Source organism: Rosa rugosa, chromosome 5 (assembly GCF_958449725.1).
Source record: "Rosa rugosa chromosome 5, drRosRugo1.1, whole genome shotgun sequence".
NCBI classification, from domain to species: domain Eukaryota; kingdom Viridiplantae; phylum Streptophyta; class Magnoliopsida; order Rosales; family Rosaceae; genus Rosa; species Rosa rugosa.
This window is the reverse complement of record NC_084824.1, coordinates 46,084,795-46,155,278: the sequence shown is the minus strand read 5'-3', so window position 1 is coordinate 46,155,278 and position 70,484 is coordinate 46,084,795. Positions and strand designations below refer to the sequence as shown.

The 70,484-nt window shown below is 43.2% G+C and overlaps 5 protein-coding genes and 1 long non-coding RNA gene across 9 annotated transcripts; 4 read left to right on the top strand and 2 right to left on the bottom strand.

Annotated features, from left to right (window-relative positions):
- Positions 1-943: 943 nt before the first annotated feature.
- Positions 944-4,660, top strand: LOC133711753 (uncharacterized). Its single transcript, XM_062137848.1, has 5 exons — positions 944-1,216; positions 1,280-3,919; positions 4,061-4,342; positions 4,399-4,504; positions 4,551-4,660. The coding sequence occupies exons 1-5, from the start codon at positions 944-946 to the stop codon at positions 4,658-4,660; spliced, it is 3,411 nt and encodes a 1,136-aa protein (XP_061993832.1).
- Positions 4,661-18,140: 13,480 nt separating this feature from the next.
- Positions 18,141-21,938, top strand: LOC133710021 (probable voltage-gated potassium channel subunit beta). The gene is made up of 4 exons (XM_062135992.1): positions 18,141-18,795; positions 19,817-19,960; positions 20,684-20,848; positions 21,532-21,938. The coding sequence occupies exons 1-4, from the start codon at positions 18,217-18,219 to the stop codon at positions 21,643-21,645; spliced, it is 1,002 nt and encodes a 333-aa protein (XP_061991976.1). The 5' UTR covers positions 18,141-18,216; the 3' UTR covers positions 21,646-21,938.
- A 1,073-nt stretch (positions 21,939-23,011) lies between these two features.
- LOC133708315 (uncharacterized) lies at positions 23,012-28,966 on the top strand. The gene is made up of 10 exons (XM_062133787.1): positions 23,012-23,308; positions 23,619-26,054; positions 26,141-26,476; positions 26,561-26,647; positions 26,790-26,942; positions 27,206-27,369; positions 27,445-27,592; positions 27,761-27,883; positions 28,009-28,096; positions 28,651-28,966. Exons 2-10 carry the CDS (start codon positions 23,937-23,939, stop codon positions 28,836-28,838), a joined length of 3,405 nt encoding a protein of 1,134 aa, XP_061989771.1. The 5' UTR covers positions 23,012-23,308; positions 23,619-23,936; the 3' UTR covers positions 28,839-28,966.
- Positions 28,967-35,260: 6,294 nt separating this feature from the next.
- LOC133711752 (uncharacterized) lies at positions 35,261-36,646 on the top strand. The gene has a single exon (XM_062137847.1). The coding sequence runs from the start codon at positions 35,261-35,263 to the stop codon at positions 36,644-36,646; it is 1,386 nt and encodes a 461-aa protein (XP_061993831.1).
- A 5,628-nt stretch (positions 36,647-42,274) lies between these two features.
- LOC133708113 (9-cis-epoxycarotenoid dioxygenase NCED6, chloroplastic) lies at positions 42,275-44,321 on the bottom strand. Of its 2 annotated transcripts, XM_062133572.1 has the most exons (2): positions 44,196-44,255; positions 42,275-44,124 (listed from the first exon to the last, which is right to left on the bottom strand). In XM_062133572.1, exons 1-2 carry the CDS (start codon positions 44,253-44,255, stop codon positions 42,418-42,420), a joined length of 1,767 nt encoding a protein of 588 aa, XP_061989556.1. In that variant the 3' UTR covers positions 42,275-42,417. The 2 variants fall into 2 exon arrangements, with proteins under 2 accessions (XP_061989556.1, XP_061989557.1); XM_062133573.1 differs by having other exon boundaries at positions 42,275-44,321.
- Positions 44,322-54,938: 10,617 nt separating this feature from the next.
- LOC133710167 (uncharacterized) lies at positions 54,939-57,356 on the bottom strand. 3 transcript variants are annotated; one of them, XR_009846551.1, is made up of 5 exons: positions 57,096-57,356; positions 56,879-56,968; positions 56,479-56,624; positions 55,935-56,020; positions 54,939-55,466 (listed from the first exon to the last, which is right to left on the bottom strand). It is a non-coding gene; the product is annotated as an uncharacterized LOC133710167 (long non-coding RNA). The 3 variants fall into 3 exon arrangements; XR_009846550.1 differs by having other exon boundaries at positions 54,939-55,471; positions 57,096-57,355; XR_009846552.1 differs by having other exon boundaries at positions 54,939-55,284; positions 57,096-57,355.
- Positions 57,357-70,484: the final 13,128 nt, after the last annotated feature.

Below are 70,484 nucleotides of genomic sequence, written 5' to 3'. Positions count from 1 at the left end.
TATGCATGTGTGCCACATCCCTTCGTTCCTCAAGTAAATCAGCATCGAGTTGTAGGCCTTCTGAGTTGGTACCCGCATCAAAGTATTCGATCCGGGGACTCTGGACTTGTGTTTCAATAGGGAGTACCGCTTCTGATCCGAAAGCCATGCAGAATGGGGTCTCTCCGGTGGCCTCTGTTGCCGTGGTCCTGATAGCCCACAACACCTCCGGGAGCTTAGCAGCCCAAAGACCCTTGGCTTCGTCGAGTTTCTTTTTCAGTATTTTCTTGATTATCTTGTTGACAGCCTCGACCTGACCGTTGGTCTGGGGGTGAGCCGGGGATGCATAGAGGATCTTGGTGCCCAGGTTTTCGGTGTACGCCCTCAACTCATCATTGTCAAACTGGTTACCATTGTCCGTGACTAACGTGTCTGGGTGATGCAGAGAGGATGGCGGCTCAATTTGAACAACAGTTAGACCGTGCTAAAGGAGGAAAACGAAAAGTGACTAGTAGACAGGAAATGGCAGTTCGGTGTCTGATTGGGATGCACCTTACCTTTCCGGAAAGGGAATCGCGCCAGAAACAAGACTCATCGCTTTGCCATGAGCTGTAGCATTTTTCGGGCTTTCGGGATCGTTTAGGGCCTCAAAACGGCATTTTTCTATTTTACCCGTTTTTGGTTTTCTTAGTTATTTTTGGATTGTTTTCGTTTTTATCCATGGGCCTTAGGGTTTCGTTGTTAGTCGCCCTAGGATACTTTTCTCTTATTTATGCAGCCGCAAGCGGCTGCAGAACGCATCTTTCAACTTTTAATCAATATAATAGAGATTTTCTCTTTTATCTCTGGTGGACTCCAGATTCTTTTGCTTAGGTTTATTGCTGGTAAACCTAGTTATCAATCCGACTGCGTCAGGTGGTATCAGAGCAGGTCTTCCCTGTCTCTTTTATTTGCCTTAGTAGCAATGGGTGAAGTTACGAAATCTGATATTGAAGCTCTTACAGCAGCGTTTACCGCTGCCATCAATTCCATGAATAATCAGATTGGAGAAATTCGTGGATTGTTGGGTGAGAGGAACAACAACAACAACAACAACAATAATCGGCGTAGAGATGGGGAAGGAGGCCAGCGAGTTAGGGCTCCACGTGGTGAAGTTGTTGACAATACATCAGAATCTGAGCCTGAAGAAGAAATTTTACAACAAGAGCAACATGGACAAGCTGACCAGGATTACAAAGTCAAGGCCGAAATTCCTTTCTTTTCGGGCAATTTGGGTGTAGAAGATTATTTGGATTGGCAGCTTCAGGTGGACAGATTCTTTGAGATTATGGAAGTGCCTGAACACAAGCAAGTTAAGCATGTTGCCTGGAGATTGAAGAGTACTGCTGCAGTATGGTGGGATAAGTTGCAGAACACTCGAAAGAAACAGAGGAAGCAGGGTGTTAGAACATGGCGAAGAATGAAGCAGTTGATGATGGAGAGGTTCTTGCCAGATGATTATGAGCAGATTCTATATAGGCTGTATATTGAATGTGTCCAAGGAACTAGGACGGTGGCTGATTATACGGCTGAATTCTTACGCTATTCAGAGCGTAATGAATTGGGAGAAACTGAAGGCCAGAAGGTGGCTCGCTATATCAGTGGGTTGAAGCCTTCCATTCAGGAGAGAATTGGGTTGCAAACTGTTCATACTATGGCCGAAGTGACAAACCTAGCATTGAAAGCAGAGTTGTTGGAGAAACCTTCACGAGCTTCTTCTTTCCAGAGGTATAACTACCAAAGGAGTGCAGATTTGGTTAATGCTTCCACTGCCAAGGGTACAACTACGCTGCAGAGAGCAGAAAACGCCTTTAAAGCTTCTAATCCTCCTTTTAAAGGCGCGGGCAGTTCTAACAATTCTAGTGGTGTTCAAAATAGAGCCCCGAATCAGAGGATCAATAATCCTTATGCTAGACCTACAGGAGATGTCTGTTATCGATGCAACAAGCCTGGGCATAGATCTAACGTGTGTCCTGAGAGGAGACAAACTGCCCTTATAGATGATTATGATGAGGATGAAGAAGAAGTTAGGAGGGATGGCGATTATGATGGAGCTGAGTTTGCGGAGGAGGAATCCCCTGAGAAGGTTAACATTGTGTTGCAGCGGGTTCTACTATGTCCTAAAGAAGAGGGGCAGCGGCGCAATATTTTCAGGTCACTTTGTTCCATTAATAACAAAGTGTGTAATTTAATTGTGGATAATGGGAGCTGCGAAAATTTTGTAGCCAAGAAACTGGTGGAGTATTTGCAGTTACCGGCGCAGCCTCATGAGGCACCTTATTCCCTCGGGTGGGTGAAGAAAGGTCCACAAGTTCGAGTTGTTGAATCCTGCAAAGTGCCGGTATCCATTGGTAAGCATTATAAAGATGAAGTTTTGTGCGACATTATTGATATGGATGCTTGTCATATTTTGTTTGGCCGACCTTGGCAATATGATGTGGATATTACTTATAAAGGCAGGGACAATGTGATGTTGTTTATGTGGAATAACCATAAAATTGCTATGGCTCCTGTGTGTCAATTTGAGAAATCTGATGTGAAGAAAGGGGAGAGTTTTCTGACCTTATCTAGCAGTGAACTTGAGATGGAGAGGACCTTTAAAGAATCTGAGGTTTTCTGTCCAGTGGTGATTCCCAAAGAAGTACAGGACATGTTGGGAGATTTTGAAGAGTTGATCTCGGATGAGTTACCCAACGAGCTGCCACCTATGAGAGACATTCAACATCAGATTGATTTGGTGCCTGGAGCTAGCTTGCCCAATCTGCCACATTACCGAATGAGTCCCAAGGAGAATGAGATTTTGAGAGAGCAGATTGAAGACTTGTTGAAAAAAGGGTTCATTCGAGAGAGTATGAGTCCTTGTGCAGTTCCAGTCCTCCTTGTTCCTAAGAAGGGCAATCAATGGCGGATGTGTGTTGATAGCAGGGCCATTAACAAGATAACTGTGAAGTACAGGTTTCCTATTCCTCGTTTGGAAGACATGCTTGATGAGCTAGAAGGTTCCAAAGTGTTTACCAAGATAGACCTTCGAAGTGGATATCACCAGATTCGAATCAAGCCAGGGGATGAATGGAAGACAGCTTTTAAGAGCAAGGATGGCTTGTACGAGTGGATGGTTATGCCATTCGGGTTGTCTAATGCACCCAGCACTTTTATGAGGCTTATGAACCAGGTTCTTCGCCCTTTTACAGGTTCCTTTGTAGTAGTGTATTTTGATGATATACTGATCTATAGCAGGACCAAAGAAGAACATCTGGTGCATTTGAAGCAGGTTTTGGAAGCTTTACAGGAGAATAAACTGTACATCAACTTGAAAAAATGTACATTCTGCACCAGCAAGTTATTATTTCTGGGATTTGTGGTTGGAGAAGAAGGCATTCAGGTTGACGAAGAAAAGGTACGAGCAATAAGAGAATGGCCAGCTCCAAAATCAGTTTCTGAAGTGCGGAGTTTTCATGGTTTAGCTACTTTCTACAGAAGATTTGTGAAGAATTTCAGTACCATTACTGCCCCTATTACTGAATGTTTGAAGAAAGGCAAATTCCAATGGGGAGAGGAACAAGAGAAAAGTTTTGCTTTAATCAAGGAGAAACTTTGTACTGCACCAGTTCTTGCTCTTCCTAATTTTGACAAGATATTCGAGGTTGAATGTGATGCTAGTGGCGTGGGAGTAGGTGCTGTGCTGTCACAAGAGAAGAAACCAGTAGCATTCTTTAGTGAAAAGCTGAGTGAAGCTCGTCAGAAGTGGAGTACTTATGACCAAGAATTTTATGCAGTGTTCCGGTCATTGAGGCAATGGGAGCACTACCTGATTCAGAGGGAATTCGTACTGTTCACCGATCACCAAGCCTTGAAGTACCTCAATAGCCAGAAAACTGTGAATAAAATGTATGCAAGGTGGGTGAGTTTTCTGCAGAAATTTCCTTTTGTGATTCAACATAAATCTGGTACTCTTAACCGGGTCGCAGATGCTTTGAGTAGGAGGGCGACCTTACTGGTCACTTTAGCTCAGGAGATTGTGGGGTTTGATCTCTTGAAGTAGTTGTATGAGGAAGATGTTGATTTCAAAGAAATTTGGGCCAAGTGCAGCAATAACTATACAGTCGCAGATTTTTATGAGAATGAAGGATATTTATTCAAGGGCAACAGACTTTGTATCCCTAGTTCTTCATTGAGGGAAAAACTGATCAGAGATCTGCATGGAGGAGGATTGAGTGGGCACTTGGGCAGAGACAAGACTCTTGCTAGTCTTGAGGAGCGGTATTTCTGGCCACAGTTGAAGAAGGATGCAGGAACTATTGTGAGAAAGTGCTACACCTGCCAGGTATCTAAGGGTCAGTCCCAAAATACAGGTCTTTATCTACTGATGACATTTGGCAGGACCTTGCTATGGATTTTGTGTTGGGCTTACCCCGTACCCAAAGGGGAGTGGATTCAGTGTTTGTGGTAGTTGACAGGTTCTCTAAGATGGTGCATTTCATCGCATGTAAGAAGACTGTTGATGCTTCTAATATAGCTAAACTGTTCTTCAGGGAAGTGGTTCGTTTGCATGGAGTACCCAAGTCCATTACATCTGACAGAGACACCAAGTTCCTTAGCCATTTCTGGATTACTTTGTGGAGGATGTTTGGCACATCTTTGAACCGTAGTAGCACAGCCCATCCTCAAACGGATGGTCAGACAGAGGTTACTAACAGAACTTTAGGTAACATGGTCCGGAGCGTTTGTGGAGATCGACCCAAACAGTGGGATTATGCTTTGCCCCAAGTGGAGTTTGCTTATAACAGTGTTGTGCATAGCGCCACAGGGAAGTCACCATTCTCCTTAGTTTATACTACTGTTCCTCAACATGTGGTTGATCTGGTGAAGCTTCCTAAAGTTCCTGGAGTTAGTGTTGCTGCTGATAGTATGGCTAGAGATGTACAAGCTGTTCGGGATGAAGTTAAGGCCAAGCTGGAAGCAACTAATGCTAAGAATAAAGCTGCAGCTGATAAACATCGCAGAGTGAAATTGTTCCAAGAAGGTGATGACGTGATGGTATTTCTGAGGAAGGAGAGATTTCCTGTTGGTACCTATAACAAGCTGCAGCCCAGAAAATACGGTCCTTTTAAGGTGCTGCGGAAGATTAACGACAATGCTTATGTTGTCGCTTTACCTGATTCTATGGGTATCTCTAACACTTTTAATGTGGCTGACCTGCATGAGTTTCGTGAAGATGAGGTTCTTTATCCAGATGAGAACTCGGGGTCGAGTTCTTCGGAGGTGGAGGAGACTGATGCAGAGAGGATGGCGGCTCAATTTGAACAACAGTTAGACCGTGCTAAAGGAGGAAAACGAAAAGTGACTAGTAGACAGGAAATGGCAGTTCGGTGTCTGATTGGGACGCACCTTACCTTTCCGGAAAGGGAATCGCGCCAGAAACAAGACTCATCGCTTTACCATGAGCTGTAGCATTTTTCGGGCTTTCAGGATCGTTTAGGGCCTCAAAACGGCATTTTTCTATTTTACCCGTTTTTGGTTTTCTTAGTTATTTTTGGATTGTTTTCGTTTTTATCCATGGGCCTTAGGGTTTCGTTGTTAGTCACCCTAGGATACTTTTCTCTTATTTATGCAGCCGCAAGCGGCTGCAGAACGCATCTTTCAACTTTTAATCAATATAATAGAGATTTTCTCTTTTATCTCTAGTGGACTCCAGATTCTTTTGCTTAGGTTTATTGCTGGTAAACCTAGTTATCAATCCGACTGCGTCACTGGGACTCCAAACCTGCAGTAGATGTTCTTCCACAGGAAATTTTTTACCTTTTCCGTGGTGATGCGACAAGAGGTTCTGCTTCAACCCATTTTGTTTGATAGTCCACAGCGACGATGGCGTATTTGAATTGTCCCACTGCTGTGGGAAGTTTACCAATCAAGTCCAAACCCCACTGACAGAACGGCCATGGTGCAAGGAGGATGGAGAGGGCAATGGGCGGTGCCCTTGGGATAGTTGCATACATTTGGCACTTGTGGCAAGAACTGGATATTGTTTGGGCTAGGGCCGACATGGTTGGCCAAAAATAGCCTGCCCTTAGGGTCTTGTGTGCAAGGGATCGGACTCCGGCATGGTTACCGCAGACACCAGCATGTATGTCCTTCATTATTTTGTGACCTTCCTCCGGTGTTACACACTTCAGATTCGGGAAGCAGTGGCCTCTCCGGTATAATTTGCCATTCATGGTCGTGTACCGAGCTGACCTTAACTGTAGCCTTCTGGCCTCGACCTTATCATCCGGTGCTAGGCCGTCGACCATGTATTTCAAAATTGGGTCCATCCATGAAGCTGTGTGATCCACCGCGAATATTTCTGACACCGTTTTAGAAGTGCTAGGTCTTTCAAGTATTTCGACCTTAGTGGCCCCATAGGTAGGACTTGGAGAAGTTGATGCCAACTTAGCAAGGGCGTCTGCCTTGTCGTTTTCTGCCCTCGCTATTTGGGTAAAAATGTAGGAGGTAAATCTCTGAACTAATGCCCGGGCCAGAGCCTGGTAAGAGGACATGTGTGGCTCCTTTGCCTCGAAGTTACCGCTGACCTGGTTTACGACTAACTGAGAATCACTGAATATACTAAGGTGTTGCACCCCTAGTTCCCGGGCGATCTGCAGACCTGCTATGAGTGCCTCGTACTCTGCGGTGTTGTTGGATGCCTTGAAGGCAAATTTGAGGGCGTACTCGTAGACTTGATCGTCCGGGCTAATTAGCAGGATACCGGCTCCGCTTGTTTTCTTGTTGGATGCGCCATCAACATATAATCGCCAAGTGCTTGGTGGAGGTGGATCCGGTGCTGGTGGTTCAGGTGATTCCAGGGATGGGTTATGGGAGGGAATTGACTCAGAAATAAAATATGCCGCTGCCTGGCCTTTAATAGCTGTCCGGGGCTGGTACTTGATATCGAACTCCCCTAGCTCGATGGCCCATTTAATTAACCTGCCCGATGTCTCTGGTTTCTGCAAAACCTGCCTCAATGGGTGATTAGTGAAAACGGTGATTGAGTGTGCTTGGAAGTAATGTCTAAGCTTCCGGGCCGATACCAGGAGGGCCAGTGCTATTTTTTCAATGTCCGGGTACCTGGATTCTGCACCAGTGTACCCTTTTCCAGCGTAGTACACCGGGTACTCGCAATCCGATTCCTTCCTAATCAGAGCTGAGCTCACAGCTGTTGAAGATGCCGCCAGGTATATGTAGAGCATTTCTCCTGGAACAGGTTTGTAGAGTAGAGGTACCTCTGACAAGTATGCCTTCAAGCCAAGAAAAGCAGCCTCGTGCTCAGCTGTCCAGGCTATTACCTCGACGTGCTGGGTTTTTAGAAATTTGAAGAAAGGAGTACACTTGTCCGTCAGCCTGGAGATGAATCTTGAGAGAGCGGCCACCTTTCCTGTAAGAGATTGGACCTCGTTCCGGTAGGTTGGGGATACCATGTCTAATATAGCTTGCACCTTCTCCGGGTTGGCCTCAATTCCCCTGTGGCTAATGATGTACCCGAGAAACTTTCCTACCTCGACCCCGAAGACGCACTTCTGTGGGTTAAGCCGCATACCATTGCGTAATATGATGGTGAAGACGATTGACAAGTCGGTTACGTGGTCCTCCGAAGTTAAACTTTTTACCAGCATATCATCCACGTAAACCTCCATGATAGTACCGATAACTTCCTCAAACATGGAGTTGACAAGTCGCTGATAAGTGGCACCTGCATTCTTTAATCCGAAAGGCATGACCTGGTAACAATAGAGACCTTTGTCTGTGGTAAAGGCAGTGTGCTCCTCGTCTGCCGGGTTCATTCGAATTTGGTTGTACCCACTGAACGCATCCATGAAACTGAGTAACCGGTACCCAGCAGTGGAGTCGATTAATTGGTCAATTCGCGGGAGCGGGAAGCTATCCTTGGGGCACACTCGGTTGAGGTTTGTGTAGTCCACACACATGCGCCATGATCCCGGAGATTTTTTTGGCACCATGACCACGTTGGCTAACCACCGGGGGTATGTTACTTCCCTGACAAAGTTGATGGCCATCAACTTCTTTACTTCAACCTGGATAGCCCGGTACTTATCGTGTGTGAAGGCCCTTCGCTTTTGTCTTACTGGTGCCGAGTAAGGAACAATACTAAGATTGTGCGTGGCAATCTCCACTAGTATACCGGGCATGTCCTCATATGACCAGGCGAATGCAGACGTGTTGGAGCGGAGGAACGAGATCAACCTTTCCCTGATAACCGGAGACAGCTTAGTACCTATCCTGACAGTCCTGTCCGGGAACTGCTCTGATAGCACCACCTCTTCAATGTCCTCTACGGCACCGGGCCGTTCTTCGTCTGAATCGGAGTCACCTCTGGGATCCTCGTACCTGTCCGTCAGAGGGTTAGTAGCTACGGGCAACATCTCACACTTTCCCCTACCGCGAGATACAGTCAAAGAATAGCATTTCCTCGCCGCGGCCTGATCACCCCGGATCGTAGCAATGCCGACCGGGGTTGGCACTTTCATCATCAACATGTGACCTGCAATGAAGGTTTTCAGACGCCAAAGTGCCGGTCGACCCAGGATAGCATTGTAGGATGAAACGCAGTCCACTACGATGAACTCTGTTTTGATGGTTGAACAATTCGGACTTTCGCCTACCACGATCGATAGGTAATCAGATCCGAGTGGTTGGACGATATCTCCTGAAAAGCTAATGAGGGGCTCATTATCTTGTGACAGCTTGGCTCTCCCTCTATTCAAAGCTTTGTACGCATCGCGAAATAATACGCTAACTGAGGCCCCTGTGTCCACGAGCACCCGGGACATCACATAATGGTCCATTTGGAGCGTGATTAAGAAGGGATCATCATGGGGCATCTTCAGATCGGCCTCCTCCTCCTGCAGGAATGTCACCGATTTCCATCCGGTATCACCGTCTTGCTGCGGGGTCTTGTGGAAATTGAAAACTTCCGGATGGCCGAAATTAGAATTTCGCTTCTTCCGTTGGGGAGGTAACTCTTTCGGGCCCCCACCATGGATCGTGAAGATCTGGCCGTATACGTCCACAGCTCCTATCTCCTTAGCAGGCAGGTACCGTTGAAGCTTGGCCCTCTAGATAAGGGACTCGATAGTATTTTTTAAAGCAACGCAGAGATTGGTATTGTGTCCGGCGTCTTCATGATAAGTGCAGAACCTTCTGGTATCCTGCTGGGTAAGTTTACTCTTCGGGAACTTCCTTGGGGGTGGGCCCGGTATCTCATCCTTGCTTTCGTTCCAAATAGTCTCGTATGAAGCGTTAAGGATTGTGAACACCTCATACTGGGGTGGTGGTGGTGTTCGCGGGGCCTGCTGTACCCTCGACTCCCGGTGAGGGTGAGTGGTCCCATAACTGTTAGACTTGGACGAGGACTCTTTGCTTCTTTTGCTCGAGGTATGAGGTGACCTGTCGTGACTATGGGCCCACTCCCTCTTTCGTGGCTCATCCGTGACCGTCGAGGCCGGGGTGTGAACCCTTAGCTCTGACCTGGGGGTGTCCCCGTACGTTTCGAATTCGGCCTGGGCGTGTCTGATGGCAGTGGCCATCAGCTCGTCGTAGTTAGCTGGAGGATTATGGTTGATTCCATAGAGAAATTCCCCGCGTCTTAAGCCCCTCCTGAAAGCCAGCTCGGCCAGTTCCTTATTAAGGTCCCGACACTTAGAGGTAGCCGCCTGCCATCGATTTACAAAAGACTTCAAAGTTTCATTCTCTCCCGGCTGGACTTTTAACAGGCCCTTTGGTGTGTGTATCCCATCAGTGCGTAAGATGAATCGAGCTACAAACTTGTCAGCTAACTCCTTGAAATTCCCTACAGAACCGACCGGCAGTTCGTAGAACCAACTCAAAGCTTCCCCTGACAAGGTCTCCTGGAACATATTACAACACACCTCGTCCGTATATCCCTTGGCGCTTGTTTGCGATCGGAAGGCCTGTAGATGTTGGTAGGGGTCTCCAACTCCCGTATAGTCAATCTTCAGTGGCTTCGATATATCCGCTCGAATGGCTCCTCTAACTTGTTGGGTGAAAGGGCCCGGGCGGTCCTCGTAGGTGGTCATGGCTCTCCAGGTGTCCCTGTTTTCTGTGGCCTGCACCCTTGCCTGCAGGGCATGCAAAGAGTTGCTCATTTGCATAAGTAATGCCGTGTTAGCATCGGTTACCGGGGGGATATTCAGAACAGGCTGTGGTAACGGTGGTGGTGGTAGATGCCTCAAGCTTTCCGGGAACAAGTCTACCGGCACTTGGATTATCCGTTGACCGCCTTCCGTGGAAGGTGCTGGGGCGGCGTTGGAGTCTCCTGCTATCGGGGCAGCGTTCACGCTTGCTGCTAGTTGGGATGCTCTAGCCAAGGCCTGGGTGAGTGCCTCGTTGTGTTGGTGCCTCCTGTCCAGTGCTCGGGCCAGCGCTGTGTTTTCATCTTCCAAATCCTGTATTTTCTGTTGCGTAAGGCGGTTTGCTTCCCTATCGGTATTCTGTTGTTCCCGATCGATCCTGGATTGCTCCCTGAAGGCTGCTATCTCAGCTCGCATAGACTCCAATTCCGATACCGGAGCCACTTGGTCCAGGACTTGCGGGTCCAAGGATCCGAGACCATGCATTCCATCAACACATGGCGTTTCCGCTGACGAAGTTCCCGGAGAGAATATCAGTGCCCGGGCGACACTTCTACCCTCTCCTGCCGTTCCTTCCGGCTCGGTCATGATTCACCCCTATCTGGCGCGCCAATGTTTCTGGTGGCTTTCTCCGGGTACCTCACACAGAATGCTATACCGACTGGGGTACCGATCCAACTCCTAAATCCTGTACCAATAACACACGCTTAGAGGGGTAAACCGTACCGGACGGTTTACGCCTCTCCGATGCCTGAGTGAGAAACTAATATAGATGTGTAATAAGTAAATAGTGGATAAGGGAGTTATTACCCGTAAAAGGTGGTTGAGCTAATGCATTTATACTCGAGCATGGGAAAGGAGTCTCCCCTATCTTCGATGTGGGACGCAGGTTGCCCTTCTGATGCCATATCAGCCCTCCTATTGTGTAAATCGTTGGGCTGTGCTGGCCTGTCCCGGGCCCTGGGTGCCCGGGGTGGTATCCCATATGAGCCCCGCCATGGTGGGTCGTGAACCCGGCCCATGGCATAGTACCTGGGAGTACCGATGGGGCCCAGCCGATAGTGCCAAACTTAGTTGAGACTCCCCTAGTATGTACAGGTGATTTAAAAGATATATAGTCAGATTAAAAAATACAATGTGAAATATGTGCAAATAAAAGTAGTTTGGACAATCGATTTTTAGAATTAGTAAAACCAATGACCTAGCCGCTCTGCTAGGGTTTCTCGCTGACGTCCCGTCCTCGACAAAATTTCCAAAACTTATGGGTTTCACCATCATTGGTCTGATCCTAATCTCTGTGAGCGTCGCGCTTGGCGATGGTTGTGGTGTGTTGCTTTCTGGGTTGGGGATCCCTCGTTTTGCTGTGGGGGAAGAGTGGGTTTCGTCTGCAATTTCTCGTGGTGGTTGGTGGACACCGGATCCAGTGTGGTCTATGTCGGATCGGAGCTTCAATGAGTTAGATTGGTCGCGGCATCGGTGGAGAATGGTAGAACGTTGGCTGCAGTTGGGGTGTCGGCTCTGGGATCCGTTTATGCCAGAGCGGAAGCCTGAATGCAAGGCCGGTGAGGGCTTTTGGAGGACTGATGATAGGGCTTGCGTTTTTGGCAACGTTAGGGACGAAGCGCGTCGAGGATCTGAGGACCTCCGACTGGGTTCTTTTCCCACCGGTGATAGTAGGGTGGAGCACGGGTTCAGTTTTCTTGGGCTAGGACGGGAGGCAATTGGCCTTGGTTTTGGTGCAGATGCTGAGGGTGAGGACGATGGTGGCTTGGCTGTTGATGACAATGACAACATTGGCAGCTGTAGCGGTGGAGATAGAAGTGGTGGCGGTGGCTGGTGCGGCGGCATGACGGCTTCTCTCCCTACTCTGCTCAGAATTTTGATGGATTGGACCTCTTGGGCCTTGATCTGGTTTGTGGGCCTTATCATTGGGTTCATTGGACTAGGCTTTTACAAGGCTTGGACTACCCCTTTATTGGGGAGTTGGATGGATTGGGCCTCTATGGCCCAGAGTACTGTTTAAATTTTTGTTAGGTCGCAAAGGCCAGTGGCTCTGAGGATCATTTTACTTTATTAGCTTCGGAGTCTCTAGGCCTTTGTTTGGAATAATGGTGCGTGGATTTCCTAAAAGGTGGGTGTACTAGGGGTTTCCTGGATCTTATTCTTGTTTCAGAATAGGTTTTAGGGTTCCCTAAGGAACGATTCTTTCTGTCGACTCCATAGGGGTGTTCCGTTTTTGTACTGCTTGCTGAATATATATAATGGGCTGACCTCTTTTCATCAAAAAAAAAAAAAGTAGTTTGGACAAGTGCATCCAAACTAGTTTGGATGACATTTTCAAAAAAAAAAAAAAAGAGTTTGGATGAGAGTATTTTTTAGATAGGGATACTCTGACATATAATAATCTATATATCTAATGCCAGATGAACGAAGCTGCAATGACTGCTCTTGAAGAGAAATCAACATCAACTGATGAGAGTGTGATTTCATATCCAGAGACTATCAAAGAGTGTCACCTAGAACAATCACTTGCTAAAATCACACCATCTGTAACAGTTAAGGTTATTACCATTGTTTGATTTGCATATGTCTAATACCATTCAACGAACAATTATTCTTCTTTTTGCGTTTTGTTCTCTGACGATAAGACTCCTCAACTTAATTGATCTTTTATTGTGTCTGGAGCAGCAAATTGAGCGATACCTGAAATTTGGAAAAGGACATGTGAAAGGATTAAAAAGTACAAAGGTGACGAGGGGTTCATGGAAGAGTGTTGTTAATAACAGAAACGGTTTGTGATGGAGATTTTGTCTTTTTATTCAATGAAGGTCCAATTGCTGAGTTCTTTGGTGGATGCAGTCGATTCATTTTTCTTGTTAATGAAGAATTATTGACTATTTTCTTTGGTGGATGCAGTCGATTCACTTTTTCTTGTCAATGACTGATTATTGACTAGTTTATTATGTCTAAATTTCACCTTGACATGTAGAACTATTCTTATTTGATATTTTACATAAAACCCAAGAATTAAAAATGAAATAAAGGTTTGTACAAGAGTCAAACTTGGAATCTCCATAACCAAAGATTTGTATGAGCTACACCATATTGGTTGACATGTGTTGATAAGAATAGTTCTTATTTGGTATTTTACACAAAATTGAAGAACTAAAAAAGAAATTCCAATGCCCAGAGTCGAACCTAGAATCTCAATAACCAAATATTTGTATGAGCTACACCAGATTGGTTGACATGTGTTGTTATAGAACTATTCTTATTTAGTATTCTACGAAAAGCCCAAGAACTATAAAGAAATTCTGGTGCCATGAGTTGAAACTGGAATCTCAATAATCGAAGATTTGAATGAGATACACCAGATTGGTTGACATAGTGTTCATATATAACTATTCTTATTTGGTATTTTATGAAAAATCCATAAACTTAAAAAGATATGGTCCCAAGAGTCAAACCTGGTCCAAAGATTTGTATGAAATGCATCGAATTGTTAACATGTTTTAGATATGGAAATATTCTTATTGGGTATTTTACGAAAAGCCCAATAATTAAAATGAAAATTCAGTGTTCGAACCTGAATCTCAATTAATGATCAACTAAGATACTTACACTTTTCAATTTCCAAGTTATGGAAGAACCACAAATTTTTGGTTAAAACAAATGTAAAAAGTAAATTAGGAGCTTGTTGACTTGTGAGTCTTGTAGAACAAGAATACTTAAATTGCTAACAACCCTGACACGTACCATGAGCTGTTATGGATTTAGATGACTTTGCTTCTTCGTTGACTTGTGACTTTGACTTTCTTCTTCATATCCATACAGTCTACACCCCCCCTCAACCTTATGCTGGGGACCTAGCATAAGGTTGCCGCATAAGTACTTGAACTGAGGTGAGTCTAGGCCTTTGGTCAATATGTCTGCTAGCTGTTGCAGAGAAGGAACAAATTGAAGGAGAACAAGATGACTTGTGTTGTACTACATGAAGCAAAGATCTAAAAAGACTTTGTTTCTTTGTGTTTTCTCATTGTTCTTTCCTCTTATTCAAATGTTAGATTCTTATTGCTTCCTCAAAATCAGAGGATTGGATTCTTTCTCATAAGGCATTCTTTGTTTTTAGCAGTCAACCTGTTTTTTTCGAAAAACTCTAGTTTCAACTAGTCGATCATCTACTCTTGACCAGTCAAACAACCTTTTGTCTCAAATCCACTGCATAATCAAGTGTTTTGTTTTTTCATCCTGAAATGACATTCCCTCAATTTATCTGCAACTATTGCAAGAACTTTGGACACACCAAGGCAACATGTTACAAATTGGTTGGCTACCCACCTGGCTACTTTAACAACTCTACTTTTACAAATTTCTGACTTTATTGGTGGAGATACTTTGATAATTGATTCAGGTGTTTCAAATCATATGACTTATGATAAATCTCGTTTTTCCCATTTGTCACCCCCACCTGTGTTTAGTGTTATAAATGCTAATAGTGAGTCTTTTCTTGCAATAGGATCAGGTACAATTCGAGTCACTCCTACTTTAGAACTCCATAATGTTTTATATGTTCCAGCTTTATCCCATCACTTAATATCTGTACCCCAGTTTAGTGCTTAGTCTAAGTGCTCGGTAACATTCTTCCCTATGTATGTCATTTTTTTAGGATATTCTCACTAGGGAAATAATTGGTCTAATATTTAAGGGGGAGACTGTTCCATCTTGATTACATGTACGGTGGAGAGAAGCCAACAAAGACACCCCGAGCTGCTTTGGCAACAAGTTCTGGTCAGCATAGTGAGGTATGGTTGTGCTATCGCTGTCTTGGGTATGCTTCTTTTAGAAATTAAATAAAAAAATAAAAACCATGTCTTCTTGGTTTATTAGGATAAATGATTCTGCTTTACATTGTGAAACATGTGTTCTTGTCAAGAGTCATCGTGTTAACTATCCTTCAAGTGTTTCTAATCAAAGTGCTATCCCATTTGAACTTATTCATTCTGATGTGTGGGGACCTTCCGAAGAGTTTACCCCTAATGGCATGTGTTACTTTTGTACTGTTCATAGATGATTGCATTAGACTTTCTTGGGGGGGGGGGGGTGGTATATGAGTCATGAGTTTCAGGATTATCTCCAGACACATGGTATTATTCATCAAACTACTTGTCCTCAAACCCCTGAGCAAAATGGAGTGTCAAAGCAAAAGAATCGTCACCTATTAGATGTCGCTCAAGCACTATTGTTTGGTGCTCATATGCTTAAGTATTTATGGGGTGAAGCAGTTCATACTGCCTCACATCTTATTAATCGTCTTTCTTCCAGTGTTCTTTAGGGGCGTGTTTCCTTAATTTGAAGTCCTGTCAACTCATGTCTCTATTCCTTCCCTCCATAATTTTCATGCCTGTGTCTTTGGGTTTGTTGTCTTTGCCCACATACCCAAAAATCAGAGGTCAAAGTTGGATGTCCGGGCTTCCAAGTGTGTATTTGTGGGTTATGTTTCTCATCAGAAGGGCTACAAGTGCTATCATCCACCTATTCAGAAGTTCTATGTTACAATGGATGTAACATTCAATGAGGACATGTGTTATCTTACCCTAATCACACTTCTCTTCAGGGGGAGAATGAGTATTTTTGTTGGTGGAGCATTGAAGAAGATCATGAGGATGAAGAAGAATGTACTGACGACCATGATTCGACCGGTCGAAGTATCTAAATCAACCAATCAACGACAGACCTGGAGGAACAAAGACACTTGAGTGACCAGTCGAACTTATCCATCGTTTCTCATATACAAGCATCCAAAGACTAATCATTTCTCGTATACAAGCATACACCCGCCAAAATCCTAAGGTAAGAATACAGTGACCCAACCATCAGAGTCCATTTGGTTGATACCACACCCATGCCTTAACAATCTCATTTGCATGTGATTCTTCTGCAACTTAGAGAGAAATTCTGCTACCGCAAGACCTCAAATCAGGTATGATTAGTTAAACAGCGACAAGCGTGGCTCGTGACCTACCATTGTACCGATACTGTCCCAACTTAACCACCTGTTAGGTGCTGGGTTTTACTCACAAAAGGCCTCGGTACAATTGGGTAAGAGCCACCCACTTATAAGTAATATTTTATTTGTCACTTTTCTAATGTGGGATCTTTCATCTCCAACACGCCCCCTCACGTGCAACATCGGACACTTGGTAACAATCCAATCGGAATATTCCGATGGCAATATAAGGAACCCAAATTCAGGCCCATGATAATTGGAGACGCAATTGGAGAGGGACCCACTCTGATACCATGTTAGACAGCGACAAGCGTGACCCACCATTGTACCGATACTGTCTCAACTTAACCACCTATTATGTGTTGATTTTTAATCACAAAAGGCCTCGGTATAATTGGGTAAGAGCCACCCACTTATAAGTAATATTTTATTTGTCACTTTTCTAATGTAGGATATTTCCTCTCCAACATGATTTTCTATTTTGACACCCTCATGTTGTTGAAATAATCGCACAATTGACTTAAGCATCAGAGAGTCTTTGATCGATACACAACTGCCCTCTAACTGCACTTTTTTGTTTGCCAAGTTCACCATAATCATATTAATCTCCATATCCTCTGGCCCACCAACTCGAGAGGGCTGGTTCACGCGCAGTTACCTAACGGAGAGGGTCGATTTACCCGCAGTTACTTACCAAACTTGATAAATAAATGCACACTAATAATACACTTTCGTAATAAATTCAGATACAGAATGTAACGTTATATTTTCTAAAAAAAAAAAAGATTGCATTTCTTTTTTTATGTGTAATTGTACCAGAAAGGACAGAAATAATGAAATTAAAATAAGAGTCTAATTGAGGGGACGAGACCAAATTGCTCTCATCTTAGAAACTCCACCAAGGTCATCAAGTATAGTAGCTAGAGACGGCTACAACAAGAAATTCCAAAAGTTCGGAAACCAAGCTTTTGGGAAAGGTTGTAATCTAGCAAGACAATCAATTCACATATTCCTTTTTTTTTTTTTTTTTTTTTTTTAATTTAGAATAATTTTATCGATATCTTAAAATCTGATTCGACGATACTATTCCATTTTCAGAAAATGCTATATTCTCACTGTTTTTGCCATTATGAAATACTATTTAGGATATTAATAAAAAAAAAAAATAATAGTTTCCAGCCTTGAAATTGCAGGAGATTATTTTGAAAGTTCCAATAAACGGGTTTTCTCATGAAAAATGCTAATAGCCTGATACAATAGCTGTAGCTCCTACTCGCTTTCACGTGGACCTCCTTCTTCACGTGGAAGCACCCACAGGGCGAGTGTTTGAAAGTGACAACCGAAAGCCGCCTGGAAGAATCAATCTCAGTTTCTCTCCCACATGGTTCAAAACAAAATAAATTATAAAAAATTACTCAAAATAGTAGAAATCGAATGTGAGCTGAATACTCAAAATAGAATAAAATATGTACTTATTCTCATAGTGACATTTATCTATGTTTTCGTAGTCTAGGTAATGATTTAATTTTGACGTAGCTGTATTGAGATGAGTCGTTGTGTAATGTTGCTTACATATACATTTTAATGGATTAACGCACTCCATTTAAAATAAAATATAAAAAATAAATGGCAGTTCAAACAAAAGAAAATATAAAATAAAAGAAACCGTTAACCCAACGGGTTAGTCTAGCGGAAATTTTGGCGAATGTGAGCTGAATATTCAAAAAGGTCTAACGATTGATTATCCAATTGTGAAAAACACCTCCGCTGAATTGCATAACAAATGACATTTTCAATAAAGAAAAAAAATTAAGTCATTTCGACTTGAAATGATAGCACATTATTTTCAATAAAGAAAAAAATTAAGTCCTGACGACCATTTTTGCAAAAAAAAAAAAGAAAAAAAAAAAATCAGTTTCGCACATGCGTAGATCTCACGCCTCTTCCTTAAAAATCATCATAAACCCCCCAGAACCCAGTTCCAGACTTCCAGAGTAGTTCCAGGTCAGTTCAGTCCAGTCTGTCTCTCTCTCCCCCGGCGATTCGATGACGTCATCAAACATGATTTACAACAACCTGGGCCGGTCGGGGCTGAAGGTGAGCCAGCTGTCGTACGGCGCGTGGGTGAGCTTCGGGAACCAGCTGGACGTGAAGGAGGCGAAGTCGCTGCTCCAGTGCTGCCGCGACCACGGCGTCAACTTCTTCGACAACGCGGAGGTCTACGCGAGCGGCCGGGCCGAGGAGATCATGGGCCAGGCCATACGCGAGCTGGGCTGGAAGCGCTCCGACATCGTCGTCTCCACCAAGATCTTCTGGGGCGGGCCCGGCCCAAACGACAAGGGCCTCTCCCGGAAGCACGTCGTCGAGGGCACCAAGGCGTCCCTCAAGAGGCTCGATATGGAGTACGTGGACCTCATCTACTGTCACCGGCCGGACTCCACCACGCCGATCGAGGAGACGGTCAGGGCTATGAATTATGTGATTGATAAGGGCTGGGCTTTTTATTGGGGCACCAGTGAGTGGTCGGCCCAGCAGATCACCGAGGCTTGGGGGATTGCTGACAAGTTGGATTTGGTTGGGCCGATTGTGGAGCAGCCGGAGTATAACTTGTTGTCCAGGCACAAGGTTAGTCGAAATTTTGTGTTTCTTTGTTGAGGGGTTTTGGTCTGTGTGCATAATTGGAGTGTGTAATGTGTAATGTATGTGGATGGGATTTTTTTACTATGGTAGAAATGATGAAGTATTGGAGATTTTAAGAATGTTATATATGTGAGGTAAAATTTTGGATGAGATGCATTTGGTTGGTCGATGGATGATCATTTTTGTTTAGATGAGAAAGATAGTGGATGAGTAAATATTTTATAACTTTGTGTGAGGTCGCTAATGATTCGAGTAGACTACTATGTGCTTTTAAATTATTAGTTGACAAGGTACCAGTTAAGAATCAAGTACCCAGTCGTAGTCATCAAAGATGAAAACTGACGAGCCAAGATCCCTTGATAATGCAGTATTCAGTTACGTTGTAGCTCCATGTCTATGGATATCAAAGTTTTTTTGGTTGATTTGAAAAATGCGCAGAAGCTCATGTTTTAGTACTTGGAGCCATACATTTCCTAGTTTCCATTGACTATTGTTCTTTCCTTCTCCTGACTACTGAGCCTCAAGTTTTTCCTAGTAGCTACACGCGTAGGGCACTGTCTCACTAGAAAAGTCACTAGCGAGAAATGAGCATCTTTGTAAATAATCATTTACGATTCTTTCTAATAAATCTGTCCTCTTTGTATTGGATGAATGTATAGCGCTTGTCAACTTTAAAAAAAATCTCTCACTTCGAACCAACCAATAAAAAGTTACTACTGCTATCTCTACCTAAGTGCTTTACCTTTAATTGCTTGCATTGATACTGATCCATGTATTTACTTGTAATCCTTTAACACACCCATGCTTGTTATGTGGGGTTATATTGCTCACATTGATTCTGTAGCATAATTATTTTTCCTTAGCTCGATTACTTTATTTCCTGATATCTCTCTTTAATGGCCAAGGGAACATGGATGTTGTAGTTATAGCTGCAGAATGAGTGAATTTTTGTTCTCGTCCTTTCTCTCTTGTCTGTTTCACTTACATCAATATTGCTTGGGTGCAGGTTGAGTCTGAGTTCCTCCCATTATACAGCAACTATGGCCTGGGTCTTACCACCTGGAGCCCACTTGCTTCTGGTGTGCTCACCGGAAAATATAACAAGGGAAATATACCACCTGATAGCCGATTTGCATTGGAGAACTACAAAGTAAGATATAGACTTGATGGTTTTACAACTCTTTGTTCTTATCTGCATGCATTGTCTAACTGCTCTTTTCTCTGTTTTGCATCTCCTCAAATCGATGAACCCCATGTAGTAGTAGTACTTGTCTTTATCTACATCCCAACATATTCTTCTTCTGTGATGTATCATTTATTTTATTTACGTATCAAAATCATTGGCCCTCCCCTCTTCAAAGAAATTTCACCCTTACGGTATGTGCAAGCTTTACTGCATATGGATTAAGTTGTATAGGATGCATGACCATCAAATGCCTAAGAGATTTATAAGATACAGGAACCTTGGTCAATAAAGGTCTGTTTACTAGGATGTTGTTTTAAACTGCTCTTCCTCTGTAGCGCTTATGTTAGTACTGTGATAACGCTTATGTTAGTACTGTGATTGTTAGAATTACATACCAATTTTCATTAGCAACCAAGTGTTTCCTGCATATTAATGGAGAAACATTTTCCGAGGCATTTTATATCTTTTCAAATCCCAAGCCACTTACTGTTCATTTAAAAGTCAAACTACAATATATTCTTTGGGTTGGTTGAAAGCTTTTGACACTGTCAGATCAACTTCTTTAGAATCTTTTTCTGATGGTATGCCAAATAACTTTTATCTAAAATTAGTTGTGATGTCAGAATAAATTGTTATGAAGTTTCTCCTCCTTTTGTGTGGACATTAACTTTTTTATCTGTGTTACAGAATCTAGCCAGTAGGTCACTGGTTGATGACGTGCTGAAGAAGGTTAATGGTCTGAAGCCAATTGCAGATGAGTTAGGTGTGCCTCTAGCTCAACTTGCAATTGCCTGGTGCGCTGCTAATCCTAATGTGTCATCAGTTATTACTGGTGCTACAAAGGAATCCCAGGTTAGTTTTCACATTTGCACATCCTGGTGACATAATTGTAAGGCCCTCATTTATTCATTTGCTAGATGGGATAATCTTTTGCTTTATAAAAGAAGACATGATATGTCCCTGCCTCTGTCATCTCTCCAGTGGGTCTGATTGTTATCTTTCATCTTAATAATGGTGTTCAATGGATGTAGTCATTCCTGTTGTTTCTAATGTATTGGGGCATCAGTATGGTTTTTCTACGTTGTCTGTTTTCATCTTTCCTCGAGGGTAGAAGTGATATTTTATTATTATTTTATTTTCTTTCCAGTAAGCTTATGTGATTATTGGTAATTTTATGATTTGGATTGAAGTGTGATTAGAGCTGAATTTGAATTTTATTACTATTTAGGCAATCATTATTTGTAACATGTAGCGTCTATGGCTCCTATCATTTCAAGATTTCTTGCTAGGCTCCATAGGAAATGGTTTTACATAGAAAAGAATACGGTCAGATTGAGTATCTTAGAAATTACAAGGACCAAATTGTTGGGGGAGGAGAAGGAAACCAGAGATTACTGAAACTTGACTATTCAGGGACATTTATTAATAGACAGAGAAGAGAGAACAGTTGTTTAGAATCTTTATAAACACCTGTTTCTAGTCAGAGTTTTTATTAGCTTTTAAAAGTGACCAAAAAGCTCTAATCATCTATGCAGATCCAGGAGAACATGAAAGCAATTGATGTGATCCCTCTTTTAACTCCTACTGTGATGGAGAAGATTGAGAATGTTGTTCAAAGCAGGCCGAAGCGTCCAGAATCATATAGGTGAAGAACAGTATATTTATGTGGTCTCCATATATTTATGCACATTACACACAAGATTTCGCTCTTCCAACAGACCGGAAATGAAGCCTGCCTTGTTGTGCTGTTGGTTAGTTTGTCTTTTCTTTATTCATGTGAATGCTTGGACAATTCACTTGATGTAATTTGTATGCTGTTTTCTAGCACCCCTCTGTGATATAAGATGGGGGAGTTGTGTATGTTATCAGAGCTATCATTATGTATTGTGGATCTTTACATTGTTATACGATTCTTATATTTAATTTTTTCGGCTTTTCAATCGGTTGGAAGGTTTTCACCCATTTTGACATGGAATTCTGCATGGTTCGGAGAAGTCCATATGGAGTATAAGGGTGCATATTACACAATATGTTTTAAATAAGAAGTTATGGTTTCTTAGTTGATAATCTCTTGCATTTTAAAAGTGGGGCAGTTGATTCGTTGTGTTGAAGGGTTTTGCCTGATATGTAGAAGTGTCCTATTCTAGCATTTCAAGGACTCTAAAGAAGTTCGATGGTTGTGGGTGGTTCCATATTTTGTTGTGAGATTGTGATGAGAAGGTTGTTCTTTTATGCCCTATTGGTTGTGCATGTGTTCCCACTTGAGCTAGTCTTGAGATTTGAGGCGGCAAATTTCGAAAGTTAGGTACATATATTTATTCTTTGTTTATTCATGTAAAAAGGGATAATCAGAAGGAAAATTATTACAAACAGTACCTAGACTTTTTCCTTTTGTTTTATAGCTATTACAAACTTTTTGTTTTATAGCTATTACAAACTAGATATGAGCAAGGCGTATGATATGGTCAAGTGGGTATTTCTGGAGAGTGATGTTGCAATTGGGTTTTCATATAGATTGGGTCAGAATAGTTATGATTTGTGTTCAAACAGTTTCTTGCTCTTCCTTGGTGAATGGGTCTTTACAAGTGAAAATTTACCCCACTCGGGGTTTAAGATAGCGGATCGCCCTCTTATCTTATCTATTTCCTTATATTAATGTTTTTTGTTCATATTAATATATTTAAAATTACTATGTGGAGAATGTGTAGTAATGTAGTTTTTTGAGATTTGACATATCGCGTGTCGTGTTGCTGTAGCGTAGGTGCGTTCTAAATCATATCTTTAACGGTAGATTGTGTATACCAAAATAAAATCTCTCCTATATTATGGAAGGTAAAATGTAATTCTATACTTGTTTACGTAATGACCGAAAATTTTATGATATATGTTTGAGTCTTTATATCCAACTCAACAGATCCAACGGTTATCCTTTCATTCATTTGTTTGTCGTTCACCAAAAGAAAAATAACATAAAATCTTCCTTTGTTATAACTGATATGGGGAGGGGGATATTGGTTTTAACTTTTAACAAAGATTCATAAATTAGTTTTAGCAGTTGGACCTTTCCCTTTCCCTCCATTCCCTGTATTGATGCCATGTAATCCATTAGCATTCATGTCGTTTCAACTCCGACCCTTATTCATCGCTCCTCCCTCTCTCTCTCAACCCACACCCCACAAACAAAACCAGAACTCAAAATCCATTTGCCTCTTTTTGTTTCCTCTGATTTGATCCCCAAATGTTGAAACCCCACTGCAGCAACCCTTGAGCTTCAATCCCTATGTTAAACAGAAAATTTCAACAATCACAAAGGTACCCATTTTACCATGTCTTTTCTTCAATTTGCATATTCATCATTTTCTGAATTCTGCATTTCTACACCTATCTCTTCATTATCATTTGTTTCATTCTTATCTTTCTTGTCCAATACTTTGTGATCATGAAATTTTTGTCAAAATGCTCCAAAGAACAACCATGGAATATCGGGTTGGTGTTTTCGTAAATTTCATTACGTTGAATATACATATATTCCTAGCGTTTTTGCTAGTGTCTTTTCTTATTATTATTGATTAATAGAGTCTTGCAAATATTGCACAGTTTGATTGGTTTAAGTTTGTGACAGATACATGATCTTGTTGGATTTGGAAGTTTGTGAATGGTAAATTGAAAAAGACAGATATAGTATATACATGATCCATCAAAGACTTTTGTTAGAGTCAAGTTTTCCTTTGGCATTTGTTACAAAGTAAGAACATGAAGACATGTTATGGAGAAGTGCTGTTGGAAAGAATTTGGGGACGAGTTTGTACAAAGAATTTTCGTATTTGAATTTGGAGAAGCACATTGTGAAGTATGATTGTCTTCAAGGATGAGTTAGAGCTTGAAAGGCCAGAGAGTGTTCGTTGTTATGCCTTAATCAAGTAGAACTACTTTCAAAACCATGACTAGTGAGATTCGTGGTACTTCTGGACAACAGTTCCGCAAAGATGCAACAACTCATGTGCCAAGTGACAGAAGTGGTGCAGATAGAGATGTAGATAATATTTGTGTACAGACGGGCGAGGAATTCTCAACGGAGTTTCTGCAGGATCGTATAGCACAAAGAAGATTAGCCCCAGTAGTGACTGGTATTGAGCAGCACCAGTCGAAAAGAGTGGGATTTAATTTAAATCAAAACAATCCGCAGCTCGTTAATGAGGATCTAAATGGAATTCTTGGACTAAGGAGATTAGATTCTGATGGAAGTTCAGAATTTTCAGATTTTGTTACAGCTGCTACAGGTTATGTGCCTGATTTAGAGAAGAATGTTTTTCCTAGTAGTAACGTCAGCAGACAGTATGGTGGTCTTCGAAGACAACTATCAGGTAAGTTTGCGGAAGAAGTTAATCGTGATTGGGTTATTCCTAGATCAAATACTCCACCTTTTTATGTTGGTGAATCCCCTCAGTCATATAGTCCATATGGTCAAGGATTTTTTGAAGGCTCTTTCTCTTTCAAAATGAAGTTTCTTTGCAGTTTTGGGGGGAGAATATTACCTAGGCCAAATGATGGGAAGCTCAGATATGTTGGTGGAGATACTCGGATTTTATCTATTCACAAAAGCACCAATTTGGAGGAACTAATGAAGAAGACATTGGCAATTTGTAACCACCCCCATACTATCAAGTACCAACTTCCTGGTGAGGAGCTTGATGCACTTGTATCTGTTTGTTCTGATGAGGACCTCCATCACATGATAGAGGAATATCATGATCTGGAAAGAACTGAAGGTTCTCAAAGATTGCGGCTCTTTCTTGTACCTTTAAATGAACCAGAGAGCCCTAGTTCTATTGAAGGCAGGGTCACACATCCAATGGGGCCTGACAGCCAATATGTCTTTGCTGTTAATGGCATGCTAGACAGAAGCCCTCGGAAAAGCTCCAGCGGTCAGAGTTTGACAAGTCAGACTAGTCACTTTGGGAATGCCTCAGATTATAGTCATAGAGACGCTTCCACATCTGCATTTACTTTAGAGAACAAGGACGTTAGTCTAAGTTCCTCAAATCTGTCGGGGACAAGTAGTAAACATGCTCGCCAGTTCTTAGGTACTCTTCAGATCCCACAGAAGTCTTTTATTCCATCCCCTCCACTATCTCCTGTTCAACTTCAACACAGGGACCCCAAAAATTCTAATGTGCAGCTACATTTGGATCAACCATATTGTCATGGTAATGGAGGCATTGCTCTCTCTGATGTTGATGCTGTGGGCTATATCAATAATATTGATCATGGTCCTCCATTGATGAATTACCTTCAGCACAACAAAAATTTGGCTGAGACCTACCTGACTAAAAAACCCCTCAATCGTAGCGCAAGTGAAGATTTTGTGCCTTCTGCCCAGTATGGTCAAGGTGGCATGAACTTTGAGAGACACATGCCTCTTAGAAAGCCCTTGATCCATTCTGACAAGTCTGTCTCTCATCCTAAAGATATACTGGATTTATTGTTACCGACTGGTAATATAGATGCCTCCCATCAAAAAATAATGCATGTACTTTCTGACTCTTGGTTGCACGAGCATCTCGAAATGTCCTTGGAAGGAGAAAATGTCTCAGTGCCATTGAATTTGATCAGAGAAGGATCACCTTCACTGGAGATGCCAAGTTCCTCGCAAGAACGAGAGGCTCAGCTGGTTGACCAGAAAAACAAAATGGTTACACATAGTAATCAATTTAATATCAGCACACCTCACCATTGCAAGGAGGAAGAAGGTCTGGAGGTGTTCAACCATTACACGAATGACACTTCTGCTGATAAAAAATGGAAGCACTTCGAAGGAAATGTTGAAGTTACTTCAAATGATGCTGTCATGGAATTTAAGAACTTACTAAATATGAACTACCTTAAAGATGCAGTGGACCCCCAAGAGTACAAATTAGACACAACTTCTCAGTGTTCTCATAGGATTCAAAATGGTACAAATGATCAGCAGTGTACTACAACAATTAGTGGTCAATCAATTTCCCGGCCCCATGGATTACTAACTGTTGCATCTCAAGAATTCTTAATCTCAAGCCCTGTAAGTACTTCTGCCTTTGGGAATTTTTTTAATGTTTATCTAAATTTTTGTCATAATCTCTCTTCAACTATTGGAACCTATATCAGCAAATGCCTACAAGTTCTGCTTCAGATAGAGAATATTCTCTGCATGATAATTATCCCGAGTATGTGGTTGAAAAGGTGGGTTCTGGCAGACACTCTTTCGAGAATCTGAAATGTGAAGATGTTCGCCCTGTCCAGTCACAGCCCTTAGATAATCATAATGACAATAAGGTGACAAAATCAGTGGTTATTGTTGAAGACTTAACTAATAGCACACCACCTGGAATTCCCGCTTCTAAAGCGGTCTATCGTGTCTCCCATATAGAAGATGAGACCAGTGATGAATGTTCATCACCTACAGAGACAGAGATAAGTGCAGCTCCAGAGTCTGAGAGAAAGGTGAATAAATATAGTGTGAAATTTGAGCTTTTAGTTGTATAGTAATGTGATGGTGAATTTGAGCTCCTATTATTTATTTTATAGGGTGTGACTGCAGATGGCAAAGATAGGCATGAAACTATTAGTGATGCTGCAATAGCCGAAATGGAAGCAGGCATCTATGGTTTGCAGGTTGAGAACTGCTATCTTGATGGATTTATGCATGATCTAATATCACGTGTCTCTGTTTAGCATAAGCTGGGTGCTTGATCTGCCTTTTTTTTTTTTTAATGAAATGTTGTTAATGCTGGCCAGCCACTTTGCTTATGTGCAGATCATAAAAAATGCTGATCTTGAAGAACTGCAGGAGTTGGGATCTGGTACATTTGGAACTGTCTACCATGGGAAGTGGAGAGGAACAGATGTTGCTATTAAGAGAATAAAAAAGAGTTGTTTTTCTGACAGATCATCAGAGCAAGAGCGGCTGGTAGGTTCCTAATAAACTCATTAGTGTTGGAACTTCATATATATATAATTCTGGTTGTCATGTTTATATAGGTACTGTAAATTTTCTCATTATGTCTGTCCACAACATGGAATTAAAAGTTTCGTGCTAGATTCTGTAACAGCTTTGCATGCAATGCTGACTGGAAAGAAAATTTGCTTGGTTTATAATGTATATCCAACAGTTTACAAGTTGGATTCAATATATTTGCGTAATGAAAATGCAAACTTCACTTGTTATCACAGACTAAGGACTTCTGGAGAGAGGCAAAGATTCTTTCCACCCTTCACCATCCAAATGTAGTAGCACTTTATGGAGTAGTACCTGATGGCCCTGGAGGAACATTGGCAACTGTAGCTGAATTTATGGTGAATGGATCATTGAGGCATGTCCTAGTTAGGAAGGACAGGTAACCGTCTTTTGTTTTTTTTCAATATATACTTAAACTGAAATAGATTTATGTAGTGTTCAATTCTTCCTGCAGAGTACTTGACCGCCGAAAGAGGCTCATAATCTTGATGGACACAGCTTTTGGCATGGAGTATTTGCATTTGAAAAATATTGTTCACTTTGATTTGAAGTGTGACAATTTGCTTGTCAATTTGAGGGATCCTGAAAGACCCATATGTAAGGTAATTGTTGCAAAACAAATGCTTTTGTCTTCCGTTCTTTGTCTTACTGTAGATGTAAAGTACTCTTTATCTAATCTTTGAGGAGCTCGTACCAATAGTTGTTTAAAAAACAGCCCTCTTTTTCACTGGCCAAAACTCCTCTCAAGTATGATGCATTATTCTTTGCAGGTTGCTGATTTTGGGCTGTCTAGAATTAAACGCAACACACTAGTATCTGGTGGTGTGCGAGGAACCCTTCCATGGATGGCACCAGAATTATTAAATGGTAGTAGTAGCCGTGTCTCTGAGAAGGTTAGAACCTTCGAATATAAACAATTAATCATTTTCATCGCGAATGTCGAGTCAAGTTGAATTTGGAATAAACATATATGCCTGAATGAATTAACCTAATGAATTAGGTGTTCTTTCTTCAACAGGTTGATGTGTTCTCATTTGGTATTGTAATGTGGGAGATCTTGACTGGGGAGGAACCGTATGCGAACATGCATTGTGGTGCTATCATAGGTAAGATTTGCTAACCTATACCAAAAATGTTTCTCTGTCCTTTTTTTTTTTTTGCCAGCAACAACAAATTTATCGAACAAAGAAAAAATTTACAAAAATCAGTCTCAAAGGAGAAAGCAAAAAGAGATTACAAAACTGACAAAAGATGAATCATACAAACTGAAATTCCGGGAGGCCAGACATATATTTTGGTCATAGGCAGCCCGCACTTTGATGACTAGTATCCCACCAAGAAGTACTAGCTAGAGACACACTAATTCTCAAACCTTCTAAAGAAAGCCAAGCTTCAATTGACCCTCATATTGAAATATGATGTCGAAGTTGAAGTATTATGAAATGATGTCATCTTTGCCCATGTCCAAGTTTAAATAAATCTGTAATAAGTTATAGAAGTATAGTTTTCTAAATGAAAACTTCACCCTTGTCCCATCACAGAATACATGCCTTCCATTTTAAAATGCTTGATCTCTTACTGTCCTTCCAGGATTAATTACTAGCTATTATGTTATGCTTTCTACTGTGGTAACTTTTTATGAATTATCTTTTTATTGAAGGGGGAATTGTAAATAATACACTAAGGCCTCCTATTCCAAAGCGCTGCGACTCGGAGTGGAAAAAGTTAATGGAAGAGTGCTGGTCACCGGATCCTTCTGATCGGCCATCATTCACAGATATAACACATAGGCTACGTGATATGTCAACTGCACTCCAGAAGAAGCGGTCTAATGTTGCAAGTAGATGAAACTTAAGATCCTTATGTATGTTACACTCACTAACATAGAAATAGCTTCAACACATAATATTCCTGTAAAATTTTGACCTCTTGTAGACTGAATACATGCATGCATGAATGAAATTATACATCCTTTTATAAACGAACGGGTTTAGGATTTGAAAAAGGTTATCACAACTACTTTGAATTATACAAATGGGCAATACTTACTTGCAGTCTTTGATCGATAAAGAACGCTGAGTCAATCAGCTTACTGCTAGTCTAATATGCTCGTGCATTATTGTCAACCATAACCAAGTTCATCTTCAAATTGAAGCTGACATGTAAACCCAGTTTTGCGTTGGTTTTTGTCCCACTATTATTAAAGGAATGGAATAATCCAACCACCTTCAGATTTTCCTTCTCTATATCCTCAATTTGTACGAGTCACACAACATTTTTTTTTCTGAAGCCACCTGTCAACTAACAAGCCCTGGGGTACCCTCCAAGAAGCAAAAATAAACCCAACCTTCATTCCAATAGTCTTTACCATTGTTCCTCCAATATATGGTCAAACTGATAAGATCGAAGAAGATTAATCAAAGCTAATTCTCGGTTTTAATGAAAGTAGAAATACTCATTATAATCGTGCTCAATTAGAGAGAGGGCTCTATGTTTCATTGACATTTGGAACAATAATTTCGATTGAGAAAATGCATTATTCAGGCTCTTTTTAACGTCATCACCGCCATTGCCTATCTATTCGTCCAGTTGGCTTCTCCATATGACTATATGATCTTCTTGTACAACTTGTGCACAAATTAATAACAGAAATGATTGAAAAGAAAGATTAGTGGCTTCGCTAATCCTATCATTAACTTAATTTCTACGTTTTAGAAAGGCAAATATAGCAGTACCTGCTCGACAGCCTCACGTTAATTATCATGTCTTGTCCCCCCAAGCATTAGGTCGACAATATGTATACTAGTGCTTCATGGTGAGTGGGCTTTTATATGATATTTTGCTCTTAGGCTGTGTTTGTTTCACAGATTTTGGACATTGGGAAAGAAAAAGAGACTGTTTGGGAGTGACAATGGAAGGGAAAATGCTTCCCAATGGAAAAGAAAAAGAGGTGGAAAATAATTCCCCCAACCCACCTCAGGATCCACTTTCTCAATGGAAAGGAAAATGATTCATTTCCTTTCCACAAACGAAACAGAGCCTTATGGTTGGTAATTAATGGAAGCTAGATGATTCCCACAAAACCTCAAAGAAGATGGAGTTCAAGTAAAACTCTTCGACGAATTTGTCGTTTTTGATTGCGCAAGACACAAGTGTAAAACTACGTACCCGTGTCAAATCATTTTGTATTTACGTTGAAGGCTGATCAATTATTGTCTATTTAACTTATCGTGTCAAATCATTCAACACTAACTCAACTCGTTTATTAATGGTTTTATGATTCAAGACGTGAACCTTACGACCTTCCAAACATTATCGCTTTGGTCAAGAAATCACTCCTCCTCTATTTGAAAACAACTTCAACAGTCAATGTCAAGTCAGCCCACTACTAGCTAGGCTGAAGTCAACCCATTCTACTAGCTAGGCTTCTCATGAAGATGATAATACATAATGTATTTTGAGGATGATCGAAGTCAACCCATTCTACTTGGTTTCTGATTAATCAGCCCACTAAGTTTGTAACAAGAAAAGGCAGCCATAATAGTCACCACAATACACATTGTCTCCTCTTTCCATTTTAAGTGTGGCAATCAGTACTCAATCCTTATCTTTCCTTTTTGCCGGATCTGTCTGAGTTGCTAGTACATAGCTTTCTTTGATCAAAAGCCTAAACAACGAAAGGTAGTTCTTTGACATCAACGTACTCTTTACTCTTTACATTGTATGGGTGTAATATATGGTGTATGATCTTCTCGTATCTAGGATTTATTTCCAGTGGTTTACTTAGAAATCATATGTTATTATTTGAGATTCTCTCTTTATCAAAAAATCCAATTACAACTTAGATAGCATTGGGTTGACTTCAGCCCATTACATACGTTAGCATTCTTTCATTACAGCATATACACCCATTAGTATAACATTTTTATAAAATGAAAGATTTCACATATTTAATTCACGTATCATATTTTGTTATAAGGCTGCAAATTAAATACGTGAAATCTTTCATTTTATAAAAATGTAAAATCAAAATTGGTAAATCTTTAGTTTCGAGGTATGTTTATAATCTTATTCCATTAGTATTTTTCTCTAGTTCCCTTTATTTCACTACTAGCAAAAAGGCTATTACATACTGATTTTAATCCGTATGTATTAGTCTAATAACCCACTGAAATCTGTGTGTGATGCTCATTGGCCACGCTACACTCACATATTAGATTTCTGTCCCATTTGAGGGGGGTGGCCATTGGCCTTTGCACACAGATAAAAAAGTCTGTGCGAGAGTTTTCTATGGGACCCACTCAGATTTCATTTTCTATATATCCATCAAATCAGTGTGAAATGAAGGGAGTGCAATCCGTGTGAATCAATACAATCTGATGGATTTATTAAATTTTGGAAATAATAGTATTCCTTCAAAAATAATAAAATAGTATTCACTTCTAATTATAAATCTTTATATAGCATTAATTCTCAATTTTTATTAAAAAAATGATACAAGAACTCCATGAAAACTAATTCCTCTCCTCAGTAAAAGCAGATCTGGGCTTAAATCATTGCCAACAAATCGCAGCAAGACTTACCTCAGACCAAATCCTCCACCCTAAAGAATATAACCTTATCGGAGTACTAAGGACTTGTTGACAACAACAAGGAAACGAAAAACAAAGCACAAAAAACATAAACAGAAACAAAAGAGAGATGCAGCCGCTATTCGACTTCAAAACGCCGCCAACCCGAAACGATCCATCCCAGTCGTCCAACAGATCGGACCAAGTCCAGCCTAACACAGGTGGGATCTGAAACAAAATATTGATCGATGGTATCAGAAATCAGATAGGAGAATCAACCCGAAACATCTGCACCCTCCGACGATATCATTAACCACCTCGATCGGAGCACCAACGCAATATCCTTTCTGATCCAGCAACACGATCTGCCTTCAATGTTTGGGCTCTGCTTCTTCCTGATCTATCCGGGCAGGGGTGGAAGAGAGCTGCATCATCATATTTTTCTCTATGCGCGTGAGGCTGGGAAGAAGATGAGACTGAGACTGGGAAGGGGAAGATAGGCTATGGGAAAGGAGAGATACATGCACTCCACTTGGATATGTGTAGACTGTTTGAAGATAGAACTCATAACATAACATATACTGGGAAATGGGACGAGAGAGAGAGAGAGAGAGAAATGCAGATTTATTACATACAGAAAACAGTGGCAGTTAGAGTTTTCATCGATATTTGTGTACTTGTTAATTCAAATTCGTTTAAATTCACACTGACTTCGGTGAGAATTGTTTACTCACACTGATGTCTGTGAGTAATTTTTACTTACTCTTATTATTATGAGTAATTGTTATTCTGTTTTGAAATTCAAAACCTATTAACTTTTTTTTAATTTTAGGGAAAGAATTAAAAAATTATAATTGTCTATGAGTATAAAATTGTTTAATAAATGTTATTTTGTTATTAGACACAGATAACAGTGAGTAAAACATTTGTTACAGATATCTGTAAGTATAAAGTTGTTTAATAAATGTTATTTCGTTATTAGACACAGATGACAGTGAGTAAAATATTTGTTACAGATATCTATACGTATAAATTTATTTAATAAATCATATTTTTGTTATTAGACACAGATATTTGTGTGTATAACCTTTGTTACAGATATCTATGAATATACAATAGTTTAATAAATCATTTTTTTGTTATTAGACACAGATATCTGTGTGTAAAACCTTTGCTACAGATGTCTATCTATATAAAAGTAATTAATAAATTATATTTTTGTTATTACACATATATATCCGTGTGTAGAACTTTTCCCACAGATGTCAGTATCTGTTTAATATTTGGGACACACGGATATCTGTGAGAAATTTTATGTCACATAGATTTCAGTGGGTAATATTGGCAACATGTGCGTTGTAGGGTCCAGTTGATCATCTCACACTGATGTCTGTAGCTAAAGATCAAATCCCACAGATTTTTTATCAGTGTGAAAGTCAGTAGGTTTAAAATCTGTGTGTATTGCTACTTTTGCTAGTAGTGTTTTTTGCTCATTTTTGTAATATAATTGCATGACTCAAGCACAAATCACACTTCAGAATCTCATATTAGGCAGTCTTAATTTTTTATGCACGGAAAGAATGCTAACGTATGTAATGATCCATGATATAGAGTTGCATATATGCTGTTTGGGTATGGTATTTTCCTCGCTAATCAACAGAAAGAGAATCTTATAAATTTATAATACGTAGTAAATGTAGCTAGAGATAATGGTGATGGATATATATTATTGCATGACTCGAGCACAAATCAAAATTCAGAATCTCATATTAGGCAGAGTCTTAATTTTTTATGCACGGAAAAATTGCTAATGTATGTAATGATCCATGAAAATACTGATACAGAGTTGCATATATACTGTTTGGGTATGGTATATATTTTCCTCGCTAATTAACAGAAAGAGAATCTTATAATACGTACTAAATAACTTCATTTTCCATATATGTTTGTTTGCTAGCAGTAGCTAGAGATAATGGTGATGGCTATATATATATATATAGATCCTATCCAGAGCGAGGTTAGGATTTATGGTCACTTTTCGGTTGCATATCCACATCTCGACCGTTCAGTTTTTAGGTACTAATGTATAGATCATCTCTGCAAAATTTCAATCAAATTGATGATCTATAAGGTATCTAACTCGTTCAAACCAATGGATGAACTAAATCTGTCCAACCTGAACCGTACTAGCTTTAAAGCAGTTATCTATGCCTTAACGACCATCAATTTGATTGAAATTTTACAGAGATGATTTATACATTAATTAGTACCTAAAAACTAAACGGTCGAGATGTGGATATGCAACCGAAAATTGACCATAAACCCTAATCTCGCTCTGGATAGGATCTATATATATATATATATTGAACACATTAAAAGATGGTGGATCAATAAGCTTCTCAACATCAATAGATGTCACTGGATCAATCCCTAAGTGGTCAAATGTGCTCCAAGTCAATAACATTTCGTCAGAAGGCATTAGCTAATTAGTTGTGATCTGCTTAGTTAAACTTGCCATTAATTTGTTGTTTCTTTTAGGTCAAGTTTCGCCATGCATGTACCTTGTCATCGATCTCGGTCCATCAGTTTGATGCGTTGGAGTTGTTTCTTTCTTCTTGCCCACTGTTATCTCAAATTTACATTAAGGAGGTAGAAATGGAAGTTTAGAAGATAAAAGACTCAAAACATGAGAAATATAAGTGAATCAAGTGAGAATGATTTTGGTGCCGTGAGAATCCACTTGTAGTGGGCTTGCAAATCCGTTATGCATAGGAAATATAAATGAGTTAAGTAAGAATGGTGTTTAGACTTTTTCAATGGTGTGTGACTTGGTGAACAATGGAAGTCTCTACGAACATCTTTTCGATTCAAGGATGAAGAAGAAACAGCTCAGCTGGCCAATTCGTCAGAAGATTGCACTTGGAATGGCTCGCGGATTGCCTTTCCTCACTTGGACTGTGGCGGATCCTAAACCCTAAACCCTAAACCTCCATCGTTGAGAACCTTTAGAAGCGGATCCCCAAGAAAGCCGTTGATATTTGAGGCCTCCAAGAAAGCCGGCCACCCCACCTTCGATCGGGTCTGGGAGCCCAAGATCGCTAACCCTTCGAAAGCTTCAGTTGAAGTGAAGCTGTACAATTCCTGTTTCTTGTTAGTTTTGGAACGAGGGATTTGCTGGGTAATTTGTACAGATGAGAATGAAAAGAACCTGCTTGAAGGCAACAGGGGGAGATATTCTGCAACTCCACCTCTGATGTTCCAGCACAAGTTCTCCGGCGAACCAGTCTAGCTTCTCGAAGCTGCTCTGCTCGCAGATCCTCTTGCCGCCAAACAGAACCGACCCAACACTCTTCTGCTTCAGCATATCCTTTTAGCTGCATCAACCTCTTTCTGCTTCAGCATAGTAGAGTGTATTCCTCAGCCCTGTTCTCCACCGCAAATTGGTAGTCAGTAGGGTGGTCCTCGGCAGGTCCTTCCCCTTTCTCCGGTTCAGGCACCGGTGGTGGTTGCAGACAGGAATCCTCTGCGTGCAATTAAATACTATTTTATTTTTACTTTATTAAATAAAACCACTCTTTTCAAGTGCTTTGTGGCAGGAGAGTTTTCAGAAAGGTGGGAGACAAAATTTTTCGGCGTGCAATGGGAACTTCCAAAATATTCTTCTGACTGCCCATACACTGTTCTTGTCGGCCATCCTTCATGGCGGCAGACATCCCTAAAAAACAAAAGTCCTCCTACGCAGCAGCTCTGACTGAGGTGTCTCCAATCTCCTTTGCCATCGCTGACTTGCCTTCGCCTTTCTTTGAAGATGGTTTGAACTCTATTCGCATCTCTGAAGAACCATTTCTTCGCGGTCTCGAGAGATGCAAAACCAACTTGATTGGTCGCGTTAATTCTCCTGTCAAGACCCCAGACCTTGTACAACAATTGAAGCAACTATGGTCGGGATTAGATCACTGGACTGTGGCACCTCTTGGTAGGGGTTTTTTCATGCTCCAGTTCGAAAACTTAGTTGATATACAGCTAGTCTGGTCGTCGGGGACAGTACGTCTTAATTCCGGCATGCTCCGTTTGATTAAATGGTCACCTGAGTTCTCGCCATCTACATACAGAAATACCTTCGCACAGGTATGGGTGCGATTTTGGGATTTAGGGTTTGCCTACTGGGATCAACAAACTCTTTTTGAAATTGCATCTGGTATTGGTACACCCCTTAAACTTGACCCCCGCACCAAGAACCGCACCGTGGGCTTGTTTGCCAGAATTTTAGTGGATGTTGACTTCTCACAACCTCTTCACGACAAGCTCAGAATCACTAGGGCCAATGGTGAGGTTGTGGTGATTGGAGTTGAGTATGAGTCTGAACCGGATATCTGCACCAGGTGTGGGATAGTTGGCCATGTCGCTGGTACTTGCCGTTCTAAGGCTCCGGACGACACTGTGGCTGCTATCCCAAATGAGCGGGGAAGGTCAACAGAGCGTTCTGAGCTGAAGAGAAGGAGGAACAATCGATCACGCAAGTCACAGCACAACTCAAAGCATGGGGGTGCAATAAGGAGACCAGTCAGAGCCAGACAACCTGATGATGTTACGCCACCGACGACAACCACAGCAATAATATTAAGGCACGACGTTGAAGATAGGATGGGTTCATCTGTTTTGAATAATGTTGAGATTTCCACAGCAGCTCCAACTATCATTGCAGTTCCAGCTTTCACAGCTACTCCAATTATGGATGAGCTGGCGATGGCTGCTGTGCCAGTGCAACAAACTGATTCAAGTGATAGCGTCCCACCTGGATTTACTCGGATGGAAACGGAATCTGATCTCCAACCTGCTAGCTCTACGTCGACTCCCGTGGTTTCTTCAGTTGCTCCACCAATTATTATGGCCGACTGTAACCAAAGAGACTGTCAGATGGGAGCTACAACTGACCTTTTGGAGGAAGGTGAATTCACACCCGTCCTACATAAGAAGTCGAAGAAATTGCTGAAGCAAAATGAGAAAGCAAAAATGAAATTAATCTCCCACAAACCTGCGGGACGAGCTCTACTTCGCAAGGGAGCTAGTCTCAAGCGTTTCTAATGAGAATACTCTATTGGAATGCACGCGGCATCGGCAACGATGACTCTCAGCGTGCCCTTGCTAATATGGTACGTTCACAGAAAGCCCTCATTGTTTGTATTTCAGAGCCCTTTGTTAACTTTGCATCTATTCCTTTCTCTTTTTGGAGGTCCTTGGGCCTTAAACTTGTAACTACTAATAACCGGGGATGCCAAGCCCCCAATATGTGGTTCTTGTGTCAGGAAGCTTTGAGCACACAGGTTATTTTGAGCTCAGAGCAACAGACTACTGTCTCCTGTTCCTATGAAGGAGTTCCCTGTATCATTACGTCAGTTCATGCTAAAACCTCAGTTGGGGGACGACGTCAGTTATGGCAGGAGCTAAACTACATTCACGCTTTGCATGGCCAGTGCCCATGGGTTGTCCTTGGTGATTTTAACTGTGTTTTGGGTGCCCATGAAAAACGTGGGGGTCGTCCTCCAAACGCAGTTTCCTGCCTTGAGTTTAGTCAGACGTGCACTTCATGTGGCCTTATTGATATTCCTACACAGGGCCTGAGCTACACCTGGTCTAATAAATTTACGGAAGTAAGGTTAGATCGTGCAATTGGCAACCTCCAGTGGATGAATGCATGGAACCTGATGGACTGTTGTACTCTCACAAAAGCCACTTCTGATCACTGTCCCATCTTGGTATCTTGTTCAAAGTTGGGTTCTGTTCTGCGTCCTTCCTTCAAGTTCCAGACTATGTGGCTGCAAAAGCCAAATTTTTTAGAGCTTATTCGGACTTTCTGGGACTCTCTACAATTCTTTGGCTGTCCACAGTTTATTCTGGCTTCCAAGTTGCGCTCTCTGAAATCCATGTTAAAATCATGGAGCAAGGATAATGTGGGGGACGTGCATGTTCAGGTGAATAACTCCCGAGCCGCTCTGGATGCAATTCAGTCCGAAATTTCAATACATGGTCAAAATGCAGAGAGGACTGCGGTAGAAACGGCAGCCCATACCAAGTACCTTTTGGACTTGTCTCTCCAAGCAACGTTGTTTCGGGACAAATCTAGAATCCGTTGGTTAAAGGATGGTGACAGGAACACTTCTTTTCTTCATAATATGATAAAGCTTCGCCGCCTTCATAATTCTATATCCTCCCTCTTAGTCGAAGATGTAACGCTCACAGATCAACCTGCCATTGCTGCCCATATCGAACAACATTTCCAAGAGGCTTTCACCTGTGATCCACGCATTATGAATACGGGCTTGGTTGAGAGAACCATCCCTTCCTTAGTCACTGAAGAGGAAAACGCTTCCCTTCTTGCTATGCCATCTCCTGAGGAAGTCTTTGCAGCTGTCAAGTGCATGGATGGGAAGAGCGCTCCCGGCCCAGATGGCTTCGGTGGGGATTTCTTCACTTTTTGTTGGCCAGTAGTTGCAAATGATGTTGTTAGGGCAACTCAAAGTTTCTTCCACAATGGCTTCATTCTCCCTCATTTTAATTCGAATACCCTTATCCTCATCCCAAAGGTAGACGACTCAGAGAGCATCTCTGACTTCCGCCCTATTGCTCTTGCTAATTTTGTTTTTAAAATCATCACAAGGATTGTTGCAGATAGACTTGGTCCCATAGCTTCGCGGATCATCTCCCCCAACCAGAGCGCATTTATCAAGGGGCGTTCCATCATTGACCCCATTGTCCTTACCTCTGAATGTATTAACTTGCTGGATCATAAATGCAAATATGGAAATATGGCTATTAAGTTTGATGTCCGCAAAGCTTTTGACACCCTGGATTGGAACTTCCTGCTACGTGTCTTAACTGCTTTCGGATTCAATGCGAACTTCGTGAGTTATATCCATGCCATCCTGAAATCAGCTTATCTATCTGTTAACGTCAATGGGCAGGCTCATGGCTACTTCACATGCTCCAGAGGAGTCAGACAAGGTGATCCTTTATCGCCTTTGCTCTTCTGCCTTGCTGAGGAGGTGCTAAGCCGAGGACTTTCCTCTCTTACCTCCACAAATAAGATTAAAAGTATTGCAGCGCCGTTAGGCATCTCCCCGCCTTCCCATGTGCTCTTTGCAGATGATATTATGGTGTTCGTGCAAGGTAAACCTTCTCATCTGCGGAACCTGCTTTCTTTTATGGATGAGTATGCTTTGAATTCTGGCCAGGTTATAAATAAAACGAAGTCTCATCTGTTCCTTGGGAAGCATGCTTTGTTAAGGCAACATAGCACTAGCTGGATTTTGGGGATTCATGTGGACAAACTTCCCTTCACATATCTTGGAGTCCCAATTTTCACTGGCCATCCGAAACCTGAGCACCTTGTTTCAATTGCGGACAAAGTGCGCTGTAAGCTAAGCTCTTGGAAAGGTAGGCAATTATCACAAGCAGGTAGAGTACAGCTCATTTCCTCAGTGATTCATGGCATTTTGATATACAGTTTTCAAGTTTATGAATGGCCCAAGATCCTGCTAAAGAAAGTTCAAAGATGGATAAGGAACTTCTTTTGGAACGGGGACCCCCTCAAGGATGGCTCCGCCCTTATCGCCTGGAACACAGTCTGTACCCCAAAAGAGCAAGGGGGATTAGGACTAAAAAATATTTTCACTTTGAACAGGGCCTTGCTTCTCAAAAGATGTTGGGACGTTGCCTCTCGAGCGTCCACCTCTGCCAACTTTTTGCACGAGCGGTTTGTAAAAATTGGTCTGCATCCATACTCCTATTATAAAAAATCTTCGGTTTGGCTAGGTCTCAAGAAGCTCTGGCCAAGGTTGCTGGAAGGGGCTCAGTGGCTTGTTGGTAATGGAAAATCCATTAGATTCTGGCGTGACAATTGGTTAGGGGAAACCCTTGCTACTTCCCTCAACTATGTTCAAGAGGTTCAAAAGTTATTGAATGACAAAGTGTCTTGCTTCATTGCGAATGGCCGGTGGAACTTACCATCAAGCTTCTGTCGCACGTTGCCTGCTCTTGCCCAGTCCATCCGCTCAATTGAGCTCCCAGAGGAGCCCTCCCCTGATCAGGTTATTTGGTCTGAAACGGCGTCAGGGTCATTGACATCCAGTGATGCTTACAACGCCTTGGATCCTTCTATGCCTGGCCCTTCATGGTGCAAGCACATTTGGCATGCTGCAATATAACCTAGAAAGAGTGTCACCACTTGGAAAGTCTTGCATGGAAAAATTCAAACAGATGATTTTCTTCAGAAACGGGGTACAAGTCTGTGTTCTAGATGCCTCCTTTGTGGGACAAATTCTGAATCACACATGCATCTTTTTCAGACTTGTGAGATCGCCAGTTCATTATGGCACTGGCTCCACCATCTCTTCAGATTGCGGTTCCCCCCAGGTGCGTCGCTCCACGATTTTTTCCTTGATAATTTGCTATCCCTACTCGATTATTCCTCCAAGTTATTGTGGTACATAGCGGTCTGCAACCTCCTTTGGTGCATCTGGCAAGAAAGGAACAAAAGAAAGTTTGATGGGGGAGCTTTTTGTCTATCAAGATTTAAGCAGTTTTTCACCCTATCACTAAGGGAATCTGCAGGGTTAATATTTGCCTCATTCTCCCTGGCATCCTCTGTAACCCCCATTTTCGGCCTATTGGGCATCTCCCCCCTCCGCCCCATGGCACCTCGTTATATTCCAGTCACATGGACTCCCCCGCCAGAGAATTGGTTCAAAGCAAATTCAGATGGCTCTTTTCGTGATCCCAATCATGCCGGCTTTGGAGGCATTTTTAGAAACAGTGATGCAGCTTTCTTAGGCGCCTTCTCTTGTAAAGCAATTGTGCCATGGGCCATTGACACTGAGTTATTAGCAGTAATGGCGGTTGTTAAAGTGGCAAGTGATCGTAACTAGTTTCCTCTATGGTTAGAGACCGATTCAATGTTGGTTATGCACTATTTTAACAATCCATCCAGGGTGCCTTGGCGTCTTCGTACTAGATGGAAAAACTGTGTTGCTTCGATTCGCCAATTGCAAGTGCACATCTCCCATATCTATAGAGAAGGGAACCGTGTGGCCGACAAGCTGGCTAATTTTGGAGCCACGAATGACAATCCAACTTGGTGGGATTCAATTCCGCCTTTCCTGATTAGCGCTTTTGGTCATGACTATTCAGCCCAGACAGACTACGGGTTTCGCTAACTGGTTCAGTGCGTTAGTTTGGTTTCTCTAATTCATGACAGTTGGATCTCAGTTTCTCTTTTCCTGTGATCTTAATTGGTTCTTTAGCCAGTGCTCTCATGGGCTCCTTTCAGGAGTTCTAACTTGTACTTTCCTTTTCAGATGCTTGATTTCCTGTGTAAAGAGCTCGGGGTACAGGTTGTTATGTCCCCCCCGTTGCTTTCTTCCTCTATTAATTTGAATCGGGCGTGGGGCTGAGCCTCCCAGCTCGGCTGGGTTCCAAACCCTTTTAAAAAAAAAAAAAAAAAAAAAAAAAAGTAAGAATGATTCGCGCCGTGAGAGTTTTTTTTTTGGAGAAGTAAGGATCAATTAAGCTGCCTCAAGCTAGCCCAATGGGCTGTGAAAGGAATACACCGAACCAGTCTGATGGACATGCCCATACAGACAAATACTTAAAACAAAAATTAATTTTCTCCTGAGCTTCAAGAAATCCAGTATCAGAAAATTAATCATTAAAATAATAAAAACTAAAACATAGGCCTGATAAAAGACCCAGCCCACTACCGAAACCCTAGTTGTTGTTGTCCAGATTGCGCCGCGCCAAGGAGCCGCCTGAAACAAAACACCTAAAAATTCCGTTGTGATAAACCGATGCCAAACAAATTCCAAAATACAGATCAAGAGAGAAACAACAACCAATGGGATGAGATCCCTCACACCAGCATCATTCTCTCCACCAACAAGACCAAGAAAAAACCATGGCAGTCGACAAGGATCCGAGATCCAGGGCATGAGAGTTTGCTTGTAGTGGACTCGTAAGGTCGGTTATACATTTTTTTATAAGTTTTTTTAAGGAGGAGAAAAGAGTGTATACTTTGATATTACCTCGCTACTTCTTACTTAACTATTCTCACTTTATAAATAAAATAAGAAAAGTAACGGTGTTATTTAAGAAGCGGTTCTCTTTCCTTCCGAAAAGGGTATGAGTCTTACAGATACCACTGTTCAGTAGCTAATTAATATCTTCGAAATGTTTATGGCATAAAGAAAACAAAACAATAAATTGAAGAAAGATAAAATACATGAGAAACCATCTTTCATGTCGGTCTTTCTCATTGTTTTCTTGGTTTTCTTGGTTGCTAGAGTGCATACATATAGAAAGAGGGAGAACTCAAGAAGATCAATGAGGAGCGAAAGGTGACTGTGAATTAAAGGGAACCACCTGCAACCGGACCACATGTACACAAAAGTAGCCGGCCACGTGTCCCCAAGGAGAAGAGGCATGGTGGCAACGGCGGAACAAGAACAAATTGGAGACTATAATTCGGAAAACTAAAGGCATAAGCCTCAGATGATACGTTCACGGCAAACTAAACAACCAAGGAGATTCTGTAGAATGTGTTTTTTCATTTTTTTCTTAACAGTAACATAGGATAGTTTCCTTCTCCTTCATTATTATTATTATTTTTTTGGTCTGTCTTCTCCTTCATTAAGATTGCTATAGCTTTCTATAAAAAATTTAAAACATAGAAACAGAGACTAGCGACCAATAGAAATTTGCTATATTATATCAACTGCTACGAATCTTTTAATTACACATTGATATTAGATTAATGTATATGAAAACTATACATAAAACTATCAAACCACATATTCACTACTACTTTAACTCAAAGCCTGCTCCTTCAAATCTTGTTCACTAATAAATGTACCGTGGAATCCATAAGGAACTCTAGCAGGCAATCTCACTGAACCCACTTGCTTCATGCTTGAAGCATCCAAGATCAACATTTCTGATTTCTCCTCCCTCTCATCCCTCACAAAACCCATTAGATATCCCTCATCATCATCCCCCCCTTGTACAACTCCATTGTTTCCCACGCTGCCACTTCTCAATTTGGGTACGTAAAACGGCTCACCTCCGAACCGGCCAGTCCCGTACATATACTTGGTCACCGAACCGGTTTCCACATCCACCTTAGCGATGCCCGAACACTTGGGCCATGGCTCCGCTATAGCCATGTACAAATATCCAGTCTTTTGCCCTAGGAGCTGCTTGTTCACCACCCCCACTTCTAAATTTAAACCCGAGACAATGACCCGACGACTCGATTCTCCGGACCTCATGTTCATCCGGATTTCGGATAATTCAATCCGCAGTGGGTCAGTATTGTGCTCGTTAAAAACCGAGTCAGGCGGATTCATGCAGGAACCAATGACAACAATGATCGGGTCACCCGAGTCCGAAGTTTCCTCCCATGCATTGCACAAATGGAAACAAAAGCAATCGGGTACGTTGATCCATTGAATCCCCAACCCCTCTTCATCATTCTTGGGCAAAATTCCAAAGCGAGACATCTTTTTCGGGTCATAGATTACGGGCGACCCGCCTTTCATCATTTCGGATAGCTTGAATACAACTTGCTGGTCCGGGATCACAGCATAGTTCTCCGTTATGGCAAAGTCATGCACCATAGTAGGCTGCTCTAGTGTGATTCCCACCTCACGTGACTTTCTCCCGCACGTGTCAAACTTGTAGTATTTAAGGTGAGGTTTGTTGACCACGTCGTAGCTCAGCGCGTGGAGCTCACCCGTCACCGGGTCCACCTTTGGATGCGCAATCATAGGCCGGTCGAGACCACCGTTGAAATTGAACCGTCCGATCGTTTCGAGATCACCGTCACCTTTGACCTTAACATTGTAAGGGAGGTCATCCTCGGACATGGCTAATAAGCGTCCGTTGAAGTAGACCAAGCCGGCATTAGCCACGCCGATGCCTAGTGAGCCGTCAACCAAGCCGACTGCGGCTCGAGCCAAAAACAAGCCGAGCCGAGCCAAGCCCGAGTGCCCATGAAGCTCACCTATCGGCTTCGGAAACATCGGCCGCCCTAGCTTGGCTTCTTGCTTGAGCCGGCTCGTGCGGGTGTACCTACAAGAGTAGCTAGCTTTGTTACCCACGCCCAAAGTGAGCGCGTGGATCATACCGTCCCCATCAAACAAGTGATGACCACCCGAGGGCGTAAACATAGGATTAGCGCCGTTACGGACATAAACGCCACGTAAACAATCCGGGATTTGACCTAGTACGTCAAGCCCGTGCTGAACCGGACACTCCCGAACCGGCGCGAAGTTGCCGGATATCTGAACCGCCGGGTCGATAGTCTTGGGCAATTTTTGCTTCTTTTCTAGAGGCTCTATAACCACAGCTTCTAGTTTGTCTAATACTGAGGCTGCTAGTTTTTGAAGTGGGTTTAAGTGAGAAGGGTAACAGGGTTTGGTTGGGTCGACTATTTCAGGCACGGGCTCGACCAAGGGTTTAGTTTTTGGTAGGGGCAAAGATGGTTTCAATGGTTTCTGGGATTCTCGAGGTAGCTTTTTTCTCATTGGGTTGATGAGGATTTTGCATACTGCTGCGTTTTGAGTTGTGGGCGTGTGCGTTTTACTTGGAGTTTTAAGAGTGGAAGAGGACTGTGGAGGAGTAGTGATGAAATGCAAAGAGGCATGCATAACTACAAACCTAGCTTGAAAGAAAGAGGGAGGGAGGGATCGAGGGAGAGAGAGAGAGAGAGAGATGGGATCGAGAGGTGTGAAGAGAATGGTGGAGTGGAGTATTGGTTATATAATGGAGGTGGAAAGTGTTGAGTGGGTAAACAGAGCAAGTCCAGCTGGCAAGAGGAGAAGTGGACGCGTAGGAGATGAGTACGTACAAGTTGGATCTATTTTTGTATTTTGCCAAAAGAAGAACTATTTATGTATTCTACCCAAAAGTAGAAGTATTTTTATGTATAAACTTGTCTAGCCGCTTGTCATCGTTAAAATTTAGGTATGGTCCCCAAGAGTGTATGGTCTCCAGCTATTGGAACGAGTCCCACGGGGAACAAAGAAACACCAAACAGGGAAATTGCAGTTCTACAAAGGAAGGGACAAATTTGCATGTATATGGAAGGACACGTAATCCATATATATACGTAGTACGTGTGGTAGCTATTAGCTAATGGTTTTAGTTGGTCATTTATTGAGTCATGACTCATGAGTTTAAGTTTCATCTTCAGTAAAATTTGCAATCTTCCGTGGGTCGACAAAAGAAACTAGTGCAAATGAAACTCGCAGAGATTGTATTGTATTTGGCTTCCAACCCTTAAATTTGAGGTATCACATTTGACTTGGTATCTGATCCAAGATAGTCTGGCAACACTTAAGGATCGATGCTGAAATGAATAAGAGATTCATATTATTCTACACGCATATATACTGTGCTTTATTACATATAACAGCACTTTCCGTGGTTTAGACATACGACCAGTGGCTGAACTACGTAAAATTCTTGGAATATTTTATATAGTAAGTGTGCCATTTTTAAAGGGGTCTAACGTTGGTTCAGTTGGCAACTTGTGGAGTTGTGTTTTCTGAATCCCACCTTGGTTCGAGTCCCCACAACCCCTTATGTTGCTGTTTTCCCATTTCCTTCTCCTTTTTTGGCATTTTTTTCCCTTTTTTTTTTTTTTTGTCTTTTTCTGTTAATGTCTAAAAGTCCGGCGGTAGCTGAACCTTTGTTAACGCTGATCCGATGGGCGGATCGATACTTGTGATGTTCTCAAAGCCTCCGCTACCTGTCAAGTAAAATACAAAGGGCGTCAGAGGGAGATCGCGTTGGGCGGTCTTCAACTCTCCGATGCCTAAGTTAGTCAATGTATTTATGTTGACAGAGTAACAGTAGGTAAGTATTGAATGCGTAATTAATGAGGAGAGAGGGGAGAACCTTTTATAGGTGAGGAGGAGGCTGACCTCCTCCTTGTTTTCGATGTGAGACTGAAGTGCTTTAGTTCCCAGTTTCAGAAGCTTCTGATGCTATCTTGGCGCGGCCCGTGGCGGCGCGTCGAAGGTGATCTGGAGGTGCTCTGCCGCTGGGGTTGTAGCCCGCCTGGCGGTGTGTCTGCATGTCATTCCTCTGGTTGGAATTAGTACCTTTGGCGGTACAATGAGCGTGGCCCATTATAGCTAATTATGCTTGCAAATGTACATGTATGTACAAGTCCCCCAAGTCCCCAGTCAAGGAGGGCAATCTTGGTTGGGGAGTTGCTCGGCGGTTTGAAGCGTTTTGTTCCGCTAGACTTGCAAGAGCATAATTAGCGTCAGTGCGTTGTCAACCATGGATTTTGTGAGCAAACGCTTTATACCCTTTCGGGTGGGCCCCTGCTAGGCCCCCCAGGGAGTCCCCCACTCCCCGGCTAAGATAGACCTCCGGATGGTCGGCAAATTGTTTGTTGAGGGGGAGCTGCTCGGAGCAGAGGGTGTTGGGTAGCGAACCCAATCTTAGCACCCGAGTGACGGGGGTCAACGTGCCTGATCAGGGCCGTCGTAGACTGTTGACAAATCCCCGTGTCCCGTAGGGACGGTCTGACCGTAACGCCGCGTGGCGGTCGTTGTCAGAGTGAGGCGTGGCATCGGGATCCGCCGCTGGCGGATATCCCCCCACTGACTGCAGCAGGAAGCAGCGTCCAGTAGACGTGCCTGGCGGTACTTTATTGAGCGATATTGCGCTGAATAAAGCACACAATTTGCAAGATGAAAGGGGGGGTCCGCCAGATATGTGTGGCGGAAGACGCCCCGCTTGCAGGGTGGCAAGGCAGAAGTTTCGCTGGCGGTGTTTCGCTCAGCGGAGACTTCGTCTCTTGGAAGATGACAAGAGAGAAGTTCCGCTGGCGGGGTTTCGCTCAGCGGAGACTTCGTCTCTTGGAAGATGACAAGGGAGAAGTTCCGCTGGCGGGGTTTCGCTCAGCGGAGACTTCGTCTCTTGGAAGATGACAAGGGAGAAGTTCCGCTGGCGGGGTTTCGCTCAGCGGAGTCTTCGTCTCTTGGAAGATGACAAGGGAGAAGTTCCGCTGGCGGGGTTTCGCTCAGCGGAGACTTCGTCTCTTGGAAGATGACAAGGGAGAAGTTCCGCTGGCGGGGTTTCGCTCAGCGGAACTTCATGACAAGGGAGAAGTTTCGCTGGCGGGGTTTCGCTCAGTGGAGACTTCGGGCGGTTGGGGAAGTCATCCGCAGTGGTTACTTCCATCAGACGCTTCGTCTGGTGGTGGTTGACACGTGTTCAACCCGTAGAGGGTTAGCGTGCGGGGGTTTGTCTCCTAAGGCTAGCCGTCTTCTCGCCATAAATGATAGTAATTATGGATTTCGTAACCGAGGCGACGCCTCGGTTAATCCTGAGAGTAAGTGGGGGTCTGCGACACGTGTACGGCTGCTGTAAGATGTCGTTTTTTGAGCGGACGGCTGAGAACGTGCTGATATTGACATAAAAGGGGGGGAAACGCAGCGAGATTTGACACTTTGGTAAAAGCTTCAAACTCAGTCGTCGTCTTCTCGCTCTGTTCGTCCGAGACCGAAGAAAGAGGTTGCCGGAGCCTTGAGATTCCGTTCCCGGAGAAACGACGATCTCACCCCCCGCAAGATTGCTGCGCACCATCACACCGTAGGCTTCAACACCGAGGTTGGTATCTGGATTCCATTTTCCCTGTTTCATTGAATCTGTCGTTTTCTGGGTCTTTGTTGTTTTTGGATTTGGGATGGTTTCTGTTATTTGGCGTGTTTTGAGGTGTGAAGTGAGATTTGGGGGGGGGGGGGGGGGGGGTTGGGTTATGGTGGTTGGTAGGGAGTTGGCGTTTAGGGATGAGGTAGATGGTCGAATCTGGGTTGAGTGTGTTTGTTCTTATTTTGGCATTTTCTGGGTAAATTGTTCTTGATGTTCTTGGCTATAACTGATATGAGAATAGGCTAGATCTGTGTTTATGCTAACTGGTGTGGGTTTTAGGGTTTGGGATGGCTAACGTCATAGAGATTTCGAGCAGTGAGGATTCCGGGTCTGACGTGTCGTTCAGCGCGGCGGATAAGATATTTATTGACTCGTTGCGTCCGTCTGCCCATGCAGGAACCTCACTGCCGGAACCGCTAGAGGTAGAGCCGCTACAGACCATACCTTGGGAAGTAGCTATGGGTCGTGGTCCACGTCCAGAGAGCTCTAGGGCGGGTGAGGCCGCTGCTGCCAAAGCTAGGTGCGACGAGCGTTTGGCGAGCAATAACGCTGCCAGCGGCTCCGCTGGGGAAGAAGAAACAGCGGGGGAGGATGCTGAGTCGGCGTGGTTCCTCGAGGATGGCACCGCCGTTGACGAGGCAGGAGGGCGGATGAATGCCGCCGCCGTCACTCGAATGAAGAGGACGTTCCGGTTGCCGGGGTCGGTGAAACTACGCCCGCCGACGGTAGATGAAAAGGCGTCGATTCTCCCAGAGGGGTTTGCGGCGGCGCACGAGGCGATATTCCGCCAAGGAGTGACACTCCCGCTGGTGCCCAATCTTCAAATCTTGGTGTGCGAGTTTGGCCTTGCCTTCGGTCAGATTTGCCCCAACATGTGGCGGTTGATGCTGGCGATGAACTCACTGTGGCTACTGTCCGGGTGCGAGGGGCCTACTGTGGCGGAAGTGCTTCACTTCTACGAGTTAGTCTACGTGAAGCGCCAGGGTTGCAGAGGGCAAGTGAACCTGAGCCGCCGCCAGGGAGCGCCCAAGCTGATCGAGAAACTAAGGGATTCAATGTCCTACTGGCGGGGGACCTTCTGCGTCGCCACGGATGGGTGGGAGTATCAGGCTGGGGCGAACGAGGAAGGGCCGACGTTTAGGATTAAGTCGGAGTTCCAACCTATTCGAGGTTGGTAACCAGTTTCCGCTGAATGTAGCTGGTGGGTGCTTGTATTTTGCAAATCTACCTTTACTAATCGATTTGTGTTTGTGCAGCGGGATTGCGGTACAACTTAACGCGCGAGGAGGAGTGTCGCGTGGCACGGATCAGAGGTTGTTGGCGGAACCGCAACCTGCTGGACTTCCGACTTCTGACTGGTTGGGAGTTGCTAGTCGAGCAGAAATTAACTCGCTCCATTGGTAAGAAATTTCCGCCATACTGCTCCTTTTTTGCAATAAGTAGCCCAGACTGATTGGTTTAGTTTTTTTTTTTTAGAAACGCCGCCAGGTAACAAATCGAGCCGCGACGCTTTCGAAAAACCAATGGACCGCGCGGAGATTGATAACTTCCTGGAGACAATGTACGCCGAGGGGTTGGCGGCCCAGAAGACCGTAGTGAACCCCGAGACACTGGCGCTGAGCCAGTCGGAGGTTCCGGTGGTGTTGCAAATGCCACTCCACTCTCACCTTGGCGATGATGGCCTGCCCGTCGTTTAGGCGGGGGTCCCCGTAACAGGCTGCAAAAAAGGGGCCGCAACAGCGGCTGCTACGAAGTAGAGGGTACCCGCCAACAGGCGTGGTTCCCAGAAAGAAAAGCCGGTGCAGCCGGCAGGGACTGTCACCGCCCCAAGGGAGGAACCGCTGCCGAGGGTGACGAGGGCTGCTGGCGGGAACACGAGGGTGCTTGAGAGGAAGCGCCGGCAGATAGACTCCCCCGACGAGGAAGAGGGGGAGGACGTGGAGATTGTCAGGGGCCGGCAGCAGAAGAAAGCCCGTCAAGCCCCGCTCAAAGCTGCTGTGGTGGAAGGGGAGGCGCCCGCCGCCAGTGACCTGGACTCCTTCGCCGCCTACGCGGAGTTTATGACAGATGGCGAGAGGGAGTTCCTCTTCCACCTGTGCGAAAGGCTAGGGTTTGGCGGCCTAGCGGGGATCTCACGCCCAACCGCGATTGACCAATCGCCCTACAGCTCGGCGTTTGGTCAGATTTCAGCTGGCCTCCACGACATGTTTGAGGCGGCAAAGAAGCAGCCTCTGGTCGAAGGGGAGCTGAGGGAGGAGATTCAAAGCCTCCAGAGGGAGCTGGCGGAGGAGAGGAGAAGCTGGCGGATACAGAAAGGCGGCTGGTCAAGGCGGAATGCGACTTTGCTGACGTCCGTGGTAAGCTCAATGTGGCCATCGAGCGGGACCTGGAGAGGAATGACCGCGTCTCCAAGTTGGAGGAGGACATCGCCCTGCTGGAGGAGCGGATAGCCGCTAAGGACAAGAAGCTTATCATTGTGCAGCGGGAGTCCATCGCCAGGGCGACGGAGCTGAAGCGGCTGGAAGGCCAGGTTGTCCGCCTGAGGGCTGAAGGGAAAACTGTCGCGGCCACCGCTGTTGAAGTATTCAAGCAGTCGGCGGAGTACGCGAAGGCGATGACCGAGTCCGCGAAGGCCGGGGCCTTGGAAAACATAGAAATGCTGAAGCGGAAGGGCGCCATCGACTTCGTCAAAGCGTCACAGCCCGATGCGCCGCCGGCCAAGAGTGCCCCGCCGGAGAAAGAGGTCGTACCTGCCCCAGCGGGAGGTGCCCGCTCAGGCAGTGGGGAAAGCGGTGCACATCCGACGGAAGGGTCCCAACAGACTCCCAATCCCACACCGTCGGAGGTGTCGCGTGCTGGATTCCTGGCGGCGCACACCCGGGCGGACGACACCATAGAGACCCCCAGTCCGACAGCTCGAGGGTCCGATCAAACGAGTCGAGCGATCGTGCCGCCGCCTGCTGAAGCAGAAGATGCCGAGGGCAACCCCTGAAGCCAGCTGGGACCGCCATAGATTCTCTTGTTTTTTTTGTGTAGCCGCTGAGGCAAAATAACTTGTAACAAAAATTTTGAAATGGAATGAAGTTTTCGACGTTGTGTTTGCTATGATGTGTTTGCACCGCTAGCACCTTGACTTATATTTTTCTTTTGTCAATCAATGAAACATTAAAAGAATTAAGATTGGTCCAAGTGCACCACGTAGCGGACGAGGTCCGCTGACGATTGCTGGCGTTGCCAGTTGCCCTCAGTGCTAGGCTTGGTAACAATGGTTTGAATAATTCCTCGTTTCATTGATAGCTGATTGATCAGCGTGTACAAAAGTGGGGTAGTACCCGTTGGGTAGCTTCCCTTAGCTAAATATTGAACAAAAATTTAGCTAAGTCAAGATGCTCCTGGGTAGCGGATGACTATTTGTAATAATACCGAAGGTGTTCGATATTCCAAGGGTGGGTCGTCGTGACGCCATCCTTGTCTATTAAGTAGAAGGTGCCTGGGCTAACGACTTCCACAATTTTGTATGGACCTTCCCACGTTGGGCGGAGTTTTGTTGGCGGTGGAATTACTTCCTTCATTACCCAGTCCCCCAATTGGAGGTTCCGGGCCTTGACTCTGGCGTTGTAGAAACGCGATACCCGTTGTTTGTTTTGCAAGTTGCGCAAATGGGCCTTGTGTCTTTTTTCTTCTAGGAGGTCCCTGTCCAGGTTGACGCCGTCGCTGTTGGTCTCTGGGCAGTAGCCTTCGACCCTAGCGGTAGGCCGCGTTACTTCAATAGGTAGGACAGCCTCTGTTCCGAACATCATACAAAAGGGTGTTTCGCCGGTGGCGGAAGTTGAAGTTGTCCGGATAGCCCATAGAACTTCTGGCAGCTTCTCCGCCCATAAACCCTTGGCGTCGTCGAGCTTCTTTTTTAGCAGCTTCTTGATTATCTTGTTTGCTGCTTCGACCTGGCCGTTGGTTTGAGGATGGGCGACAGATGCAAAGCTCAACTTGGTGCCGAGGTTGGCGGTAAAGGAGATGAGTTCCTTGTTGTTGAACTGTGTGCCGTTGTCTGTAATGATTGTATGTGGGACACCATAGCGGCAATAGATGTTCTTCCAGAGGAAGTGAATTACCTTGGCGGTAGTTATTGCCGTCAGTGGCTCCGCCTCTATCCACTTGTTGTTGTAGTCGATGGCGACGATGATGTATTTGAACTGGCCCTTGGCGGTTTGGAACTTTCCCATCAAATCGAGGCCCCACGTGGAGTGAATCCATGGGCCGATGATAATTGACAGCGGCTCTGCCGGTGCATGTGGGAGATCTGCAAATTGTTGGCATTTGTGGCAAGATCTCGAAATCCGCCTGGCGTCATCACCAAGTGTGGGCCAGAAGTAGCCCTGTCGCATTGTGCGGTTGGCCAAGGATCTAGCGCCTGAATGGTTTCCGCATTCTCCGCCATGGATTTCCGCTAGGACGGCCTTTCCCTCCTCTGGGGTTAGGCAGCGGAGGTTGGGATGAGTGAATCCTTGGCGGTAAAGTTTACCATTCTGGATGTTGTAGCGGGTTGCTCTCCTCTTGAGCTGTCGCGCCTGAACTTTGTCCTCCGGCAATGTGCCGTTGCGTTTGTATGCAATGATCTCGTCCATCCAGCTGGGGCTGACCTCAATGCTGAAGATCTCCGCCAGGGTCTTTGTGATACTCGGCCTGTCAAGGCACTCCACTCTTGTGTCCGCTGTGAAAGTTTAGAGAGAAAATGAGAGAAGCAAAACTGAATACGAGTCTATTTGATTAATCTCGGAGAGTTAGGTACAAGTACAGCTTATATACTCAACAGGGAGAGAGCAGAATTGATCCACGTGTCCTACATCTGGAGACTTCTACCTAACTACCTAATCATGCACTAATTAATCCTAACAGCCAATTAACAAGTGAAACAGCTAATTAACAACAGTTGAGCTAATTAACTAATTAATAGCAGTTCTTCTAACACCCCTCCTCAGCTTGATGTGAGGGAACCAACGTCAAGCTGCTGCAGAGGTAAGAGTGTTGAGGGAAGCAAAGCCCTTTAGTAAACAAATCAGCAAGTTGCTCTTTGGAGGCAACAAATTGTAATCGGATAGTCCCTGCCTTTACTTTGTCCCTGGTAAAATGAACATCTACTTCGATATGCTTCAGTTTGGAATGATGAACAGGGTTAGTAGCTAATGCCAATGCTGAGATATTATCACAATGAAGAGTAGGTGTGGTCTCAAGCTCAATATGTAGATCTTTAAGCAGGTGTAAAAGCCATTGAAGCTCAGAAGTTGTGTCAGCCATACTTCGATATTCTGCCTCAGTTGATGATCTTGACACAGCAGTTTGCTTTTTGCTACACCAAGAAATAGGAGATTGATTGAGCAAAATGACAAACCCTGTGGTAGATTTACGATCATTAGGATCTCCAGCCCAGTCGGCATCACTATAGGCTTGGAGACTCACAGGAAGGTCAACATCACCATGTGCTTGAAGTTTTAGTGGAAACTCAGGATTAGCACCCCTCCTGAAGACAATGCCATGATCTAAAGTGCCCTTGATATATCTAAGGATACGCTTAGCTGCATGAAGATGATCTTCAGTTGGTGCTTGAAGAAATTGACAGATGTTATTAACACTATAAGCTATATCTGGTCGAGTGAAAGTAAGATATTGCAGGCAACCAACCAAACTTCTGAAGTGAGCAATATCATGAGAGGCTAAAGGAGTACCAACGTCCTTAAGAAGCTTAACACCAGATTGACATGGAGTGAGGTGAGTGTGACAGTCATCTAGGCCAACTTTGTGTAACAGATCCTTGGCATATTTAAACTGAGAAACAAATAGACCATTTTGGACAGACTTGATTTCCAAACCCAAGAAATAATGCAGATCACCCAAATCCTTCATTTCAAATTCAGTTTGTAATTGCATCTTGATCTCGGCAATGAGAGATTCACTAGTACCAGTGATAATAATGTCATCCACATACAGGAGCAGATAGACTTTGGATGAACCAGTAACCTTGACAAAGAGAGAAGGATCTGCAGAAGAAGATGTGAAGCCAAGAGTAGGAAGAAATGCTGTGAACTTGTCATTCCAAGCCCTAGGAGCCTGCTTTAAGCCATATAAAGACTTGTTCAGCTTGCAGACATGAGTGGGATAAGTAGGATGTTCAAATCCTCCAGGCTGTTGCATATAGACCTCCTCATGTAATTCTCCATGCAAGAAGGCATTCTTGACATCCATTTGATGTAATTTCCACCCATAATATGCAGCTAGACCAAGAATAAGTCGAACAGTAGTATGTCTCACAACTGGAGAGAATGTTTCTTCATAATCAACCCCATATTCTTGGCTAAACCCTCTTGCAACGAGCCTTGCTTTATGCCTTGCCACAGTACCATCTGCATTTCTTTTGATTTTAAAAATCCACTTGCAAGAAACAAGATTCTTATCAGGTGGGAGAGGCACCAAGGTCCAGGTGTTTTGATGCATGAGAGCAGCATATTCCTCTTGCATGGCTTGATGCCAAACTGGAATGTGCAAAGCTGATTTATAGTTTGTAGGCTCAGTTTGATCAGAATTAGCAGCTGTACTACTCAAGATTGAAAGACAACATGTTTTCTGCTTCACAATACCTCTCTTACTTCGAGTGAGCATGGAATGATCATTGACAGTTGAGGTTTCCAATCCGGCAATGGGATGCAGAATATTAGAAGTAGAGATTTGATGTGTAGGTCTATCAGATGCACATTCCAAGGTAATAGAGAGACCATTTCCAGGCTGAGTATCAACAGACACAGTTCCATTTTCTTCACCAAAATGTATCAGTGTGTGTGTGTCTGTGTCTAGGACATCAGAAGAATGAGTTGGAGGAATAATAGGATCTTGTGACTGATTATCAGAAGATAGAGTATCTGACTGAGATGCAGGACTAATCATAGAGGCATTGTGATTTTCATTAGAAAAAGATTGATGTAAACTTGGAGGAGAAGGAATGGACTGACCTGGAGAAGATGTGACTGCTGCAGTAACCTGAGTACTTGTGTGTTGGACAGGTGAGGGCACACTATGCCAAAAAATGAATCAGACGACAGTTTTTCACTGTCGTCTGATAGTGAAAATTGCTGTTGTTAATACTCCTGCCATCTGATGCAGGTATCAGACGACAGCGCGAAACTGTTGTCTGAATCCAATTTGGACAAGCGCTAGTATTAATATGCATGTTGTCTGAATACCAGAAAGGACGACATACGACTGTGTAGAGTCCGTTGTGCAAGTCATATTAAGTCAACAGCAATCTCATGAAAAGTAACTTTTGAAGCAAAGTTTGACAAGATCAGTTGTGTATAAACTGTTGTCCCTTTAAATGTTCTACATCATTTTTTTGAGATAACGCTGTTGTCTGAATTGAGACAAAACAACAGAAGTTTGTAGAAAGCATTGTGTGTTTGGGTGTGATACTACAGAACATGGTACTTTATTGTTGTGTTTTTTCTAGTTGGGCAATTAAAATTGTTTGAAAAGTATTGTAGTTAGATTGTTCATACAACAGTTTTTGAATACCATTTTATAATGTTCCATTGTCAGACAATTGTTAGACAATAGTTTTCATTTGGAATGAAATGGTACGAGAGAGTCACAAGACATTATGCACATAGCATTTAACCAAAACCAATTGACCAACAGTCAAAAACATATCCATTGATTAAACATTCAAAACCAATTCATTCCATCATCACCCCAACATTAACATACTAACCCTACCTAAACATAAAGCCCAAAAACATCAAGGCCAGAAACATATTGTACTAGTCCACTTCCTTGTACGTCTTCATCAACTTCCGAACTCTATACCTTTCCTTCCTCTTCCTTCTCAGCAACAAGATATCCAAAGTAGAACCCGACACCAAACTGACCAGTCATGCTAACATCAGCTCCAGCAGCCTAGACTTCCATGAATTCCTTGGTGCTAGACCTTGCAATGGCACCAAGGTTATTGACCAAATCTGAAAACACAAATAGAGCAAACTCATTAAGTACCATATATAACATCGATTTCAATATTGCAATACAGAAAAAGGGCAACTAAATGGTACATCATTTTGCTTCCCTGTACTCTTTCTTTTAAGTGTCATTTGTCTTTGATTGTACACTGAAGAAGGCTCTAAAACCTCATAAAAGCTGGTATCTAACCTGACAAAACACAGAATTAACTCACTAAGCTCTGAAACAATATTGAATGGTGTATCAAGTTTAAAATTTGAACAAAGGCAACAATATATCAAGTGAAGTGTTCTGAACAAGCAAGTTTAAGAACTATACAGATCTAATGCCCACCACCTCTTCTCTTTCACTTTTACTTTCGAGTTTGAATCAAAGGGTTATAAGGCTCTGCCTTTTGGCTAAAGTTGGAAGCTGATATCAGAAATTTCTGAGACTGACTTCTGACTTCGGAAATTCATAACTAATTGCAGAAAATTCCGTTTTGGGTGATTCCAGTTCTAAATGACTCTTTAAGATGTCTACTAAAACACTTTAGAAGAAGCCAACCTCAAATTCCCAGTAGATCAGTACAGTTTGACAAAAGAAAGTGACTGGGTCGAAATTCCAGAAATATGAATCAGAAAATCATAGGTGTGTTAACTGTGTATGTTACCTTTATTACGAACCTTCAGCATGAGTGCTCCTTGTCAGGGACTGGCTATAGATTAGTTCCTTTACGAACATGTTGATCTATGATATCTGAAAAAAGGAAGGCAATATTCATGTTAAATTTGAAACATGGTCCCATGAAACTGCTATGGAAAACAATCATTTTTCATATATGATAGAGTAGCTTTATGCAGCTTTATTACATGTACAATAGAGGGTGAGAGAATACATGATATTGGACTTTATTACAACGTACTTTCTTCTGAAGTTCCTCCAAATAGCTATCAAAATAATCCTGCGGTCTCTATCTCTTTCAACTACTTTGAAACGTTCATCATACTCAAATATGCTCTCTAATTTGCTGAATGATATATATATATATATATATATATATATATATATATATATATATATATATATATATAGGCCCCAATCTACCTCTTTGAATAAGTTGCGATGAACCTGAAGCCAACTCCAAGTTCAACATCAAACAACTTTGTAATTGGCTCTATCAAAATACCAGCAAAGTAGAACAAAACAAAGCTCACCTGAAGCTCTTGGAGAATAGAAGACTGGAAGAGACCGACACTGGTGAGAGGACCACTCAGACTGATCTCAATGTAGACGGGCCCACCTCTTGAACCCGAGAGCTCCTCCTCCTCACCACTAAAGCCATTAACGTCTTCAACATAGTCTTTCATCAATCAAATCGAACAAAGATTTGATCTTTAGTTACACGAGTCGAAACAGTCCACAATTTTGAACAAAGCAGAAGAAATACAAGTATACCAATCAACAAATTGATATATCAGACACCCAAAAGCAGAAAGAAATCCATTGTTTCACACATCAAATCAACCGAATGAATCATGACAGATCGAATCAATCGAATAAAAAAAAACAAAAGAAATTTCAAGGACAGATCGAGTTTTTGAGAGAGGGACATACGAGGATTAAAAGGACTATACTGGTAGTCGGAGAGCTCCTTCTTGCGAACTAGTTGGAGGGAGCCGCTTCACGAACCCATCTCAATTTAAACTGATCATGAGAGACAGTTTGGGTTTGAGAGACAGATCGATCAAAAAATGAAAACCCAGAAAGTAAAACGAAGAAAGTTTTTGGGTTTGAGAGACAATCAGACAGATTGATCAACTATTCGACTTACCGTCACCGGAGTCACCGTTGAGGAGAGCGAGGGCCATCGACGGCCGAGGAGAGAGGCTGAGAGGGAGAGGGCCCGTGCCGGAGAGACTAGAGAGAGAGAGAGAGGAGAGATGGCGACTGCAGTTTAGGTTTTGCCGTTTTGACAAGCTGAGGCGGGCAAAGTCGAGAGAAGAGAGAGGTGAAGAGCACAGGAGCTGTGGAGCTGGGCCTCTGAGAGAAGAGAGAGGTGGAATCTGAACCATTTATTTCTTTCTCCAAGATAAAATCAGGAGTTTTGTGAAAAGGGGGAAATTTAAGTTTTGGCCAAAAAATAGGCGGGTAAAAGTCGATGGAGTGAACCAGAAAATTGAGTTATCTTTCTCCAAGATAAAGACTCATTGTATTTTATTGAACATATTTAATACACACACTGAAGGTGGAAGTCACTGAAATTTTTACCACTACCATATATTCATATACGGACGACATCCAACGGTGCATTTTAAAAAATTTCATTTCGTCCCCCAATTTGCTCATGGAGGATAACAAGCCTAATAAACGAGTTATACTACATTAATAGGCATATAAGGATTATGTGCGATCCAAAAATTTTGAAATGGAAATCGACCAATCTGAAAATTCTCATATGTTTATACAACATTGATAGGTATTGTGTAAAAAAATTAGGTCGATCTGCCATGAATAAGGCGCCCAACGTAGCGGTCAACGCTTTGCACAAGCAAACTTCCCTAAGGGGAGCGGCACCATGCGCGGACAAACGTTGCAGAATTTTGACATCCGTAAGTAGACCCCTTACTCATGAGAGCGTGGGAGCTGAAAGATCGAAAAAAGTGAATTGCCAAGGACCGGTTAAGAGCATATTTGTTTTATGTTCTATTTAGGGTATTGAGTTGACCGGGTAGATCGAGGTCCAACCGAATGCGGAAATTGTTGAAATTTCTACCACTAACATATATTCATATGCAAACAACATCCAGCGGTTCATTTTAAAAAATTCCATTTCGTCCCCCATTTTGCTCATGGAGGGTAACAAGCCTAATAAACTAGTTATACTACATTACAAGACATATAAGGATTATGTGCGATCCAAAAATTTTGAAATGAAAATCGATCAATCAAAAAATTCTCATATGTTTATACAGTAGTGATAGGTATTGTGTAAAGAAATTAGGCCGATCCGCCGTGAATAAGGCACCTAACGGAGCGGTCAACGCTTTGCACAAGCAAACTTCCCTAAGGGGAGCGGCACCATGCGCGGACAAACGTTGCGGAATTTTAACATCCATAAGTAGACCCCCTACCCATGAGAGTGTGGGATATGAAAGATCGAAAAAAGTGAATTGCCAAGGACTGGTTAAGAGCATATTTGTCTTATGTTCTATTTAGGGTATTGAGTTGACCGGGTAGATCGAGGTCCAACCGAATGTGAAAATTGTTGAAATTTCTACCACTAACATATATTCATATGAAAACAACATCCAGCGGTTCATTTTAAAAAATTCCATTTCGTCCCCCATTTTGCTCATGGAGGGTAACAAGCCTAATAAACTAGTTATACTACATTAATAGGCATATAAGGATTATGTGCGATCCAAAAATTTTGAAATGAAAATCGATCAATCGGAAAATTCTTATATGTTTATACAATAGTGATAGGTATTGTGTAAAGAAATTAGGCCGATCCGCCGTGAATAAGGCACCTAACGGAGCGGTCAACGCTTTGCACAAGCAAACTTCCCTAAGGGGAGCGGCACCATGCGCGGACAAACGTTGCGGAATTTTGACATCCATAAGTAGACCCCCTACCCATGAGAGTGTGGGAGCTGAAAGATCGAAAAAAGTGAATTGCCAAGGACTGGTTAAGAGCATATTTGTTTTATGTTCTATTTAGGGTATTGAGTTGACCGGGTAGATCGAGGTCCAAACGAAGGCGGAAATTGCTGAAATTTCTACCACTAACATATATTCATATGAAAATAACATCCAGCGGTGCATTTTAAAAAATTCCATTTCGTCCCCCATTTTGCTCATTAAGAAGTTAACATTACATTGGTAAAATGGTTTCAACTCGACCAATTGATTATTTTTAGTTATGTTGATTACTTGATTTATTTCAAAATTGGTATTACATGAATATATTGTCCAATTTGAAATAATAGCTTTGTAATTATTACAGTTAATTAGTTAACAATAATTATTGGTAAATATTAAAATACCCATAAGATTATATTAAAACGGCGGCGTTTTTGTCGAATTAACGGTTAATTCTTAAAAAAAAATTATTTTTTTCTTCTCAAAATATGGCTCAATTTAAAAGACTCATTTCCTAATATGGCAGATTGAAATAATTTTCTACACTTCCATAGTTTTATACATATAACACATGTAATAGAAAATAACAAAAATAAAATATAAATTTTAGGGCCGGGCCGTGGGGTAGGGCCGGGTTTTATTTGTGTGACCCATACCCTACCCTAAATAAAAAAGGGTCGGGCCGGCCCGCCCTAATGGAAGGGCCGGGCTTAGGGCCCAAGGGCCATATGATGAGGCCTAGTTATGGCTAAGTGTGGAACTCAGACAACATAAATTCATACCCATTGTCTCAATCAAAGTTGCACAACAGATTGAGGCATCAATAAATAACTATTGTTGGATGCTATTGTCTGAAGGAAGTTGCACAACAGAATAAAGTAGCAGTAAATAATTGTCGTCTGAATAAAATCAGTCAGACAACATTAAAACTCAACCATTGTCTAAATAGTAATTACACAACAGTAAAGTATCAATAGATAACTGTTGTCTGAAGCCAATGTCTGAAAGATAGTTATACAACATAATAAAGCAGCAAAAAACAACTGTTGTCTGAATTAAATCGATCAGACAACATCAAAGTACCACAATTGTCTGAATAGCAATTACACAACAGCTAACATAATAACTGTTGTCTGAAAAAACTCACTCAGACAACATCAAAATATAACCATTGTCTGAATAACAATTGCACAACAGCAATGTAATAACTGTTGACTGAATCAAAAATTTGGACAACAGAATAATTCTTGCTGTCGTCTGATTGTATCAGACAACAGTTAAAAAATTTGCTGTTGTTGGAATTGTGTTGTCTGATTCATTTTTTGGCATAGTGGCAATACTGTTTGAGTTGTGGACTGAGTAGTATGGAGAGATTGTGAGCATGGTTGCATGGTTGTAGTTGAGATGGTCCTTGACTTTAGGTTGCTTACTGGAGAAGTGGACTGTCTTGCATATGGGAAAGCATCTTCTTCAAAAATAACATGCCTTGAGACAATATATTTCTTTGAAAATGGACTGTAACATATATATCCTTTATATCCAGTAGCAAAACCTATGAACACACACTTAACAGTCTTGGGTTGGAGCTTATTGGATCTATAAGGAGTCATTAAAGGATAGCAGGCACACCCAAAAACTTTAAGTATATCAAGTGATGGACTGGTGTTATATAATTTTTCAAATGGAGATAGTTTGTCAAGTACTGGTGTTGGCATTCTATTGATGAGGTATGTTGATAAAGCACAGGCATGGTACCAAAATTCTGAGGGAAGTGAAGCATTTTGTAATAAGGTCACAGCTGTCTCTCTAACATGTCTATTCTTTCTCTCAGCTATGCCATTCTGCTCTGGGGTATATGGACACGATACTTGATGCATTATGCCATTTGATCTCAGAAAATCTTTGAATCTATTGTTCAGATACTCTCCTCCTCCATCTGTTCTAAGTGCTTTAATTGTGGTTGAGAATTGATTTGAGACAAAAGCACATAGAGAAGAGAAATGAGTGAAAACTTCACTTTTATTTTTCATTGGAAACATCCAGGTGTACCTTGTACAATCATCTATGAACAGTACATAATACTTGAAACCATCTAGAGACAAGTAGGGAGAAGGCCCCCAAACATCTGAATGCATCAGTTCAAAGGGCAATTGACACCTAGATGTTGAGCTAGAGAAAGGTAATTTCTGAAATTTTCCTAAAAGACAGGCTTCACAAGTTGTTGTGTTTTCAAAGTCTAAAAAGGTACTGTCAAGATTACATTTATTCAACATCTGCTTAACTATTTCATTTGAAGGGTGTCCAAACCTCTGATGCCAAAGAGTACACTTCACATGCTTTCCAAGATATGCAGACTGTGTTTTTGCTGTGGGTGGACTAGATGTTGCAGATTGTTGCTGAAGTCTCATAGGCAGATCAAAGGGAATGGGATACAACCCTTGTTTACTCAGTCCTTTGTACAGTATTTTGCCCAACACCTTGTCCTGTATTACACACATAAATTCATCAAACCAAACAGAACAATTGTTCTGTTTGCATAGTTGATATATGGAAAGCAAGTGAGCAGCAAGTTCAGGAATCAATAAGACATCATCAAGTTTAAGTAGGCCAAGTACAGCTTTACCAATGTGAGTAATGCTAAGTTTGTTACCATTTCCAATCTGAACAGTGTCTGAGGCAGTGTATGGAGCAATATTGTTGAGGAGTTGCACTTCAGAGGTCATGTGATTGGATGCACCAGAGTCTGCAAGCCAGAACTGAGGGCCAGAAGTTGAAGCTGCAAACATTGCATTCCCAGAAGTGTTAGTTGAAGCACCTTGATTCAGTGATTGACTTTGTTGTCCTGGAAAGCCAATGAGATGATAGCATCTATCTGCAGTGTGATTCATCTTTCCACAATACTGGCATCCACCATTGTTTGAGAAGATATTGCCTTGTTGAAAGTTTTGCAGAGATCTACAAGTCTTGGCCCCATGACCATTTCTTCCACACAGTTGGCATTGCATTGAATTATTGCCATTTCTGAAAAATGAATTGTTCCCATTTTGACCACCATTGTTCCCATTTTGACCACTAGCATTATTGAAAGCCTGAAATCCACCATTGAAACCATTTCCTGCAGCATTGTTGTTTGGATTGAAGCCATTTCCTGCAGCATTGTTATTTGGATTGAAGCCATTTCCTCCAAAGTTGTTGAAGTTTCCATGTGGTCTGGCACCAAAGTTGTATGGCCTGTTTCCATTTCCATTCACAAAACGATTTTGTCCCCTTCCTGCATAGAATCCAGTCATGTTAAAAGCATTCTCTGGAGTCATTATTGGATTGAACCCATAAGGAATGGCTGGGATTGGCACATATGCAGCCTGAGGTGATACAGTAGCAGGAACAGCTTGATAAGCAAAACCAGGTGGTGTGGTGAGTATAGATGGTGTTGGTGGAGCAGATACTTGTGATGATTGACTTGGAACAGATGTAGATGATGAGCTAGCACCAGTAGATTGTTGAGCAACCATAGCAGTAAGTGGTAAGGCTGATGATGAAACTTCATTCTCAATATCAATCTCAGCTGCCTTGAGTAAGGTCTTTAACTCTCCCATGGAGCAACTCACAAACTGTGCTCTAATAACAGTCTTTATTGCTGCAAATTCAGCTGGAAGCCCCCTAAGAACAGTGACAACCACATCTTCATCATCAAGAAACACACCTACAGTTTCTAATGCATCTCTAGCAGCCTTGATCTTATCCAAGTAAGTCTCAATGTTATCAGTTCCTTTCTTGAGATTTTGCAGATTTGATTTCAATTGCAGAATGTTCTGCCTATTAGGAGCAGCAAATTTCATTTTCAGATTATTCCACATTTCTTGAGCAGATCTACTACCAACAGCACAAGACATTGCAACAGGACTTAAAGTCTGGCCTAGCATATTCACAATACTCTGATCTTGAGATTTCCAAGCAATATAATCAGCAGATGCAACATTAGTGCCATCAGAAGTGGTGACAAACTGTGGTGGACAAGGCAAAGTTCCATCCACAAATCCATATAGATTTTGACCTTTCAAAAACGATTCAAGCCTGAACAGCCAAGTAGCATAGTTCGATTCATCAAGCAAAATGTTTGGAAGGTAAACAGTGGTTTGTGTAGTAGTCTGAGTATTCTGAGTTGGTGCCATAATGATTTTTCCACGTAGTAACCAGAAATTGAAACGTATAGACCTAGATTTTGAGGTTTATGAAGTAGATCTAGGGTTTATGGTAACAAATGCTACAATTTCTCAGAGAATTCAAAGATTTCTATATCTTTTGCTACAATTTCCAGTAATCACAAGTATAAAACCGAAATCCAAGTCTTCGATTGTATGAACTGATATGAAAACACTTCAACAATTCTTCGTGAAGATGAAGAAGAACTTATCTGAGATTCTTGAGCTGAGTTGATGAACTAGTGCACAAACTGCACAAGCGTGATGAACCACTAAGGAGAAACTTCAATCTTTGATGAATTTCTTGAGCAAAATCTAGGTCACTGATCGACCTGAGCTGCTGATACCATGAAAGTTTAGAGAGAAAATGAGAGAAGCAAAACTGAATACGAGTCTATTTGATTAATCTCGGAGAGTTAGGTACAAGTACAGCTTATATACTCAACAGGGAGAGAGCAGAATTGATCCACGTGTCCTACATCTGGAGACTTCTACCTAACTACCTAATCATGCACTAATTAATCCTAACAGCCAATTAACAAGTGAAACAGCTAATTAACAACAGTTGAGCTAATTAACTAATTAATAGCAGTTCTTCTAACACGCTGGACTTTGATATGGTTGGGCGGTTGCCAGTCTCGCCAGTGAATCAGCCTTAGAGTTCTTTTCCCTGGGGATTTGTGTGATGGTGTGAAATTTGAACTTTTTGAGCAACGTTTTGACGTATCCCAAATATGCCGCTAACTGCTGGTCCTTGGCTTGGAAGCTGTCGTTGACCTGGTTAACGACTAATTGAGAGTCGTTGAATATGTTGACGCTGTCAGCCCCTGAGTCAATGGCGAGGACCAAGCCGGCAATGAGGGCCTCGTACTCCGCCATATTGTTTGAAGCTTTGAAGTTGAATTTCAACGCGTACTCCGCGTTCAGTCCCCCGGGTCCTGTTAAGATGACTCCGGCGCCGCTGGCGGAGCCGTCCACATGCAGGTTCCAATCTGACTGTGGGGGAGTTGCTTCCTCAGTGGTTATCATTTCTGCTCCGGGCTCTGACTCGGTACCGGGTTCAGGTTGACGCTCGGTGAGTTCAGCGATGAAGTCCGCCACTGCCTGGCCCTTCATGGCGGTTCTTGGCTTGTATTCTATGTCAAACTCGCTGAGCTCAATGGCCCACTTGCTGAGGCGCCCTGAGTGTTCAGGGTTCTGCATTACTTGCCTCAGTGGTTGATTGGTTAGCACATGGATGGTGTGAGCCTGGAAGTATTGGCGGAGGCGTCTGGCGGCAACGATGAGTGCGAGGGCTAGTTGCTCCAAGGGAGGATACCTTGTTTCTGCTCCGTTCATGCCTCTGCCGGCGTAGAACACTGGGAGCTCGTCTTGGCCTTCCCGCCGGACAATGGCGCAGCTCACCTCCGACACCGAGACCGCTAGGTAGATAAACAGTGTCTCTCCTTGCACAGGGACAGAAAGGAGAAGGACTGCTGCTAGGTATTCCTTCAGGCCCTGGAACGCCGCCTGACACTCTGGGTTCCAGTTGATGACTTTCTTGTGAGTCGTTTTGAGGAGCTTGAAAAATGGGGCACACCTATCAGTGAGTCTGGAGATGAATCGAGAGAGGGCGGTTAACTTGCCCTGGAGGCACTGGACGTGCACTTTATACTCAGGGTCCGCCAGGTCAAGGATGGCCTGCACCTTGTCTGGGTTAGCCTCGATGCCCCGCTCGCTGACGATGTAACCCAGAAATTTGCTGGCGGTGACCCCAAAGAAACATTTTTCTGGGTTGAGGCGCATACCATAGGCCAGGAGAATGGTTACTATGATCTTGAGGTTTGCCACATGTCCGCTGGCCTTTATGCTCTTTACCAGCATGTCGTCCACGTAGACCTCAATGATTTTCCCCAGATGCTCAACGAACATGGCGTTCATCAACCGCTGATAAGTTGCACCGGCGTTCTTCAGACCGAAAGGCATGACATTGTAGCAGTAGAGGCCTTTGTCGGTGGTGAAGGTGGTGCACTCCTGGTCGCCGGGATGCATCTTGATCTGATTATATCCGGAGAAAGCGTCCATCATGCTGAGGAGCTCATGTCTGGCGGTTGCATCCACTAGCTGATCGATGCGAGGTAGCGGGAAACTATCCTTGGGGCATGCCTTGTTGAGATTTTTGAAGTCGACGCACATCCGCCACTTGCCGCTGGGCTTCTTGACCATTACCAAATTGGAGATCCACTGGGGATAAATGACTTGGCGGATAAATCCAATGCCCTGGAGCTTGGCAACTTCTTCTCCTATTGCCTGGTATTTTTCCTCATCAAAGGCCCTCCGCTTCTGCTTGATGGGATAAAAGGAAGGTTTGATGGTCAGCTTGTGAGTTATAATTTCAGGGGAGATACATGGCATGTCAGCGTAGGACCAGGCAAAGACGGCGGCGTTATCACGCAGGAACTGAGTGAGCTCCGCCGCTACCTCTGGGTCTAGCTGGGCGCCTATGCAGACCGTCCGCTCAGGGTGTTCGTCCGAGATGCAGACAACCCTCAACGATGTCTCCGGGTTGACCGGTTCCTTCTTTACGTACTTCTTCTCCTCATCCCTAGGATCCTCAAAGATGTTTGGTGGCGGTGCCTGATTACCCACCGTCAGAATTTCATGGCGGAGGGCCGACCGCGCCACAGTCGTTGAATAGCACTCTCGAGCCAACTGCTGACTTCCTCTTACACAGCCCGTGCCGTTGGGTGTGGGGAATTTCATGAGAAGCATGTATCCGGCGATGATGCACTTGAGCTTGTTTAGCGTTGGTCGTCCAATGATGGCGTTGTACGAACTGAAACAATCGACAATAATGAACTCCGTATGTACCTCCGCCATGCATGGACTAGTACCAATAACCAGTCGCATGTAATCCGACCCCAGCAGTTGTGTGACGTCGCCGGAGAAGCTGAGCAGTGGCTCGTGATCCTGGAGTAGTTTCTTATTCCGCTTGAGGTGGTTGTAGCAGCTGTTGAAGATGACATTGACAGCGGACCCGCTGTCCACCAAGATTCTCCCTACTGAGAATTTGCCAAGGATGGCGTCGACCAAGAATGGGTCGTCATGCGGTAGATGCACTCTACGCTCCTCCTCCTCCGAGAAGGTAATAGGTTCCCATCCTGATCTGGGGAGCTTGGCGGACCTCTCGTAGCGGATGTTGCAGACCTCCTTTGGGTGATTGGCGCGTGCATAGCGCTTTCTGGCCCTGTGAGACATGCTGGTGATTGGAGGGCCGCCATCGATGGTGTTGATGCGGCCCAAGGTCTCAATGTTGGCAATTACTGGTGGTGGTTGGCGTACCTTGAACTGCTCCAGCTTGCCGTCACGGTACAGGGTCTCAATGGCCGTTTTGAGAGCATTGCAGCTGTTGGTATTGTGGCCGCTGTCCTCGTGGTATTTGCACCACTTGCCGGTGTTCCTGGGTTTGCCCGTCTTTGGGTACTTTGGAGGGGGTGGCGGTGGGATCTGATCCTTGCACTGATTGTAGATGTCTTCATACGAGGCCGTGAGGACCGTGAACACTGCGTACCGCTGCGAGGACTCTGCCTGCTTGTTGCGGTTATCCCCATGGGTTGGGCGGTTGCCCTTGTAATTCTGGTCCTTCTGCCGCTTGTTCTGATGGTGGCCCTGCTGCCACTCCCTCTTCTTGTCAGTTGGCGGTGTTGAAGGGGTCTTGTTAGCGGTTTCCTGATGACTGGGGGATGGCTGTGACGATTTTGGAGTTGCTGGTGGCGGTGGGGTTTCTCCATATGTAATGAATTTCGCCTGGGCGTGGATGACCGCCTCACTCATGATGTGGTCGTACGCCGCATTTGGGTGACTGTAGTTGAGGTGATAGAGGAATGGTCCCTTGAGAAGTCCCTGCTTGAAGGCCGCCGATGCCATTGTTTTGTCTAGGTCACGGCACTGAGACGCTGCCGCTCGCCACCTTGTGACGAAGGCCTTTAGTGATTCGTCCTCCCCCTGCTTGACGCTGAACAACTGACTTGTGTTGTAGTGCATGGAATGAACCGGGAGAGGAAAGCGTGTGATAGTGCATGGAATGAGCTGACAGACCCCGGTGGACACTCAAAGAACCAGTTCATTGCCTCGCCATCCAACGTTTTGCTGAACAAGTGGCACAAGGTGGCGTCGTCGAATCCCTTATTGTTGGTGACCTTCTTGAAGGTGTCCATGTGGACAAAGGGATCAGACATTCCGCCGTAATGCGACATCTTTGGGGTTTTTGCAGACGCTGGTCTGACAGCTTGCAGAATCGCAGCGGTGAAGGGCCCAGGTCTGGAAGCGAAAAGTGGATTCTGAGTTGGCGCTGGGGCGCTTGACTCCGCCCGGATCAATCTTTGCTCCAGCTGGTGCATCCTTTCCAATATCTGGGCGGTTGCATCACCGGCGGAATCAGCCTGAGTACTCCGCTGGACCTGCCTGTGCCTTGGCGTAGGCAGATTGCCTTCAGTCCTCGCCCTAGCCTCCGAGCGGTTGGTATGCGGTAGTGATTCCGCCTCCTGCTCTATCATTAGCTGGGGGATGGGCGGTGGTCCCATTCCCAACAATTCAGGTGGGTCCAGCGGTACCTGCATCTGTATGACTGGCCCTGGCAACAATGTGCCAGTGACTGGTCTGCTACGTCTGGTGCTACGTGACTGCTCGCTCTGTGCTGGGCGGGTGGTGGCCTCCAGCGTCCTCTTTAGTTCCTCAAAACGTGCCATGAGCGTAGCCACCTGTCTTTGGGCCTCAGCCTTTTCCTTGCGCTCCTCCTCACGTTCTCTGTTTGCCTTATGAAGATCCGCCAGTGCCATCTCGTACATAGTGACGAGATCCTGGCCCGGCGGGCGGCTGCTGCTTGGATTTGCCTCACCGCCGGGGTTGGTCGGTGTTGTGAATAGTGCGCGGTTAACGCCTACCGCTGGGTCGGAGGGCTGGGGAATGGCGGACTGGTCCGCCTGCTCCTCAGCGTTTCCTCCGCTACCGTTAGTCATGGTGGATGTGGTGGGATGACCTTTTGTTCAAGGATTCCCACAGACGGCGCCAATGTTAATGTCTAAAAGTCCGGCGGTAGCTGAACCTTTGTTAACGCTGATCCGATGGGCGGATCGATACTTGTGATATTCGCAAAGCCTCCGCTACCTGTCAAGTAAAATACAAAGGGCGTCAGAGGGAGACCGCGTTGGGCGGTCTTCAACTCTCTGATGCCTAAGTTAGTCAATGTATTTATGTTGACAGAGTAACAGTAGGTAAGTATTGAATGCGTAATTAATGAGGAGAGAGGGGAGAACCTTTTATAGGTGAGGAGGAGGCTGACCTCCTCCTTGTTTTCGATGTGGGACTGAAGTGCTTTAGTTCCCAGTTTTAGAAGCTTCTGATGCTATCTTGGCACGGCGCGTGGCGGCGCGTCGAATGTGATCTGGAGGTGCTCTGCCGCTGGGGTTGTAGCCCGCCTGGCGGTGTGTCTGCATGTCATTCCTCTGGTTGGAATTAGTACATTTGGCGGTATAATGAGCATGGCCCATTATAGCTAATTATGCTTGCAAATGTACATGTATGTACATTTTCCCATTTTCTTGTCCCATTCTCTTTTCTCTTTTCTTTTCTTTTGTTTTCTTACAACATTTTCTATTCCTAGTTTCTTAACAGTTTCTTCTCTTAAAGGCAATCTAGCTTGGAGACCGTTTGGTCATCTAACTGATGGAAATAAACGTATTATTAAACCTATATACAACAGAACCAAAAATAAAAGAAAAAGATAATTGAATTGCAAGCTGGATTTGGAGCTCCAAGTATAATCGTCACTATGATTGTGAGGGTGATGCAAGAGTACTATGAAAGATATAAGATAGAGGCCGGGGGGCATTGGCATGAGGGTGAGTGTCTCTTGACCACCTCCTACCTCGTCAGTTTGACTCCCATATATGCAGATGAATTCAAAGCATCATCAGAAGCTAGCCTACGGCATCCCACGTGCATGTTTCCCTTATTCCCAAGCCCACAGTTTCTGTGTCTTTCTTTCGTCGTCGATCTCTTTAATTCAGATGCATGCAGCAGCTGCAATATTTCTGGGTGAGATTGAAGCTTTGTAATTCTGCTATTTGAACGCGTGCCCTAAAAGACAGTCTCTGCAATACGTGTCTTTACGGGATACTTTAACCCACGTGGAGTCAACCCGCCTCAGATAAACTACTGTTGCTGTTGTTGGTTTCTTAGCTTACGCCTAAGCCTGCCAATTTTGTTTTTTTAATCTTATATTTTTTTGGTTGTTTTGGATAGTTGTGTTTTCCGATTACATCTTTTAGAATACACCTCTAGAAAAAATTCTCTAAATCGATCTCTGAGATCATGCTCGACATCAGCGTGAGGTCGCAAAGATCTTCCTATGGTCATGCCTTGACAACGTACGAACTCCGTATTACAAGTGTAGGCACAATTCTTGTACATGTCATATTGGCATTCCCATACAAAGCTTGAAGACTCTTTACTGATCTCAGGAAAACAGGTAAATGCATTTGCATAAACATGGGATTGCAACACCTGTTACAATCCCCGAGTCTGCAGTCAGTTTTTCTGTGGATTCCGATTTTGGAAAGTAGGTTTTTATTTTTATGAATTTACGTTTTTAAATGGCCTTCTGATGGTTAAAATTCATAATATTGATGCCCTAGGGTTTGTGAGGCCGTGCCTATTCCTAATTGGTTTCCCTTAAGTTTTGTGGAGTTCATATAAGGGAAGTTTCTTTCCTAATTAATATGTATTAGGGTTAAATCTTTTTATAGGGTTTGTTGCCGCAAGAAAAAGCATTGATTGAAGTTTTGATACACGGTCAATCTGAGCATTCAGGGACGCAAGAATTATTGTTAAAGTCTTGCATGTTTGTTTGAGTTTGTGTCTTCAAAAAGAGTCAAAACACTTGGTCCATGTATAAGTGTTTGTGCTCATAGTTTCATATGCATAAAACTCTCTTGAGATCAGTAGAGAGACGGTGAAGAAAGAAGAACAAGTTTTGAAGATCGTTCAAGTGAAGGAGTTCTAGAAGGAAGACAAACTTTGTATTAGATTTTGTGTGAATCTTATAGCCGAGCTAGTGCTATTCAAAGTTTGTAAAAGAACATATCCTTTTCAATATGATGATCTTTATTTTGGGTTCTCAAGAGTAAGAGCCCCGCAGTGTTTTTAATCTCATACTTGAGGTTTTCACTGCGTAACCAAAATCTGGTGTTTAGTTTGTTATTTTGGTTTCTGCTGCCCAGTAAGGATTGATCAGTGCACTGCAATCCTCGTTTTCCAGAAAATCATATTCTCTCCTTGTATTTTCATTTGGCATCAGAGCAGGTTCTAAAGCTTTTTTAGTTGATCCGTGGTCAAGG

Bases quoted from the DNA above. Each gene is read 5' to 3' on its own strand.
- LOC133711753 (XM_062137848.1), top strand. From the start codon at position 944: ATGGGTGAAGTTACGAAATCTGATATTGAAGCTCTTACAGCAGCGTTT. The intron at 4,343-4,398 runs GTATCTAAGGGT...GACATTTGGCAG, and splicing joins GAAAGTGCTACACCTGCCAG to GACCTTGCTATGGATTTTGT. The intron at 4,505-4,550 runs GTAAGAAGACTG...ACTGTTCTTCAG, and splicing joins GATGGTGCATTTCATCGCAT to GGAAGTGGTTCGTTTGCATG.
- LOC133710021 (XM_062135992.1), top strand. From the start codon at position 18,217: ATGACGTCATCAAACATGATTTACAACAACCTGGGCCGGTCGGGGCTG. The intron at 18,796-19,816 runs GTTAGTCGAAAT...GCTTGGGTGCAG, and splicing joins ACTTGTTGTCCAGGCACAAG to GTTGAGTCTGAGTTCCTCCC. The intron at 19,961-20,683 runs GTAAGATATAGA...TCTGTGTTACAG, and splicing joins TTGCATTGGAGAACTACAAA to AATCTAGCCAGTAGGTCACT.
- LOC133708315 (XM_062133787.1), top strand. From the start codon at position 23,937: ATGACTAGTGAGATTCGTGGTACTTCTGGACAACAGTTCCGCAAAGAT. The intron at 26,055-26,140 runs GTAAGTACTTCT...AACCTATATCAG, and splicing joins AATTCTTAATCTCAAGCCCT to CAAATGCCTACAAGTTCTGC. The intron at 27,884-28,008 runs GTTAGAACCTTC...TTTCTTCAACAG, and splicing joins GTAGCCGTGTCTCTGAGAAG to GTTGATGTGTTCTCATTTGG.
- LOC133711752 (XM_062137847.1), top strand. From the start codon at position 35,261: ATGGCGGCAGACATCCCTAAAAAACAAAAGTCCTCCTACGCAGCAGCT.
- LOC133708113 (XM_062133573.1), bottom strand. From the start codon at position 44,259: ATGCATGCCTCTTTGCATTTCATCACTACTCCTCCACAGTCCTCTTCC.